This window comes from Cibotium barometz, chromosome 36 (genome assembly GCF_041138505.1).
Source record: "Cibotium barometz isolate CiBa-2024 chromosome 36, ASM4113850v1, whole genome shotgun sequence".
Classification (NCBI taxonomy): domain Eukaryota; kingdom Viridiplantae; phylum Streptophyta; class Polypodiopsida; order Cyatheales; family Cibotiaceae; genus Cibotium; species Cibotium barometz.
The window spans coordinates 47,818,369-47,890,457 of record NC_141081.1 but is presented as its reverse complement, the minus strand read 5'-3'; the positions used below and the strand labels follow the sequence as shown (position 1 = coordinate 47,890,457).

The 72,089-nt window shown below is 42.6% G+C and overlaps 3 protein-coding genes and 1 pseudogene across 9 annotated transcripts; 2 read left to right on the top strand and 2 right to left on the bottom strand.

Annotated features, from left to right (window-relative positions):
* Window positions 1-14,498: 14,498 nt before the first annotated feature.
* Window positions 14,499-22,129, top strand: LOC147617978 (uncharacterized). Of its 6 annotated transcripts, none has more exons than XM_086776239.1 (5): window positions 14,499-14,629; window positions 18,951-19,318; window positions 19,396-19,454; window positions 19,536-19,836; window positions 20,061-22,129. In XM_086776239.1, the coding sequence occupies exon 5, from the start codon at window positions 20,583-20,585 to the stop codon at window positions 21,105-21,107; it is 525 nt and encodes a 174-aa protein (XP_086632365.1). In that variant the 5' UTR covers window positions 14,499-14,629; window positions 18,951-19,318; window positions 19,396-19,454; window positions 19,536-19,836; window positions 20,061-20,582; the 3' UTR covers window positions 21,108-22,129. The 6 variants fall into 6 exon arrangements, 5 of the variants coding, with proteins under 5 accessions (XP_086632365.1, XP_086632364.1, XP_086632366.1 ...); XM_086776238.1 differs by lacking the exon at window positions 14,499-14,629 and adding an exon at window positions 14,826-15,469; XR_015262283.1 differs by lacking the exons at window positions 14,499-14,629; window positions 18,951-19,318 and adding an exon at window positions 14,962-15,469 and having other exon boundaries at window positions 19,536-19,754.
* Window positions 22,130-23,953: 1,824 nt separating this feature from the next.
* Window positions 23,954-27,100, bottom strand: LOC147617977 (uncharacterized). Its single transcript, XM_086775617.1, has 2 exons — window positions 26,761-27,100; window positions 23,954-26,655 (listed from the first exon to the last, which is right to left on the bottom strand). Exon 2 carries the CDS (start codon window positions 26,632-26,634, stop codon window positions 26,320-26,322), a length of 315 nt encoding a protein of 104 aa, XP_086631743.1. The 5' UTR covers window positions 26,635-26,655; window positions 26,761-27,100; the 3' UTR covers window positions 23,954-26,319.
* Window positions 27,101-40,222: 13,122 nt separating this feature from the next.
* LOC147617976 (uncharacterized) lies at window positions 40,223-42,287 on the bottom strand. 2 transcript variants are annotated; one of them, XM_086776236.1, is made up of 2 exons: window positions 40,811-42,287; window positions 40,223-40,747 (listed from the first exon to the last, which is right to left on the bottom strand). In XM_086776236.1, exons 1-2 carry the CDS (start codon window positions 42,209-42,211, stop codon window positions 40,481-40,483), a joined length of 1,668 nt encoding a protein of 555 aa, XP_086632362.1. In that variant the 5' UTR covers window positions 42,212-42,287; the 3' UTR covers window positions 40,223-40,480. The 2 variants fall into 2 exon arrangements, with proteins under 2 accessions (XP_086632362.1, XP_086632361.1); XM_086776235.1 differs by having other exon boundaries at window positions 40,223-42,285.
* Window positions 42,288-42,866: 579 nt separating this feature from the next.
* LOC147617975 (uncharacterized) lies at window positions 42,867-43,854 on the top strand (annotated as a pseudogene).
* The last annotated feature ends 28,235 nt before the right edge of the window (window positions 43,855-72,089 follow it).

Here is a 72,089-nt window from a genome sequence, read left to right as displayed (position 1 = left end):
GGGGGTTTTCGTCTCTCAACAGTGGTATGTTCATGAGTTGCTTGAGGCCTTTGGGATGGAGAACTGCAAGCCTATTACTTCGCCAATGGACCCGAACACAAAGTTAACCGTTACAGATCCTTGTGAGCCAGTTGATGCCTCGCAGTACCGGAAGTTGGTTGGTTCATTGATGTGGTTACTGAACACCAGATTGGACTTGAGCTTCTCCGTGGGGCTGTTGAGCTCTTTTATGCAGACACCATTGAAGACTCATTGGGACGCAAGATTGCGGATCTTGCGGTATCTACAGAGTACGAAGGATCTGGGACTCTTTTACACAGGAGGGAATGGAGTCAAGCTCCAAGGTTTGAGTGACTCAAATTGGGGAGGAGATCCAGACACGAGGAGATCTACTTCAGGATACAATTTTACCCTCGGCTTAGGAGCAGTTTCTTGGAGTAGCAAGAGGCAGCCAACTATTGCCCTTTCTTCGACAGAGGCAGAGTATCGGGCTGCTTGTGGTGCTGCTTGTGAGGTTGTATGGCTGCGGAGGCTGCTAGGCGAGATTGGGTTTCCACACAGAGGGAGCCCACAATCATCCAGTGCGATAACCAGAGTTGTATAGCTATTGCTCGGTACCCGGTTTTCCATGCCCAGACCAAGCATATAGAGATATAGTATCACTTTGTACGTGAGAACTTGGCTGGTGACATCTTGCTACTTTATTGTTCGACGGAGGACAATGCGGTCGACCTCTTCGAAGTCTCTACCTCAGGCTACGCTCAGGCGGCACTCCAGCTCCCTTGGGTTGGTTTTACAACCAGGAGCTGAGAGGGGGTGTTAGAAGTCATCTCCTGTCTATATTCATACACCAGGGCCTCTGTTGTGGGTGTGCTCGCCCTGTATAAGGTGTTTTATCATTTTTCCACACTCCCCGTATTTTCCCTATTTTTTTCCCATTTTTCCTAGTGGTGGGAGGGTTGCCAGAGGATGCCAGGAGCACTCCAATGCTGGCCGACTGCATGTTTGTCAGTCGTGGGCTACTGGGCTGCTTGCCGACTGGAGTTTCTCAGTTGTGGGCATTCATCTACTGGCCGACTGCATTTATGCTGTCGTGGGACCATTTTTAGCAGTCGTGGGCTCTTCATATGCTGGCCGACTGCTCTTCCAGAGATGTATACATAGGCCCCTTGCCCCCACCATTTCCTCATTCAGTTTTCTCGGGATCTTGTGTATAGAGAAGAGTTTACACACCTATCTCTCTATGTTTCTTGTGCTGTTTATTTTCTGCAGACTTGCTCTTGTCTACCCAAGTTCGGTTATCATTTCCGCTGCATATTCTGACACTTTTCACATCAGCTACTAGTAGAGTAACTTCTAATTTGCCAAGTGCTGCTTGCTTCTAATTTGCCAAGTGCTTAGAGTTTAACAATGCTTATGATATCTTTCTCAGTGAATTTCCCCCATCTCTTTACTTGAAACTAATAAAAAACCCCTATATAGCTTTTTTTTTAAAACCTGGACGTTCTTTACTTTTGGTCTGGTTAGGAACGTTCAGTACGCATACTTTTGGCATTCCGTACCTGACATTCCCGCCGTACCTGGCTGCTATGGATGAAAAAATAAAACAAAGCCCCCCATTTGTAGCCAAGCCCTGCTATCCCAAGCATCATGGCCATCCCAAATCCAACTAACCACCTCTTGGGGGCTGAGACCACATACACGACCAAGGTGTCCACCAATGCCATTCCTATATTGTTGAAGATCAAGTATCAAGTGAAGAACGATGCCTTCTCCCCCTCTATACTGAATTGATATGCAACCCCTAACGATTGCAATGCAGGCTCAAATGCACCGTAGCCAATAGATAGGAGGTAGATGGAAAATTAAAAGAAAGGGGTTTGCAGTTTCGGTCGATAACACCATAGCTGTTGCTATCACCATCAATATCATCCCCTTTTGTGAGGAGGGGAGCCTATCACACTTAGTACGACTTTATACATTTGAAATACTAATGCACCAAACACAAGCATTTTTGAACATTCTCCCTTTGAAAAAGGCGCCCCTTTCCATTCTTATTTCTTAATAATACTCATTGACGGTTATGGTGTGGAGGACGGGATGGATTATGAGCGTGGCCTAGAGATAGTCCATGAGCTGGAAGCTGATTATCATAACTCTGCAAGCTATGACACTTCCACTATTGACAAGCAACATGTCGAGTATTTGGAGTTTGCAAATGCTTGTGGTGATCTATGATAAGCTTGCTAAACAATGGGACCCATAGCTCTCTTAAGATTTCCCCACCCCCTCATGTACAACAAGCTTGTTAAAGTGTGAGATACTTGGGTATGAAAGCTTGTTGTAATTTCAATAATAATCGAGCAACTATTTTAGTCTCCCTATCTCCCTGTCTTTATGTCTCTCTGTTAATAGAGCTGTTTTTTTTCCTATGAGCAACCGTTTCTCTCTTAGTCTCCCTATCTCCCTATCTTTATGTCTCTCTATTAATAGAGCTGTTTTTTTTTCTATTAGAAACTCTTTCTCCCTGTCTCTATGTCTCTTTGTTAAACAGACTATTAAACAAACATTTTGTATGCAAAGACTATTAATTAAAGATAATACTAAATATTACTAACTCTCTATTAAACAAACATGCAAATAGTTGAAACAAAATCCCACAAATATATCCATAGTTGAAACCATAAACCCTTAGTAGTTTGCCTGGTTTGTAACATGCATCAAGAGACTTGAAATATTACTAATCTCTGTTAAACAAACTATTAAAATCAACATCATGAGCCTATGAAGAGGAGGTATCGCATACGTAGCTAGGTGTGGTGGGGGGCTGGGACTGCCATGTCCCAGCCCCTCCCAAGGCAAGCGCCCCCCCCAGCTAGGTATGCGGTGCATCTTTGATGGAAGCTCATGATGTTATCATAATTCGAGGTTAAATGTATTAAATTTCTTGTGAAAGAACTCACCATCAATGCTATGGTTTGGAACAAAGCACATGATGTTGTTGTAATCTGAGGGGAAACAACCAAAAAAAACAATGCATTGTGTGGTTACCTTGTAAGATCAATTGTAGGAAGCACAAAGATGTCTCTCTTGGTGGGCACAACATGAAATAGCATGATCTGTAGTAGCACTAATTTCCAACATGCAAACAATTTTGTGTGCCACTCACTGGGGAGTTGAGATTGCGCGCTTTTGTGATCTGCTTCGAAGAAAAATTCCAAGACACGACAGATTGGGCCGCAAAGTAGCAAACCCTAAAAAATGTGACATAAAAAAGACTTATTGATGAAAGGCAAAGAACAGCTAGACTACACATACCAATCGCCTAAAACCTTGCAGCAAGCATAAGGTGCCCTTCGATAGAAAGTTTTCAAATAGACCCTAACTTGGGAGAGCTGGGAAAATGGAGATGGAGTGTGTGCAGTGATTATACGATCCACAGCTCTTGAGAAGCAAGAAGAAAAACCGAGATTGATCTCTCTCTCTCTCTCTCTCTCTCTCTCTCTCTCTCTCGGTAGTGACCTTGTGCCTCCTGCTAGGGTTTCATAACGGGCAACTCAAAGAGAGACAGGGGTAGAGGAGATGGAAATGTTGGAGTGTTGCTGTTGAAGGATTGAAGCCAAACCCCGCCTCTAGAAAAGCGCCCTCTCTGTACACAGAGCCTCCGTGCTTCTTTCTGCACCATTTTGTCTCTCTGTTACATTACACTCTCTCTCTCTCTCTCTCTAAGTCTAACCTTATTTTTTTAAAAAGCCACGTGGCAACACCTAACCTTAATTTCTTATTTTAAAAAAGCCATGTGGCAAGTGAGATCAAGTTTAAAGTAATAAAAGGTTTAACGCGGCCTACCCCTTATTTTACGGGGCAATGTAGCACTAGGTAATGGGGTGTCTTGATGAAAGTTGGGTGTGTTTGTTCTTTCAAATGAGGTTGTGGGGTCAAAACTTGGTCAAAATGGTTAGTGTTGGAGTTGTGCTACCTGCATTTGTTGTAATGTGTCCTATAACCACATCCATGTGCCACATATTTTGTAACCACATCCATGTGCCACATATTTTGGCAATTGCTCCTTTAATGAGATGTTATCCATCCCCAAAGCGACTTATGCACTCTGTCTTGCAAGTTAAAGCAGCTGCCAAAAGATCACAGTTGCAAGCTAGGGGATTGGTGGCCCCTCTTTAGTCCCCTGCCCACAACCATACCTTGCTAGATATGTGATGCCTCCTCTACAAGAGCTCATAATGTTGATCAATATTACTACAAGATTATGAAGATGATACTTTCACTCATCTCTATACCCACCAGCGCGATACTGCATTATAGCTTCAAGATTTGAAAGAAAGATTAGAAGTTGAAGTACCTAGAGCATAGAGGTGCCGCGGGCTCATGATGGAGCCTGCTTTTCGGTGAGCACAAGCCTGCTTGCAACCCTAACATGACCCCACGATGATGTTGAGGCTACTCTGACATGTTTGCCTTCTCTATTGCGACAAAGTGACACAAGGTTGTTGTGTCACGTGAGCCTGCTTTGCGGTGAGGATGACATGTTTACCTAGTTCTCTGCATGGTTGATCCCTACACGGTCGACCCTCATGTTGCCTTCTTGGAACTTTTAGAATTCACACCCAATTGTTTGGGATCGTACCCATTGACTATTAACATAGGTATTAGGGCATGCTATATATGCGCATTGCGCAAGAAAGCATGTAATAAGGGGTTTACGTTTGTGTGTGTGTGTGTGTGTGTGTGTGTGTGTGTGAGAGAGAGAGAGAGAGAGAGAGAGAGAGAGAGAGAGAGATGTATCTATATAACCGAATATGTATGTATATAGATGTATCTATATGGACCTATACATATGTATATAGATGTATCTATATGGATATATACATATGTATATAGATGTATCTATACCTATGTGTATACATATATGTATATGTATGTATCTACATACATATACATCTATATGTATATGTATAGATGTATCTATATGTATGTAAAAATATATGTATCTATATGTATCTATATGTATGAACCTATATTTATGTATATATATGTATCTATGTATGTATATATACGTATATATATAGATGTATCTATACGTATGTATATAGATGTATCTATAGGTATATATATATATGTATCTATAGGTATGTATCTATATGTATCTATACGTATCCATATGTATGTATATATATATATATATATGTATGTATGTATGTATATATATGTATATCTATGTATGTATATAGATGTATCTATACGTATGTATATACATGTATCTATATGTATGTATATACATGTATCTATACAAATGTATATAGATATATCTATACGTATGTATATAGATGTATCTATGTATATACATGTATGTATATGTATGTATGTATATAGATGTATCTATATGTATGTATATAGATGTATCTATACGTATGTATATACATGTATCTATATGTATGTATATACATGTATCTATACAAATGTATATAGATGTATCTATATGTATCTCTATGTATGTATATATATGTATCTTTAAGTATACATATGTATACATATGTATCTTTAAGTATATATATGTATGTTACAGAAGAAGTACACCATTTGGATAAGTTCCAAGTTGCAGGTTGGTAAGGCCAATGTGGAGTTTCCATTAGATGTTTGAGCATATGTATAATGGGTTGTTGGTGCTAGTGCATTAAAGGATAGTACAAAAGATGAGTCCTTTGAATATTCTGATGGTGGTTAGCTTAGAGATGGAATGCAAGCATTTTTTGGCTCATGCATTCCAAAATCCAATGCCAATAGGACTATGTGTCATGGATAGCACAAAAGGTAGTGCAAGAGATATGCAGTGCAATGCTGAAGGATTCGCTCAGTTGTTAAGTGGTATTTTGTGTATAACTAGTGGCACAGGTCATTCGCAAAAGGTATTTCTAGCATTTTTTAAGACTACGAATGTTGTGCGATTGCAAGATGCACTGCAAAGCATATCTTGTTGGAACAAGATGCTTATAGGGGTAATACATTTTGTGGAAGATGCACCATGTACCATTGCAATTCAACTACTTTGTGTTGTTGCGTACCTAAGCAATAGAGACACTTTCAAAGGGTACAAAGAAGGATATCCTTATCAAGCTATGAAAAATATGGAGCCCAGGGATTATTTGCGTGCATAGAAGGACATCCTTATCAACAAGTGTATCAATCTTTATTGTCTGCAAGATCTGATGGTGATTGATGCAAAGGTTATGTATCAAAGGGTGCACTAAGAGAAAGAAGGGAAGTAGTTTTTCTTGTTGAGAATACCAAGGATCATGATGACGTGCATCTAGATCTTCTTTCATTTGCCAAAGCTCATAGAGGTATTAGACAATGGGCGAAGATTCATGAAGACGCTTAACCGGCTATTGAAGGATTGCAACCGAATGTTGAAGACCCAGTGTTATCTAGTCAAGCTGCTTCTGCATCTCAAGCATCTAGTTCTCAACCTTCAATGAACACACTTGATGCTGCTCAAGGTGTGATCTCCAAGTTTTTGGCAAACGAAAGAAAAAGTGGATAAATGTTTGGAGATATTTCTTGTGTAATAAGTGACATGGTCACATAGTCTACTTTGTTAAAGTTTTTCTTTAGGGTCTTAAAAAGTTTTTTTAAAATTTTCTTAACTCAAGCTACCGTATTTTTTTTATTTATTCAATATTATCTCGATCGAGATAATTAAAAGATTTAAAAAATAACTCGATCAAGTTATGTACATCGCATATTGCCCTGCCAAAGTGGCACGCCCTTGTGGCAGATTTGATATCTCAATCGAGATATTCAGTTTGCCTAGTCAGCAAGGGTGGTTCAGTCTACTTGGCAAGATGTGGCATGTTGAGTCACTTCACATATCTCGATCGAGATATGCCCGAACACGAAAGAAAAATTATCACGCTGCTTGGCAAAGTGTCAAAAGTGGGTCACCTCTATCATGTTACCACCCTAATACATTGTATCTGGACACTCATATGTGCTAACTCATAAGCCTTACATGTCAAGCTTATCTTCTAGAGGCTTCTAGCCCATGTTCTGACATACACATCATATTTCTCAACACCCCCCCTTGATGCGTAGTTGGATCTTTTGCCGACTTCTACATTCACCAAGGAGGATGTAGTGTTTTACAATAATTTTTGGTTTCCCTAAGGCCCCTATCATGCATCTTATGGTATGTGCAAGACTATCAGGATGTGAACATAAATGTGGATTAGTCCCCTGGCTACATCATTGGTGCCAGTTGTTGAAATTTACAATTGATTGGATTTTTGCCTAGAAGAGGTGTCCATTGGACACAGATATATCAGAGGTTTCAATGGCTGTAAACATATCATGGGATTTCAATAACATGCTTGAGTAATTGGATTCATTGGTTTTTGGAGCGATTGTTGTTGTGATAACAATTGGATTCATTATGTCCGAATCTTTTGCAAATGGTGCATGGTTTCTTTCCTTTGTTGCGGCAATCTTTTTCTTCATGGTTGTTTAGCCCATAATGGTTACACTTCTTGTTTCATTTCTTTACAAAAACACTATCGCGTGCGGATGTTGATGATGGTTACCTCCTCATCTTAGAGAGAGGGCTCTTAGGGATAATTTTTGTTTGAATTGCCCTGAGCCAAACCATCACAGAAGAAACTGTCCTTATTGCACGAATACGAACAATAGACTGCCTCCTCTAGATTGGCTTACTCTGAATCCACCTCACGCGACGATCGTCCTTTTCGTTCAGGACCGCTCAATCCTCCGATACAGACTCAAGAGAAACCAACGCAAAGCCAATGGAGCACAGCAAATCTCTCCCACACTTTTTCATAAGCAAGTGTGGGAGGGAACCCACCAATTCAGCCAAATTCTCGGAGACAACCTCAGAGATAAGGCTTTCAAGGACTAAGAGCCGGGACTAGACCAAACCGGTAGAGGCCTCGAAGGAAATGCTCGTAGTGATGGACGAACAATTTCAAGCTGTTTGCAGAGCGACATTAAAGCAGCCCAGGATCGTTAAAAAGAGTTTGCAGATATAAAAGAACGGAGTGAATTTTCAAGGAAGGAGACAAGGTATTCGTGAGAGTACGGCCTAAGAAGAGTTCTTTATCTTTCGGCCGTTACAAGAAGCTTAGTCCAAGATATTATGGGCCTTAGGAAGTAATCAAGTGTATTAGCAAGCAAGCCTACAGACGGCCACGGTTGTTTTTACCCGCTTCAAAGTAGCTTCCATCTCCGCCACATAGTCATTCCTTTATTTTTCATATCCATCCTGTAGCACTTTGTATGGGGCAACCTCATCCTGATTAGCTTTAAAGCGCAGGTTCTCTTTGTAGAGGTTTTTGACCAAATTGATATACTCTTGAGTGGGAACTTGATCTTTAGCTACAGCCTTGAGCTTGTCCTAATCCTCTCGGAGCTTAGTCACTTCGGATTTCCAATACTCAAGCTCTCCCAATTGGTACTTGGTTAAACCTAGTTGCTCTTGCCCCTGGGAGTAGCTAGTTGTTCCAACACACTATTGTTAGGTGGGAACCTAGCTTAGCCTAAAGGAAAGGGATACCAAGGGACATGCATGAGGGAATGTGGGGGATACGAAGAGGTGTGAACCAAAGGCTATATGCTGTCATGTATCTTGTAACGGGTATTCAATCAATAAATGAAACCGTGGCTTGGGATGTGTGCATAACTTCTTGTTTCTCTCGTGTTTCTCTCACCATCTCTCTCTATCTATCTCTGTGTGTAATTCTTCTTCATGTTAAGGTTGTGTGTGTGTAATAGCTTTAACACATGGTGACCATGTATTGATTCGAGACCATTTCAATGGGTGATGAAGGCCAATTGGTGGGCTGTGTGCACGACCATGGCTCTTGTGTGTATAGGGGACAACACAATAGCCCACGCTGATGCACAAAGGGAAGGGGGCATTCAGGTCATTTCGCCCAAAGCTAGGATAGAAGGAGAGGACTTTCTACTTTCCATGAAGTTTCGTGTGGGAGGGAAGCCCGAAAGTTTCATCTTGATATTAGCCAACAATGTAATGTTTGGGTGTGTGTTGGAGTAAGTTGTGTGTGTGTGAGTGGGTTTGTGTTTCTGGGTGTTTGGGTGTGTGTTGGGAGTAAATTGTGTGGGTGTGTTTGGAGGGTGTGGGTGTGTTTGGAGGGTTTGGGTGTGCATTTTAGGCTCGGGGGGGTCACTCGTATAAATATGTAAGTATCACGTGGGTTCAACAGAAGGACATTTTAAATATTTAAAACTTACAGAAATATATTTACAGAGGGGATTTATTTATTGTATTTTAAAAAAAATTATAGATTTGAATAGAAAAGGATACATTATATTCACTAAAAAATTCACAGATAAGGGACTTTTTAAATAGGCCTTGAACGCACGTGATATAGAGGATTTACATATAGTGACCCCCCCGAGATTTTAGGTAGGGTGTGTGCAGGGTTTAGGGCTCGAGAGGTATGCGTTTAGAGAATGTTAGGTGTGGGAGTGTGGGAAGGTTTCTGTTTTTCCATGTGTGAGCTTTAGGTTTCCTGGCTGGCGATAGTTTTCTCCCTTTCTCTTCCTCTCCATCGCCAGCAATTTTGAATGGATGCCTCAGGTCCATCATAGAGGGACTCTTCGGAAGCCCCCTCAATTGCCCCAGTTGAGGACATCCTTCGGCTTTCTCTCTCTCCGTAAGAGAAAGTGAGCCTCGCTATATAGAGATTGATTGACTACAAGTCACATCAGTGGTTTGAAGATTGTAGGAAGCCACCCCAATAGAGGGGAGATTCGGGACCTCTTCCAAGATTGTGGATGTGCAGGTTCCTAGGAGGTGCTACTACCAGACACCCCTCCATGGCTACGAGCGTTCTCCAGTAGAGCCCTAATATGTTTCACGCTACTCGGGCGCACTTCAGGCCCTGGTGGCATGGTTTTGACCCTGCTACTACCACTCTTGGAGAGGAGGTCGGCTTCTTGGTTGCTGTATGCTTTCCTCGCCTTCGAAGGGAGTATTTTTAGCTTCTATCTCTGTTTGGTTGGTGGAACCTTCTGAGCCATTTTTGAGTCTCCTCGGATTGTAGCCTTTTGTTGTCATGAAGGCTATGGGTCTGACTTCAGTTCGGGTTATCATTCCCAATCCTGATGACCTGGTGAAGGAGATAATGCTCCCCGGGATTGATCACACAATGGTCCTACTAGTACTTGGGCTTGTCCAACCAATGATTCATAAGGAACATCTTGCGCATGAGTGCCCTCGGTGCGGACCACACACGACTCAATAGGCAGACACTCAGCAACAACAGCCTCTGAGAGCTGCCCAGCAGCTTGTGCCCACAGGGACTTCCTCACCATCGACAAGTACCCCGGAGGAGACCTCCGACCAAGGCTTGCAGCTAGAGGCATCCAAGGACAAGTACATGGATGGGTGCATAAACAGTTACAGGAATAGCTATAGGATAGGTCTAGGTATTGGTACTAGGCGTTGGCAAGTAGTAGGAACGTGGCGTACCGCCGCAACTCGCCAACGGGTTCCCATAGGAAATCCATTTGATATTCTTTAGGAGCAATAGGTGGCTGCCCTCGAGGATATGGTATAGAAGCTCTGGCTGATATAGCCAGGAGAGCTAGCCCGGCTTTTAGCCTCCTCTCCTTGCCTCTCTTGCTCCACCTCTCCCACTTTCTTTCCCCCCATCCTTCCCCTTCTCCAGCTATTCCCTCAACATCCTCCGCGCTCACTCCCTCCTCCCCCACCCCTTTCCTCAATTGGCTCCTCATTTTTGGAGGTTTGCAATCCTTGAGCAGCATTTTCTTGATTAACTAGGTAACAAGGAACTGAGAGCAGATCGCCGCCCTCCCTTGGTGGTTCGCACCTCCCCTTTATGGCAATTCCCGCGTAGGTCAGTAGTTTCGATGTTCATAGGAGGGGGGGTGCGTTTGCCTACAGTTTTGCCTGCTACTTGGGTGACTAAGAGGCTAAGGCGACAATAGCCAGCAACAATCGGGTCCATGTTCTCCTTCTTGCAGCGAGACGATGGAGTCTGTGATGGTTTTTTCCTTCCATCTCTTTGGCTTAGCAGTTCAACAATGGTTCCCAGAGTGAACAATGGCCTTTGTGCGCACACCACATTGGAGTTTTCTCACCACTTAGGTTAGGTTGATATCACAAATATGTTGATCCTTTTTTGGGCATTCGCAAAATTTTCACTTCTGACCGATGGACGAGGATTCGGGGAGCATCACATCATTATCCATCTGTTTACTGAGACTCGTGTTCCCCCTTGCTATGTATGCATACATGAGGATGATTTGGAGGAGACTGCAGCCATGACAAGGACTCGCAAAACTTAGGTCTTGCTCAAGAGGATTTTGATTGAGCACTTTTCTTCGATGAGAAGATGCCTAGATGGGGATTACTCCCCTGCTAAGCCCTCATCGAAGTTGGCGAGGATAGTTGTTGTGGTGGTAGCCACGGTTTTCTCCCCTTGAGCCATGCTGATTGCCTCATGGAATGTGCAAGGTTTGGGAGGACCTAAGTTTATGCATTTTCGTGGTCAGGTTTGGGAGGACCTAAGTTTATGCATTTTCGTGGTCATTTGAGACAGAAACTACAAAGATGCTTGGTTGGTGGGACTATTGATGTACTTATGCTTCAAAGGCACCATCTTTGTGAGAGCCGGATTTGGCGATGTGGACGGATCATGCACGGTTAGAGTGAGACATTCTTGTTAGTTGTCTTTGGTACCAATCTCTCATGGATAAAGGTTCTATGTTAGTGTTATTGTAGGCACCAGGGCTCGACAAAAACCTTTTTTGAAACCCTTAAATTTAAAGGCAACCCTTGAATCTAGCCCTTATTTTGTATAAATTTCTAGTAGATTACCGGTTTTTATAACTAATATAGGCAAAATTTAGCCCTTAAATGTACGGGCGGGTTTGAAATCTAACCGGTTTTTAAGAATTTTAGCCAGTAAATTTACATGTAACCCCGGTTTTTTTTCTGTTTTTATAACTAATATAGGCAAAATTTAGCCCTTAAATGTACCGGCGGGTTGGAAATCTAACCGGTTTTTAAGAATTTTAGCCAGTAAATTTACATGTAAGCCCGGTTCTTTTCGGCCACTGGTAGGCACTAGGAGCGACACCCTGCCGCCAAGATCCAATTGTGTCATCGATAGTTGAAGAGATCTGGATAGCTGGAGAGGTTGTTGATACTTTGTATGTAGGGGCTGAGTGCGTTGAGTAGTGCTTTTAGAGGAGGCTCGCTAGGACCCATGAGGCAAATCGTGCGCTGCGTGGAGTGACGATACAAATTTCATTATCACAGACACGCCGTCGCCCACACAAGTGGGAGATACAGTCTCACAGAATTTAGTCTCCATTAGAGGACCTTGGTTTGCTCGATTGAGAGTTAAGAGAGTACTGAGAGTACAGAGAGACAATCGCTCTCTGGCTTCAGAGCCTCAGCTGGTTAGGAAGATTTTACATACGGTAGAAACCCCTTTGGAAAAGAGGGATGTGAGCAGAGTTGCAGGTTGGGCCCACACCAAGTTGCTTGTGACTTAAAAGAATACGCAAGAGACTTCAACTTCCACTCATCTACAAGGAGCTGACAGATGTGGTGAGGGCTCTCCCTTGCGATAGCAGCCCATGAGTAGACTCCCTTGACCCATTGGGAGGTGCTAGACTGAGCCAGGCCTTTCAAGAGATTTTAGGCCTGAGGCAGGCCTTTCAAGAGATTTTAGACACCGGGGAGATTCCTAAGAGTTTAACAAAATATTTTATTTTTATTATCCCCAAGGAAGGAGATGCGAAGATCACGATTCTCAACTTAGCTTACAAAATTTTGGTGAAGGCTCTAAGTTTGAGACTACAACCCCTGCTTGGTGACTTGATCCACCCACAAAGACTGGCTTCACAGCTAGTGAATCAGAGGGATTTCCAACGTTATACTGTTGACTTTAAGCCAAATGTTTGATTGATAGGGAGCGTGGCGAGAGATTCTTATTGACTCACTCTATGCGATAAGGGTGCTCTTCTGTTCCTGTTTTTTTGATGAGACAATGAAGTAGCTATTTGTCGGCCCAAAATGTTCGGCCTCAGGACTTGCGCATGCCTATTAGAGGCGAGGAGTTGTTAGATTGTGAGTTTGCAAATGACATGGCGATGTACTCAAGGGGGTTGGTGTCTACTACATTTTCAACAAGCTATGGAGGTCTTTTGTGCTGCTTCTCGAGCTTAGATTAATTGGCACAAATCATATGGTTTTTGGACGAGGGCCTCTCTGCTTCCTCAGTAGCTTCCAAGCCCTTTGTTTCGTTGGATCCCGCTGGCCATGTATATGAGGTACTTGGGTTGCCAGGTGGGGCTTGATCTTTCTCCAAGATACCAAGCCCCTCTTCTTATGAGCATTTGGAAGAAGCTTCTATATTGAAATTCCGCCCACCTCTCTCTTGTCGGGAGAGTCGTGGTAGTCAATCAAGTTCTCTTTGCGACTATATGGTGCATCACTTCCTTCTTTTTCTAGAGAAAAGAGATTTACTATTAAAAAACACCTCAAGGACAAGACCCAAGGTCACAAGTACAGAGGTATCAAAAGGTATCACTACAAGATTCTAATAGAGTAAGAAATGACTTGTGTACTAGTGCTAGCCTGCTCATGCATAGGATCCAAGCTCGAGGAAGGTGGGAGGGCGGAAGTAGAGGGAGTCTCCAAAGGGGTCTTCCGTCTATAAACTTGAACACGACTTGGTATCTCTGATCTCCGAGCAAGTCTTCTCCTCTTCTTTGCCTCTCTCTTTCTCGCCTTCTGTGCTTTTGATATGTTCTTGCCTTTACTACCCACTGTCTCTGCACTTAGCTGAGGTTGTGTCTCCCTAACCTGTTCTGGCACTTGTCCTTGAGAAGGCATTTTCCTAGTGTACTCCGCCGTTATATGACCTTTTCGCCCACAAACAAAGCAATGGCTAGGGAGTCCAATGAAGAAAACTCTTTGCAAAAAGTCTCCGTCGTGAATATACGGGATAGAGATAAATTGCGGAGGCTCTGTCACCTAGGAGGGTGATGCCCCAACCTCATCGAAATAGTCTTGTCCTCATCTGGCTCCTTGCTATCACCCACAACATCATCAAGACTGCTCCCAATTTCCTGTAAATAAGGCCTGAACTCTAGAAGTATTCCTAGAAATCTCGCTGTCACCATGAGTCCAGCATCCAAACTTGCTAGGTCGATACCCTGTTTCCATCTATCTAAAAAACCCATTGCCGTACGGAAGTCCACAGGACTTCTTGCCAGGACTGTGCTAGCCTGTTGTGCTGTCTCGAACTGAACCCTAAACGACCATCTCCTTAAGTGGAGACACGCACAATCCTATACATGATATCAAATATTCGCAGCTGCAGATAGTCTTGTAGTAACTCACTAGAAAAGTAGGCTACAACTACCTTGCATACAAGTGACTGAGACTCGATGTGCCTTACTGAATTGTGCATGGTGGGTGAAGATTCCATAGAGAATCTGATGCTGATTGTTGACCCGGCCAAGTTTGACAAAGGGGGAGCCTGAGACGACTCTCTTGCATCAATGCCTTCCAAAGGAAGACCACAGTCAGTGGCATGAGGTACCTCTGTAGATCCAGAGTTCTTCATATCTCCACCTGTTGATCGAAAGTGAGAAGTGCGTGTGTGCAAGAAAGGGGACGTGAGAAAATGTGAGTGTAGGTGTGTGTACTTGTGCGAGATGAGAACGCAAGCGTGTGTGAGAGGGCGTGTGAGTGTGCGTATGTGTGTGAGAGTGAGTATGCGTGTGTGTAAGTGTAGGAGTGGATGCGTGTGCGAGAGAAGAGGACGTGAGCGTATGTGAGAGAAGATGTGTGTGTGTGTGTGTGCGCGCGCGCGCGCGTGCGTGTGTGAGAAGAAGACTGTGTGTATGCATGTGCGTGAGTGTGTGTGTGTGTGTGAGAGAGTGTGTGAGCTTGTGTAAGAGAGAGAGAGAAAGAAGGGAGAGAGAGGCAGGGGGTTGAAAAAAGGTTGAGGGCTGAGAGGGGGGGAGTGAGGGAGAGGGTGTGGAAAGGTGGGTAGAGAGAGTAGGAGAGGGCTGCGTGATACAAGCGTGGGGGAATTTACTGTAGGTCTGGATAAGGTTCCTGCACAGGGCTCGTAAGAGTTTTTAGTTATGTGCGAAAACAGTTACTCGGTGCATCACTTCCTACTGGATCTTCTGGAGATTCTATATCCGTCGGGTTCAAAGTCTGATACGAAACTTTCTATGGTTGGGAGGGGATGGTCAGCCAAGGAGGGCCAAGGTAGCTTGACTAGTGATCATGCTACCAATTTCACATGGGGGGCTAGAGATTGTCGACCCGACTTGTCAGAGCACGGCCCTGAAGGGAAAATTCCTCGTTCGCGGCTTTCTTCCAGACGCGGAGCCCTGGAAGGAGCTGATGCTACAGCCAATATAGGTGAGGATCCACTGATGGTCAGCCCTTGGCTCCTAGAGACTTGTTGGATATTTGCAGAGATGTGCACGGTTGGCATGAGCAAGAGATGTGAGGATAGACTTGTTGCTGACAGCTTGTTGAGAGCTTCGGACAGCCCTCCCGCGCCCCCCCCCCCCCCCCCCCCCACATGCACAGAGCAGCGACTTCGCCAGCCCTTGGTCCGGAACCCTAATATTTAGACTCAGTGTGGACATATGGTTGGGGCATGACCACATGTTTTGAGCGGAGGCATGGCAGTTGGAGTAGCACGAAGGCTCAAAGATTGGCTACATTTTCAAGGTCTCCCTTAGGAGCTCCAGATAGAGCAACTTGCAAGTTGCGTGACTGAGAGGTAGTCCTCAGATGATCAGTGATATACAGGTGACGATCTTAGAGGATTGGATGCATTTTCTAGAGGTAGCGGCCCCACCATGGATGGGAGCCTTTACGCGATTAGAGGTGCTTGTTGCTATTCAGGGATGTGAGGAGGACCAACTATATATATCTTGAGTGAGCCCTAGATGGTATCTTGGAGCGAGTGTGGTTAGAGTCTGACATAGTTTCAAAGTGCAGCTTGTAGCGGATCAATGTAGTGGACTGTGGGAGTTTGGGACAAAGTATGGCAACTGGATCCATCTTGGCACCTCTAGGCTTGGGAGCAGTGTCTCTTGGCCTGCCCAAGAGAGTGCCAGTGGTGCGATCCTTTTACCTCCCCTAATAGCCTGGGTTTCTTTCCCAGTAATACAGATGGCTCGGGTGCCACATACAGATGGCTCGGATGGGGGGCAGGCCAGCAGCGGATGAGCAGTGGCAGAGACATGGGTTATAAAAGAGTCCTTGACTGAATTTTAGATACGGCTTTGGGGTAGTCCTCAACCCCACCGAGTCAACAATTTTTATATGGCTTGTGGCTCACATAGGGACATTAATGGGGACATGGCTTGCATTCAGCAGGCAACCAGCAGACTGTATTGGTTGCAATTATCCTCACAAGACTGTGCAACACTACCTCTGGGATTGCCCATGGGCTCAACTGATTTGGAAGAGGACTCTACATTTGATGGTTGGCTTAGAGGAGCGTCAAATCTACACTTGGAGGTTGGCTGACAGGGACAAGCCCAGCCATGAGATATGAGATAGAGGCAGCCAGCCATGCCATTATTGTTCAGAGGGGTAGGACCAGCCTTGGAGCAGAGAGATGCGTTTATGATGGGAGCTGATTGGCAGCTTGGTTTGTATGGCGGGCCCGGTGCTCCAAGATCTTTGAGGGCCAATCTTTGGGAGTAGTGTCTCTTGGCCTGCCCAAGCGAGTGGTAGTGGCGTGATCCTTTTGCCTCCCCTAACAGCCCGGGTTTCCTTTTCCCAGTAATCTTCTAAGCTAGGGTGTCACATATAGATGGCTTGGGTGGGGGCCACACTAGCAGCGGATGAGCATTGGCGGAGACATGGGTTACAAAAGTGTTCTTGACTGAATTTTAGACATGGCTCTGGGGCAGGCCGCCTCAACCCCGCCGAGTCACACAATTTTATATGGCCTGTGGCTCACAGAGGGCCATTAATGGGGACATGGCTTGCATTTAGCAGGCGACCAGAAGACTGCATTGGTTGCAATTATCCTCACACTACCTCTGGGATTGCCCATGGACTCAACCGATTTGGAAGAGGACTCTACATTTGATGGTTCACTTAGAGGAGCGCCAAATCTACACTTGGAGGTTGGCTAACAGGCACAAGCCCAGCCATGGGATATGAGATAGAGGCAGCCAACCAGACCATTATTGCTCAGAGGGGTAGGACCAGCTTTGGAGCAGAGAGATGTGTTTACAATGGGACCTGATTGGCAACTTGGCAGTTTGGTTTGTATGGTAGGCCCGGTGCTCCAAGATCTTTGAGGGCCAACCCATACCTCCTTCAGGGACCATTCACAATATCTGGATGATAGAAAGAAAGATTATATTAACGTCTGCTGAAGACCAAAGTGGCCTATGAGACAACCTTTGTACAATCATCATGTCCCATGGACATCACAAAAAGATATGATAAAATAGTACAAAGCTGTATACAGAATCAAAGGTCCCAAGGTTATGGGAAGTGTAGGAGAGGGATCTATAGCTAGGCTCAATGCATAACTATATCTCTATCTAGTATGCTAAGAGGGATACAAAATATGATAGATGCACCTATGTCCATCTTGTACTAAGAGCTGGGTGTAAGAGGTCATACATCGGACATGGGACAAGATATCTCCCCATGTCTGCTAGATCGAAGTGAGTGCGACCTACTGCCTCCGGCCTAGCTCCATGATGCCTCCTGAGGATCTCATCAATCTGTGCCTAGTGTAGCCCTTGAGGGCGAGGTCCAGGTTGTCGAGGTCTCCTCATAGCTCGGACCTCTATGGATCATCTAGACACTGTCACTCCTCGGCGATGTATAGTCGGTGGGTGTGTCGAGGGTGCTGTAGGGTGTGAAGATCCTTGAGTAGACACTTGTTGAAAAAAACTTGTGATCCTGGTCTAGGATGAGGTAGCACTATGGCTCTGCTGCTGCTATAGTAGACTCTCTCTATGATGAGGTAGCACTATGGCTCTGCTGCTATAGTAAACTCTCTCTATGATGGCGTATCTCCGTAAGGAACATCCCGAGACCGAGACATCTCTGATCATGGTACTGCATCACTCTGCTAAGTGGGCCAAATCCCTCTCTAAACAAGTAGTGGTATTTCCCTTGGATCTCGTAGTATACAGGGCATCTACATACATAGTGCTTCTGTGTCTCCACCTTCCCATGGCATAGTCGACGAATACATGCCTCTCAGTACTTGAGCTATCCTACCGACCTCAATCTCTAGTGTGTGAGGATATTTTGAGATGCCCAATGGTGACTCGCATAGCATGAGACATATACACATCCATGTAGCCGGGCCTCTGAATGAAACCATCCTCTATCAGCTGTAGAAAGTGGTCCATGTAGTGCTGTATCTTAATGGGAAGTGGGCATGCAGAGTCAGTCCACATCCCTCTAGAGTGTAGATGTAACAGGTCATGTCTCATGATACGGTTCCTCTCCACTCGGGAGAGGCGCAAGTATGGGCAGTCCTTATCATACTGAAAAGGAGGAAGCCTAGCCATATCAAGCCTGTGCTATGAGAACCAACAAAGCACCTCAGCATACCATGATCCATGTCTACCGAAGATGCAACTTGTGTGCTATCCGACATTCTATAGCAGATCATTCACAAGCACTGTACTAGCATGTTTGCTATTGTCTGCTATTATGGTGCTATATAGCATAGAAGATCAAGTATTGCACTACTCCCATGCACTATACTAGCATGATTGTCATTGTCTACTATTGTGAGCATAGTGCTATTGAAGAGCTTCTGTGCTATTGGTTTGTGCTATGTGCTTTATAATGCATAGCACTAGCATGTACACTAATTGATTGTTCTTTCTTGTTTTTATAGACACCACTTGCTAAAACTGAGATGGAGTATGAAAGAGAGATGGGCTACCTAAACTTTTGTGGTAGCATGGATATGACATGTGAGACGAGTGCCAACTGCAATCATGCCTCTCCCTCCGTCTATTGTTGAGGGCAACTAGCAAAGCACCATAGTTGAAGTGTGCACAGGGTGTGGGTGTCCATTTGATGATACTGCACTAGATGCCTTCTCACTGCCCTGTTGCCATGTCTAGCACATGTTATGCTTTGCTCATGTCTGTAGTGAGTATGGTGCTTGTGTTGCAAGGGACTGCAACCAAGAAGTTCCTGCTAGGGCAAAGAGGATGATGGGCCAAAAGCAGACAGTTGTAAAAAAAGAGCAGAGTTCTGGTAAGTTAAACATGGGTTTTATTCCATCACTATTTTAAGATGTTGCATGCGTTTTATATATCACATTGGATTTCCAGGTACAGAGAAGGAAAAATCTGGGTTTGCAATTGAAGTGGGCTCTCCATGCAAGTCACTGGTAAGATAATTGACATCTTCAGATGAAGTGTACTTTCCTTCCAACTAGTGACTAATTACAACTGACCTTGTTGACCTGTAGAGCAATTCTCACATGCTGGCAAGGATAAGGTGGTTGGGTCGACAACTGTGGATGAGACCTGTTTATGCCACATGTAGCGGGCAAGTGAAGCTGAATCTACAATGGGCAATGATGTGGTCAATAAGTTGGTAGAGGATGCATGTGAGCCGGAGAGAACAGTGGCCTCAAAGCTAGCGAAGCCTACCCCAAAGCGGCAACGGTTAACCCCAAAGCCCCTAGGTGGTGAAATTGATGTCTCTCTTATCAACTATCTAAAGAAAAAAAAGCCCTCTACAAAGCAGAAGTTGTATTCTAATGAGATGTAAGATGAGGCTTCTTAGCCATTTGACATCCATTCATTTCTCTTCTTGTAGCCCGAAGGCATTGCCATTTTTTGAATGAGTTTGTTTGATTTGGTATTCCATTTTTTTGCACAAGTGTATGTTCCTTTGATGTTTTTTGCTCCTCCTTGCAACTTGCAATTTAAGTATTTGAGCAGAATGCAGTGATGTGTGTGTGTATGCTTACCTCCTGTGCATGTTGCAGGTGTTCCCCCTATTCCTAAATATGGGCCAAGAACCCGTTCAAGTGGCACCAATGTCGTGGCTACTCTTGTAAAAGCCATCGAGACAAGAAGGCTGTTGTGAAAGATGTCTCCAAGGAGGCCGTGCCACGTAGTCCTACCTCTGTAATAGCCACAAAAAAGAAGGTTGTTGTTAAAGATGCTTCCAAGGAGGCCATACCTACAATTTGAAAGAAGGCTGCTGTGAAAGATGCCTCCAAGGAGGCCATACTTGCAGGTCCTAAGGTTGCACCTGCCTATTCAGAAGCAAGAAAAAAATGTGCAGGAGTATACTTTTTGAGCATGTACCCGAGGATAGGGAAGATGCAATTGGTAATGTTGATGTGTCAGATGCAAGTAGTAAAGTTAATGTGTCAGATGCAACATGTAATGTCGATGTGTCATATGCCACCATTATGGATGTTTCCATGTAGGCAAACGCCTCCAAGGAGGCTATACTAGTTGATGACATCAAGTTTGATGCATATGTGTGTGATGGTGTTGATATGGCAGCAAATGTATTTATGACATCACGTTTGATGGATATGTGTGTAGGATGTCAAAATGCACAGAATGCAGGCAGCAAATCTATTGACGACATCAAGTTTGATGAATATGTGGGTGATGGTCTTGATATGGCTACTGCTTTTTTCAGGGTTGATGCACTTGTGGATGCTCTTACAGGTCAAATAACTGATGCGCAGCCCGGTGCATGTATGAATGGTTCTGTGGATGCGGCTGTGGCTAAGGATGTCATTGATATGAATGTGGATGCTAGTATTGGCAAGGAGGCCAGTAACCTCAATGTGGATTGCACTGTGAAGGACACCCTTGACTTGAATGAAGATTGCCATGTGGAGCCTGTTGACTCTAATGTTCAGATGCTGGCACATGCTACGACTTCCCCGCGGGCCCATGTCATTGGAGAGGCTACTATGCAGGATGGTATCTCAAAGGTTAGTGACCAGTTGGATGAGCAAGATCATGTCGAGGCTACTGTGTTGCTTGATATCTCACATGTTAGTGACTAGGTGGATGAGCAAGAGTATGTAGAGGCTACTGTGAAGGACACCCTTGACTTGAATGAGGATTTTCATGTGGAGCCTGCTGACTCTAATGTTCAGATGCTGGCACATGCTGCAACTTCCCCGCGGGCCCATGCCATTGGAGAGGCTACTGTGCAGGATGATATCTCAAAGGTTAGTGACCGGTTGGATGAGGAAGAGCATCTTAAGGCTACTGAGCAGGATGATATCTCACATGTTAGTGACCAGGTGGATGAGCAAGAGCATGTAGAGCCTACTGTATATGAGCAGCAAGATGACCAGGTAAATGACACACAACAGACTGATGCCACTATGCATAAGCAGGAAGATGACTAGGTGAATGACAATATGAAGAATGATGAGTAGGTTGGTGAGCACGGTGATGAGCAGGGTATGGCTCCTAAGCAGCATAGAGCCAAAGTTGATCAGCTTGGTGCTCCTCTACACATTGCTGATGATGCACACAATGATGCACAAAATGATGCTACAACTGAGTCCAATCATTCCCTGTGGATGAAGAGGTCAGCGAAATGGTAGAACCGTTGCAAGCTATAGTGCCTCCTCTGTGTACAAAGACCTGCTTGTTAGTGCTGGATCTGAATGGCCTTTTGTTGAAGAGGTATTTAGATCCAGCACTAACAAGCCTTTTGTTGCTAAGGGAGGGGTACCTACCATCAACCAAATCTACGATGTCATTGTTGTGACGTCGAGGGTTGCCAACATGGCACACTTCCATTATGTGGCCAGACCGGATGTGGCCACTTTTTTAAGTTGTTGTAGTTGCTACCATCAACCAAATCTACGATGTCATTGTTGTGACGTCGAGGGTTGCCAACATGGCACACTTCCATTATGTGGCCAGACCGGATGTGGCCACTTTTTTAAGTTGTTGTAGTTGCTAGTTCAGTCTTATGGTTGGTGATAGAAAGATATCAATGTATGACACAACCACTGATAAGTACAATTCTGTGCCAAGAGTTCTCTCTTGACAAAAAGCGGATCCCTTTTGCAAGAGCCCTAGACAATTTTGGACTTTGCGACCCGCTATTCTCTGTGCCAAGAGTTCTCTCTTGACAAAAAGCAGATCCCTTTTGCAACAGCCCTAGACAATTTTGGGCTTTGCGACCTGCTATTCTCTGTGCGGATCTCCATTTTTGTCTATCTTTCCTTTCAACATCCCTTTCTTGCAAGCCATGCTTCTCAACCTTGAAACTTTGATATACAAACGCTATATGTGATTCAAAGTAACTAGGTCGTTGCCAAACACTAGCCTCTTAGATGCGTTATCTAGAGGATTAATAAACTTTTTTCCATTGTGGATAAAGTCTTGATCATGTAAGCCAGAAACACCTCCATCATTCTCTACAAAAGCTATGAAAGACCAACTCTTTCAAGGAATGACAAAGGATGTATAATCCTCAAGCATAAGCTTTCTAGCTCACCTGAGGATCATAGACAGCATGGGCTTTTACTTCCTTTGGGTATTTAGAGCAGCAGGGGTGAACCTTTTTTATGTGACTATTAGTACATGAGTTATCCCCATCAGAGCACTGGTGCCCTTGAGCCCATAGAGGTAGAGAATTTCTTTTTTTTTGTAATATTTTTGGTGCAGATATATGTATACATCGATGAGTATATATACGGAGAGAGTAGAAAATGTGGTAAGCACTCATAGAAGATGAGGAAGAAAACTTGCCAAGCCCGTATGTGCACAAATTTGAGGCTAAGCTACACTAGAAACTTGAACCCAAATACTGAACCTAGTATATACAAAGGATAGAAACCCGGGTTTCGAGCCAAGATACTGCAAAAAATGATGTTTATGAAAGTCCCACATCATTAGCCCAACCCCTAGGCTAAAGGCATTCATGCCTCTAGCTTTTGATGTGTCTATCGGTTTGAGGGGGAGAACCATCCCCTCATAATCTGGACCCTCCGTGGCATCTTTGCTTCTTGTTGCTGGGTAGTCGATTCTTGGATAGTATGGCTTGAGCCGCCATCTGTTCAATCTGGTTTTGTGGAGTCTTCCTGACACATCTTGTAGCTAATAGCTGCCATTTGAATACTTCCTGATAATAATGACAAAAGGCCCTTCCCATCTGTGTAGAAATTTCTTATCCTTCCGAGTGTGAAATCTACAATCATACCTGAGGACCAGTGATCCTTCCTCTAGATGTTTCTCTATCAAACCCTTGTTGAATTTGAGCCTTTGCTTTTCTGCTTGTGCAACATAGTGAGCGACTGCATCTTGCCTATTCACTGCTGCTAATTGCTGCAAAGCCAACAATATGTTAGCAAACATTTGTTTAGACCCCAAACTATTGCTTTAAGCCTCACACTTGAGAGCTCCACCTCAACGGGTAGAAGGGCTTCCTCACCGTACACCAAATGGAAGGGGGAGGTAGATAAATAATCATATAAAAAAGAAGGGGGAGGTAGATAAATGTGCATGTGTAAAGCCCTCTCAAGAAGGAGTGTCCTAGAGTAGGGTGCTCAACTTTGAGGTTGCAAGTTCACCACTTTATGATCACAACACGATAATTAGAAGGACATCATGTGCAAACTGCAAACTAACATTGTAGGGGAGCGACACGAAATGCTATGCCTCTATAGCAAGGCTCCCTAACATCATGGAAACCACCCAACAGAGAATTGGGGGGCACCACCAGCTAGGGCTAGACCATAATCCTCAAACACAACATGCACACACACACACTCTCACACCCAACCCAGCCATCCAAACACACATACACAGGGAAAATCCACTTTGTATTAGGCTTTGCAGCCGATAAGTAAGATGAGAGAGATAGAGAGGGAGAGAGAGAGTTGATGAACAATACACATCTATGGCCAGGAAGGCTCAAACACCATGAACACCACACTCAAAACACACGTAGATGCTTGGAAACCATCCATAACGGGCACACCCATGAAAGAAAAAACTCCTTGCATTAATCCAAATTATTACAACCATTAAGGTAGCCCATCGGCTCCGTTATCACAATTTCTCCTCACTCTCATACACTCATACACTCATACAAAGTTTATGGCTCCATAGCCATCTTACATCAAGAAAACTAATAATCCTATACAAAAAATCTTTTTGTTTCACCTGCTTGCCAAAAAAAGAATCTTTAATGTGTATGGCAGGTGCATGTGGATAAGTGTGTATATGGATAGGTATGTATGCATGGATGTTTTCTATTAGTTTGGAACTGTATGGATGTTTCTTTTGTTATCGAGCTATTCCGAGTCGCTTGTATGTGAAGTCCTTCTTAGCTAGAGTAATCTGAGTGTTAGCACTCGTGCGAAAGAGCCCCTCCTTCATTTGTATCTAAAAAAAAGATTGGGGAGCCCAGAACAACTTGGGCACCCCTGTATGAATGTGGAGAAGCATGAGCAAGCATGCCATTGGGCCCAACCATAGAACCTCCATCAAGAAAAGCCCGCGTATGACCATCACCAATATGCACCACAAGAAGCGCCAACATAACCACCGCCCAGGGCCGGGGGATGCCAAGTATAATAGCGATAGAAGCACGTCCAACAAGAACCATGCACTATAACAGCAACGAGCAGCTTACATAGGAATGCACATGCCTATGAGTAACACCTGCAATCGCTACCGTTAGGAGGCCACTACCCAAGTGGGGTGACTTGGCCTCTTGGATCTTGGAGAAGGCGTATATAAGGGGGAGATGCACCAAAGGGGGCTGTTGCATGCATGTGAGCTTGAGGATGAATTGTATCTGACACAAACTTGCTGTGATGAACTGTGATTAATGGAATATTGTTCTGTGTCACCTCTCTTGTTTACTGTAACTTGCATTGTCTCATCTTTCATTGCTTTACTAACCATAGGGAAATCCCGGTCTAGGAGATGCTCATGCTAACTAGTGTAATAACCTGAGAGAATAGAGGAGATTCTGTGGGAAAGAAGTGAGTGCATAGGTTATCGTAGGGGTCACACATTGGTGTGAGAGGCCTATTACCCCGAGACTCCACCTTGTGAGTTGTCATCCCCGGAAGGGTGGTAACACTTTGGCGATCATGGTGGGACCCTACTCACCTATCTGGAGGCCTTCCTGTGTCACCTCAAAAAAATAGCTACTGGGGAGTTGCCCCTACTTCAAAGGCAAAAAAAAGAAGAAGAGCTTTTTTGGGTAAGTTCTAGGGCATTTTGGGAGCACATTTGGGGAGGGTTTGGGGACATTTGGCAAGGGATTAAGAGGGCAAAGTTAGAGGGGTTCAAGTTAGGGAATTTTCAAACCACTAGAAAAGTGCATGAGGGTGGTGTAAGAGAAATTAGCATATGCTTTCTAGAACCTCCAAGAGATGTAGCAAAAAAACAAAAACCTACCATAGAGAATCGACATCTTGGCACCATCAAGAGCATGGAGAGAGCATGCAGAGGCAAAGAGTCGTGGATAGGAGCCATGCAAAAGCAACATTTTGGCAATCATCTATGGAGAACTCAACATGCTGAAGAAAACTTGCTAATGGAGAACGAAATGTAGGGGGTATGCACACGTGCTTGATTATGTCTGCTATGTCTATAGAGCTTTTTTGGGGGGGAGTATTCTTTTGCAAAATGTCTCCTCACATCCTGTGCCCACCATAAGGCTGCTAGAGAATTCATGCTCCAATAGTGTAACATGTTGATCACCTTTCGCCAGGGTTGGAAGGCCAACAAGTAAAAGCCCATATGGGCCGCTGCCTGCACCAGTACAATCCATCTGAAACACAAACCATCCATGGCCCCATAGGCTGTGGGTCTTGCACATGCAAAACCTCATCCTCACTCCAATCCAAAACTTCAAAATATTTTTGAAACTCTATTATCAGGGGAAAAAATCCTGAGCTCAAATTTGCATCCAACAAGCACTCCAGAACATGTACTGCAAAGTGGATTGCTGCTCCCAGTAGCATGTGCATGAGGTGCTTCTTTGCATGAGCCTTTGTTTGCTCCACAGATGCATCATGCACCATGACTTAAGCCTTTCTTGCTTGCAAAGTATCTTGTATTTTCTTTGTAGCTTTGGTCACACACATATGCAAGAACAGCTCCATATCCACCTCATGATCTTTCTCATTCAAGCTTGCTATATCCATGTCTAGGCCATGGTCAAGCTCTTTTCTATAGCTAGTAATTCCCTAGCTTCATCATGAGTAGCAGCCATGGACTCCAATGGCTCAGTCACGAGCCCACCCCCTTGGTGTCTTGATTTTCAAACCCCTGGTCTTCAAAAGCCACAATCGCTTCGCGTTCTTCATCTTCCTCGGGAAAATCTTCCTCTTTGGTGTCTTCTTTGGCACTTGTAGCCCAAGCACTATCATCCATCTTCTCAACCTGCCCTTTTGGCCCCTTCAAGAGAGAATCTTCAGCACAATTACCAACAACCTCTGCATGCACACTGGCACAAAGAGGTGTGGGTGGATCTTCAATCTTCACATCTTCCTTCGACATCGTCTCATTTCGGTCTTCAGAAATCTCTTCTGTCCAATATCGCATTGGTCATAGAAGCCTCCTTTTCTGCAAAGAAGAAGGGAGGAATGAAATACATCCCCCTCTCCATCTGGTGGGGCTTCTTGTAGACATCCATAGCTGGCATGAAACCATAAAAATTGTAGGGTTTACCTTCATTTTTGGCTTCGATTCCAAGCTCTCTCTTCCATCCCATCTTCCTTTCTTTGTCTTTTTCAATAAACACAGCATCCGCAAACCTTATTGGACACTTTAGCTCCACTGAGACTTGCAAGTGACTCGTAAAGACTCTCCACAGAAGCATTCTTTTTTAGGAAGGATGGAGGGACTTATTCTCATAAGGCTAAACATCACCTGCTCTACAAATTGTTGAACTACCCTTCTAACTTCCCTTCTAACTCCGCCACGCTTTGGCCTTCTCCTTTCTTTAACTCCTTCAATTCTCACCATATAGCATTCACATCTTCCCTCTGTTGTTAACTTATTGTAAGTGCTCGCCTCAAACCTTCAAATGTCAAGCCCCAAGATGGGGTAGTTGTTGCTTCCTACTCTTTGAATTGGAGGAAAAATTTATGATCATCATCTTTTAATAAAAAATTCAAGAGCCGCACGTTCATAGCCTCTTCTTGAACATGGTTGCTTATGATTGCAACCTTGAATTTCTCCAAAATCTTTGACATCTTCATGGTCTTTGCCATGAAACTCCAGATAAGGGAATGCCATTGCCGCTTCACACTAAGAAAACTTGAGGAGAGCCTCTTCAATGGGGATACCAAAATATGTAAGGAGCGATAGGAAACGCTATGCCTCTATAGCAAGGCTCTCTGACAGCCCAAAAACCACCCAACAAAGAATGGGGGGGCACCACTAGCTAGGGCTAGAACATAATCTTCAAACACAACACGCGCACACACACACACTCACACCCAACCCAACCACCCAAACATGCACACAGAGGGAAAATTGCCTTTGTATTAGGCTTTGCAACCGATAAGCAAGATGAGAGAGAGAGAAAGAAAGAAAGAAAGAAAGAAAGATTTTATTAACGTCTTCCAAAAGACCGAACTCGGCCTATGAGACAAATCGGAGTACCTGTATGGGGTATCCTCTGTCATCCCAACAAAATGAGAGAGAGAGAGAGAGAGAGAGAGAGATTTTATTAACGTCTTCCAAAAAACCGAACTCGGCCTATGAGACAAATCGGTGTACTTGTATGGGGTATCCTCTGTCATCCCAACAAAATGAAAAAGTACTGAACTAAAAAGCTGAATCTGGGTGTGCAATAAGTACAGTGAGTGGTGAAGGTGATGGAGCTCTACTACTAGGAGAATGCAAAGCTATATGCATGGAGTATACAATCATGATATGCAACCTAGCTGAAGGGGGTGTCCACAGCTCCCTGAAGAACATGCCTGGGTGTGCTCTGAAGCGAGCCAGTCGCTCCGCACCCTCTCTGTGAAACTGAGCTCTGATCTCTGTCATCTCTCTCTGGTATAGGCGTGGTGTCCGAAAGCCAGGTGTCCTCTGTCTCCTGCGGGCTCTGAGTGTCTCTGCTCTTTCTCTGGAGAGTAATTTCCTACCGTGTAGGGGCTGGGAGTGGGATGGATCTCTGAAAAAATCTGTGTCTGTCGTCCCCCCTCTGGAGCTGTCTGAGCCTGTAATGATCTCTCTGTGGCGCTGTATGTCTAGAATGAATCTCCCCAGTATGCGCTGGTCTGCTGTCTCAAAGATCTGGTGTAGGGAATGTGGCTCTCTGAATAAAATGGGATATCTCTCTCTAATGGATGTGTATGCTTTGCATCTGCATACATAATGCTCCTCACTCTCCACCTCCTCTCCGCACAATCTGCATACCCTCTCCTCTCGGGGGATCCGTGCTGCTCTGCCACTCTCAATCTCCAATCGGTGTGATGAAACTCTAAGTTTACCAATAGCCACTCGGGAGCCGTGTGGTAAAAAGCCCTCCATGTATCTAGGCCTCTCTATAAATCCATCATCAGTGATACTCATGGAGTGATCTCTGTAGTATAGCATCTTCGGTGGAAGAGGCTGTGTAGGGGATATCCATGTCTCTCATGTATAGAGCTGCCATAGATCCTGTCTCAATACTCTGTTTCTCTCACTATGAGAGAGACGGATATGTGGTGCATCCCTGTCATACTGGAATGGTGGTAGATGATCCATGTCTAGGCCATGCTGTGAGAACCAATGTGTAACATGTGCATACCATGATCCTCTGTCTCCTGCCTCAGCCAGTTGTCTAGATGCCTCAAAAGCTCTGTATGACAATCTATCCTGTGGCATCTCTTTGAATCTGTCTAGCAGGCATATAGTCTGAAATATGGCCTCTACCATCATAGGAGGTGCATCAAACTCTGCTCGGATAATGTCATGAGGTACTGACGGTTTGCTGCGTATCATGCGTGCCATCATGAGGGCCTGTGGTCTCTCTATCTGTGTCCACCAAGGCCTGGCGCCCATACCGCTACTCCATACAATAGCCACCCCTTCGTCCGAGGCTCCTGAAAATGCGCCTGGTGGCACTGTCTCTCTCGCATAGCCAATGCTGCATATCCCCGTGTCAATCTAGCTCTGGCTGCTGAACCCATGGTGAAGCGTGTGGCTGCTGCTCTGCAGAGAAGGTAACCCCTAGGTACACGTATGATGTCACCACCTCCACCTGGCGTCCTGCGAGAGTGAATGTCAGCTGACTCCTGCCCTGTCTTGATGTATGAAAGACAATAACCTTGGTTTTCCCAAGGTTCACAGTAAGACCCCTCTGTGTGTAGAAATCATCAAGCGCATGTAGATGCTGCTGTAGACCACCTGGAGAACAGACACTAATACAATATCATCAACATAAAGCATAATATGTACTGAGGTACCTGCTAAATCAACTCCATCTCCGCTTCCCAATGTAATGAAGTCAGCCACGCATCCTTGTTGCTTCACACCAATGGTGCTAGCAATAGTCTCAGACATACCTCCTGGACATCTGGCTTGCCCAAAAAACCTGCTCATATAATGCATAGATGCCCCATGTCATATCTGCTGGTATGCCAAGAGACTATAGGCGTTAAAAGAGCCTATCTCGTGGTACTGTGTGAAATGCCTTGCGAAAATCCACAAAGCAGCAATATAGAGCTTTCTCTTCCTCACTCTGGCCTGATCAATCATACATCTCAAAGTGAATACATGGTCAGTGGTAGAGAAAGCTCTGTTGAAGCCTACCTGCCCTGATGAGCGTAAACCTGCTCGCTCAGCATACAAGCTAAGCTCTTGCTCCAACACTGCACCATAGAGTTTGGCCAACACGTGGCCAACCATAACCGTCCTGTAGTTGCTCGGATCGAGCATATCCCCTGTTTTGTGAATCGGCACAATGGTGTGCATCGTCCACTCCGCAGGCAAACCCTCTGCTAGTGCCTTGTTAAACAGGTGTGCAAGAAAAGGAGCCAAAGAATCTACTGCATATATGAGATGCTCACCCTGCAGGCCCATATGGTCGGCGACCCGTCCATGCCGTAGGCAGCGGATAGCTTCCTATACATCGAGTGGGTAAAGAAGCTAGCTGTGGTAGGTCAAGGATCCTGTGGTTGGGGTATAGGTGGCTGCTGTGGGGCGTGGTATAGGCCCTCTGCATATGTGTGCCATGTCTGTGGGTCTGCAATAGGTGTCGGTGTCTGGGGCTCTATGAAGTGCCGCCATGAGACAAGGCTATCTCTACTCATGAAGAAATGAAAAATCTCTAGCTCCTGTATCTCTGCCCGCCTTTTGCGGCGAGTAAGTCTCCTCATCTCTCTCCTCGACTCCTGCTCTGTGATGGCTCCCAAGGCTCTCTGTATGCGGAGCCGTGAGTATAGGGCTCTGCACTCGTCATCATACCATCTATTCTGGGCCATAGTCCCAGATCTCGCAGGCGCTCTTGAGTGTACACGATGTGGGAAGCTCTGTAATGCAGTCGTGTGTAGGAGTGATGCCAGCTGGGCTGCTGTAATAGTATCCATAGGTGCGAGGGGATCCATGAGTAGGAGCCCATCCTCTACTCTGCCAGTGTATATGTTTGCCATGTCATGTGTGAAGTAGATGGTAGTGTGTGGCGTCGGTATGTGGGGGGCTGGTGATACTGGTGATCCGGCTAGTGAAAATGCCAAGTATGTATGATCTGCCCCAATAGGACGAGGTGGAACGGAGAATGAGATGACAAGCTGTGATGCCTCCAAAGACCCCATAGTGTAGTCTGCCACCGTGCCTCCGGTCCGTGTATGACCCCCATGTGGGAAGCATGTCACTGATCCCGGCCGTTGTAGCATCCTGTTATATAAATAACGAGACGATGCCTGGCTCCAAAATCTAGTCAGTGGTCCCCATAATGTCCTGTGTTTGGTGGTCCAGTGTCCTCTGATGCCCGACTAGCCCCTATCCAGGGTGGAGGATCTCCAAGTCATACACCTCACACTGTTTGCTCTGTGTGGGTTAAGTGTCCCAACCTAAGGGGTTTGTTGACTCGAGACATGTGATCTACATTTTTAGGGCACCTTTAGCATCCAGATAGAAATTCTACGATTAGGACATATACAACTTTTGATTCCAAAAAGAAGACCTGCAATCCACGAACACTATAGATAATTTTGAAGGATTTTTTCTACTTATTCTGTACATCTTTTCATATTTAGCACTCCTAGGTGAAGTTAGATTATTAATAGAGTGAGAATTCCACCCCCAACAATAACCTTGAAGTTTAAATTTTCATGGAAGGTGAGTAATATCTCATTACCCCTTGAATTTGTGATATGTACAATTATTAGTTGTCAATCTTTAGGACATGCTTCAACAAGAGGTAGTGGCACAATTAAAACCTCAATCCTAGAATCAATCAAAGAAGAAGACACCTCAAGCTTGGACTTTAATAGCTATATCATCTCTCATGTAGGCTTGATTAAACTTGAAAACCCTAGCTTATACCTTAGACAATCACCAACCATGTCATCAGCCACTGGAGCTTCTAGAGATAGAGATCCTATCGGAGATCCTAACATGATTACGCCAACATTCTAGGTCAATGATCACTTGGGTGCTATTATATGCCTTAGCCCTTTGAATAGGACTTATGCCATGGAAGATTTGCTAGGAAGAAAAGACAAGAGAGCCACAATTTTCAAGATTGTTGTCGTGGTGCGATAGTTATTAAACAAGGAAACAAGAAAAGGTAAGTTGTATGAAGTAATCATCATTTCTAAGACCTCCCATCTAATAAAAATCTTAACCATTTAAATACAACTACTTTTTTATATTGTTGAGATGAAGTTGTTGGTTTATGCATGGGTGATGGATATTGTTCCTCCATAGATTTTCTAAGAGATTGATCAATCAACTATTTAGAAATGGGGTGGCTTGTAAATGTCACATATGCAATGGCTATAGTTTTACAAAAAGATAAGTGTTGGACTATTAAGAAAAGGTACACTATAGTCAAGATTTCAAGGACCCAAGCTTCCTTATAGTGTAGGAAGAGTTGGACAAGTCAAGGGTTGAGAGAGGGTTGCTATGAACTAGTTGAACCACCTTCTACTCCTAGACAAGGCCCCATTAATTGACAAAGATGCAAATATTTTTTAAAAGAAATAAACATTTTTGGGTGATGGATCTAACTTACAAATAGATAGTACTATGACAATGTACGGTGCCATTTTAAGAAACTAACACTAAGATATCTCTTGCTTTCTATATCTCTCTCCCTCTCTCTTTATTTCTATCTCTCTCTATCAACTTACATAGCCTTAATTTTTTATGCAACTTATAAGGCTTCCAAAATAATAAAACAAGGTGAGAACTAATTCTCACGATGGCCTGCCAATAAAATTATTTGTTATTTTATGAGTAAAAGGTCATTCAATTTTATTTTTTAAAAGATATTATTTTTAAGCTCTTAATAGCCAAAATCCAAATTGATTGACAAGGTTCTCTCTCTCTCTCTCTCTCTCTCTCTCTCTCTCTCTCTCTCTCTCTCTCTCTCTCTCTCTCTCTCTCTCTCTCTCTCTCTCTCTCTCTCCCCCCCCCCCCTACAAATTGTATATATATATATATGGGCATTTTATAGTTTTCTTTTATTTCTATCTAATCTTAAGAGATAATATTTCTTTTTCCCTTGAAAATAAAATTGATTAAAAGCCATTTTTTTCTAGTAAATATTGAATAGTCTCTCTCTCTCTCTCTCTCTCTCTCTCTCTCTCTCTCTCTCTCTCTCTCTCTCTCTCTCTCTCTCTCTCTCTCTCTCTCTACCTCTCTCTCGCTCACCCTCTAAATTTTCTATGTATCTGTATAGAAATAAAGAAGATCTATTTTGGCCAGGGGTGGATTAAATCTTGGCATCCGGCTTTAAATGTTTTGGCCAGTTTTTTAGAATTTGAACTAGTAATTTTATATGTAATGCAAGTTTTTTTTAGCACTAGCACCATTTTAAAGCTAATGAGAGTTGAGTGTACATACTTAACTATGTAAATTTTAGACACTTTGAGCTTGGGAACACTTTGATTCACAATATCCTAGAAAGGTATTCATAGTAGAGAATCCAAGTGAAAGTTTGGTAAAGGGAAGAAAATAGGTCAAAGTTTAAAAAAAACAGCTTGGAATATGATAGGCAAAGTGTGCTTGTTCTAGTGGCTATAAGGGGGGTTGCTTGTTACCTAAAGGTTCCAAGTTGGATCCCTCACTAGACACCCTATTGTAGCCTTGTATGGGTACATCTCTAATTTTATAGCTAACACATCCTAGTGGAGTGAAGTTAAAACTTTATGTTTTTTTTTAAATGGAAAAGATGATTTAATTAGTATCCAAGATAATTCTAACACCCAAAGGGTGATGGAAAGGTCCAAGAGAATCTTTCAAGATGCCCTTGGAATCTTCATAATTATTTCTCTATCAATTCTCTCTCTTCTCTCTCACCCTTTTTTGTTATTTGCAAGAAATATCATAGAGAGAGAGAGAGACTCTCTCTCTCTCTCTCTCTCTCTCTCTCTCTCTCTCTCTCTCTCTCTCTCTCTCTCTAGCGTTGCCTCACATAATATGTGTCATCTCCGTGTGTCGCACTTTGCGGTTTGCAAAAGTGCAAGCAAGACATGCCAAGGGGGCCTCCACAAGCACCAAAAGAGACGCAAGCTGTTGACAAGACACAAAAGGTGAGAGAGATAGAGAGAGAGAGAGACAGAGAGGAGAGGGAGGCAATAGAGGGAAAGGCAAACCTAAACAAGTGTGAGGCAAAATGAATGTGTGTGTGTGTGTGTGTGTGTGTGTGTGTGTGTGTGTGAGAGAGAGAGAGAGAGAGAGAGAGATCATTGTTTGATACTCAATCTTTGTTTGCTACTCATGGCGGTGTAGGCTATTGAAAAAAACGTAAGTGTAAAGTACAAGCATTACAAAAACTAAAATTGCACGATATAGGGAATGGCCATCATTCTTCTCCAATTACCACCTCTTAGGACACTCTCCAATGAGAGCTTAATCCAAAGTGAGATGAACTATGATTGGTTCTATAGGGACTCATAAGATAGGGGCATCCATTTAAACAACAACTAAACTACAAATGAAAGAAAGGGAAAGCCATAAATACAATGGGGAGCCTCCTCCTAGTATAAGAAAGAGGGCTTATAGCATACAAGGCAACTTGTGCACCTTTTAGTCTTATGTATGCACAGAGAGAGAGAGAGAGAGAGAGAGAGAGAGAGAGAGAGAGAGAGAGAGAGAGAGAAAGAGAGAGAGAGAGAGAGAAAGAGAGAGAGAGAGAGAGAGAGAGAGGAGATAAATTTCACCGCCGTTAATTTTTGTTGAAGATCAATTTAAACATCCACTTAAATGGCTACATTTCTTATCTTTAGTGGTAAACTAGCCTATATAGAAGAGAAAATTAAGAGCAATTCAAATAGCTCCTACCTTGGCACTCTTCCATCCCTTAGATTATGCCCATTCCAATTCAACTCAAAAAAAGGGTTGATAAAGAGGCAAAGGATGGGGAGATAGATAGACAAATACATAGATGAATAGATGATAGATAGATCTCCTCTCTCTCTCTCTCTCTCTCTTGGAGGTCGTATACATGGGACAAAAGAAAAACATGTCATTTTTTGAGGTGGAATCTCTCTATGAGCTATTATGGCTGTAATGAAAGTGGCAAGGGAGAGGCAATTGGATTGTTGGGAAAAGGGATGTGTCAATGGTGTGAGCCACTTGAAGTAGGTAAGGGAAGCGTTCATGAATGTGCTCTAAGGTGGGACACTTCAAGAGGGTGTGTAATCATGGGGCATAGCATACATAAATGGTGTGCTTCTTCTCTTGCACCTGGTTTCACAATGAAGTGTATGTGAATTAAGGCACATAGCCACAATGACATAGATCATTGAGATAGGTACAAGATCTTCCATGTAGGCAGGGGCATGAGATCCTCTCTCAAAGCAAAAGGTGGTCCTATAGGTAGGGGCAATGTGGGTCGTGTGATGGGACTCCCTTCGTAATCCCATTCAGTGATACATTGTCATTGGAGGAAGGCTTCATTGGCCATGGGATCTAGGGAAGTGTATTGCATCCCATCACGCAAACCACTTCTTTATGGCTTGCCAACCAGCGCTCAAGATCTTACTCTTGTAGGTTTTTTGTAGCTTGCAACTTTCCTCCTATGTGATGCATGGGAGTGTATGCCATGGTAGTTGTTGATGAGGTATTGCATGACTTGCTTTCTGCCCATAATTTAAATGGGTAGAGCTTTGGATTCCAAAAAAGGTATGGCAAAGTTCGCAAGAAAGTGCTTTTGAACTAGAACAAACTTCTTCCATGTAGATAGGGAGATGCTACGCCATAGAGAAGAACAATTACAATGAACTCACTCTCATCTATCCCCATTCTGACAGACACTCATCAGCAGAAGGAGAAGCATACACAGGATAGCCCCTTCACCCTTGACTCAAAGAGGGTCATAAAAAGCACATATGTATCAATGATGCTTTATAGGCTATACTCCGGGCTTCACGTGGAGATAGTTTTACAACCCTTGTATTTAGCATACAACCTTCACTCTTTAGTTGTTTCCAATTGGCTATCAAAGCTTCTTACCAAAGCACATGGTTGGAAAAGAACTATTGTCTATTGACTTGTTTGCAGCAATTTAAATAAAAAGATCTCTATGTTCTCTTTGTTTTCTCTCATACATGAAGATCCTAACTACTCTTTTATAGATAGATAGATAGATAGATAGATAGATAGATAGAGAGAGAGAGAGAGAGAGAGAGAGAGAGAGAGAGAGAGAGAGAGAGAGAGAGAGAGAGTCACAATTATATTGGCTACAAGAAAACCAACAACATGAACACAATCAACCAAATCACATATCATTAACGTAATTCGCGAGGAGGCGGCGGAAGGGGTTTTGGTTTGGGGGGGGAGGGCACTCTTTGGGGTTTTGGAAATAGGCTCTCCTCTAATGAGAAAAGAGGCAATTATTATTGTCAACTTCAAGAAAAAATAGAATGTTTGCATTGACAAGGACATTGAACAAGCACTATTGAAAGTTAAGAATACTCACATACTATACCTCCATTCACATACTAAACCCCCTGGCATTAATTTAAAAAGGTTAAAGTCTACATCTTCTCTCTCCTCTTTCTATCCATTCTACACACTCCTCTCGCCCACCCTTTTTGGGACCCCTTCTATCTCTTCACACACCCCTACAAGTGCCCATCCCATGGCCGTTTCCCCACCTAACATAGAAGACCGCAGAGAGAGAGAGAGAGAGAGAGAGAGAGAGAGAGAGAGAGAGAGAGAGAGAGAGAGAGAGAGAGAGAGAGAGAGAGAGAGAGAGAGAGAGAGAGAGAGAGAGGGAGCGTTGGAGGTCGAAGCCCAAATAGAGAGAGAACTACTCGCCTTCACTTAAATAAAAGACTTAACCTTCAAAAACACAAACACGAACAGAAAAAGTTGAGAGAAGGGAGCTAGAACGCTCCTACACAGAGAGATTCTTGGGCCCCAAGAACTGTGGCACGATTCAACTTTGAAGATGCGTGCGATACTTCTTTCTGCCCATGCGTCAAGTAGCCGTATGCTTCTTTCAACCCACGCGCCAGTCTTCACGTTTTCTTCTCATGCGCGGCCAGTCTTCACATTTCCTTCTCACGCTTTTTCCCTTGCGACTCTACCCACATTTTTCTACTTTCAACACCATGCTACCCTCGTATGCTCTCAGCAGATCTTGCGTTGCTTGGTGACATTAACCCCCTCTTGACATCACAGTAAAACTATTGAGGGTCTTCAAAGAGAGAGAACTTTATGTAACCACTCTTACACTCTTGTAATCCATCTCTTTTTTTTATTTTACCGTACTGGAGAGCAGAAAGGAGATGAGCTGGGCTATATCACCCCTTTCTCCAATAGTTCATGCACTTGAGTCATAATTTCTTCCTACTGGGCACAGGAGAGACTCGATAAGGTGGCTTGTTGGGTGGTGCGCTTCCTGGAATAAGCTCTATCTTATGATCATCTGCCCCTCGTGAGGGAGAGGTAGTTCACCTGGAATAGAGTCGATAAAACAGTCTGAATATTCATCTAGAAACAACTTTAAATTTGTATCTACTTTTGATGAATCACTTGTTTCAGACAAGAGAGAGTTATCAACTTTAGAAGAATCTTTGACAAAAATCATATACACAGAAATAGCAAACTTTATTGATTTATGTAAAGCTTCCTTAGATAGAATAGGAATCATATGTCCCTTGTCGTTAACTTCTAAGTTAGTCTCTCTACCTTTATGCTTAATAGCAATTACTCTTTCTGGGAACTTAAGATGAGCTGCCATCCTATGAAACCATGGCACACCCAACAAAACATCTTGGTTCTTAAGAGGGGAAATGAAGAAATCCTCTTGATCAACATAGCCCTGCACATGCAGTCGGAGCTTTAAGAAAATTAGTTCTTTGCCATTCCATGTTATTAGCGTATTGAACCTCAAATCCCATAGTTCTCTCACTTCAAGAATCAAGGAATATAGTCCTTTTTGATACCCACACCAGTGGCGAGAGTTCTGTCTCTATAAGCTAAAATAGAGGAGTGGGGCGTAACAGTGCGACTTCCCAGATGGCTAGTCTTTGGAGACTTTCTATAAGCTCAATACTACTGAAACCATAGGTACCCTCCAAAGAGGTGCAATATTAAGATAGGAGCTCCCCCCAATCTCTAGCACAACAGGAAGAAGGGTAATAGCTCCCAATACTGCTAAAACCATAGGTACCCTCCAAAGAGGTGCAGTATTAAGATAGGAGCTCCCCCCAATCTCTAGCACAACAGGAAGAAGGGTAATAGCTCCCAATTTCTCTTACTTTAGATTATGTACAGACCTAACCTTTCATGGAATACCTGAACTGTTCCTTTCTCCAAAAAGAAAGAAAGCCTAAACTCTGATACCAATGTAATTGTATTTCTTTGCAAAGACTTAATTTAATCAATAACTGTGAAAGAAAAGCTAATGATTCACGTAAACATTTGCTAAAAGAAAAGATTGCAACAACAACACAGTACTGAGGGTCGCATTTATGAGGTCGCCCCCCCCCCCCCCTTGGAAGGAACTTGTATTAATTTCTCCAAACGAAGAGATTGATTTTTTATTTACTTCTTAAGTGAAAAGTATACCAAGTATTGACTTTGGGCTTAGTTTGCCTTTTTTCCCTCCTGTAAGAACAGTTCTTTACCAAAAAGAAAAACTAAATTTCAATATTTCCAAGGTTTAAATTGTATCATCATGAACGATTTCCAAGGTTTAAATTGTATCCAGTTGGATATAAGCTAGACTTGATATAACAATCGCATACATGATGTTTTCCGATCTTTTGAAAAAACCATGGCCTGAATCACATGTGTACGACCTTATTCCACCAAGTAGTCCGTATAAACAAGCCTAGGCTAATTAGTTAGCATAAAGCATGGCCTTGAGTGGTGGACCTTCGTCTTACATAAATCTACCACAACTTTTTTTGTGCAACTGCAAAAGAAGTGTTACCATTATAAATCCTTTGGGTTGTTGAAGGGTAGATGTATAGCAAAAGACAAAACCTAAAGAATCTACCACATACTCTTTAATTGTGCTATTGCAAAAAGTATTAGCCTCCTGACCATACCTTATAGTCTAGACTAAGGTATCCAATCATGTTGAGCTTCTCCGTCAAGCATGCCCCTTGCGTAGAGAGTGAGAAAGAGAGACAAAGCATGAGAGGGGCGTCAACGGCTCAACAAGACAAGCTTGACTAACAAAATACTACGAACAAAAACAACCATTGCACCTGTTGCCTCTACAATGCAAACTCTCTATTGTTTGTGCCGCCTATGAAAGAAACACACAAAGCAAGAGGACTGTGCTTTGCTTTTGCCTATGAAAAAAGAGAACGCAAGCACGAGGGAGAAAGTAGTTGTTGGTGACTCACAACGCAGACGGGGGGAGAAAGAGAGAGAGGGCTTGTTTGTCTCGGGCAATAGGTGGAGGAGATGAAGAGAGAGGGGGCCACTACACAAAGCATCCAACTTTTCGTTTAGAAATATGGTTCACAAAGCAAAAACAAAAAACAAAACAAAACAAACAAAACAACAAAAACTAAAAAAAGAAAATTTTTTACAAAACAATTACCTAATTGAAGGAACCTTCCAAAAATAAACATACACACACACACACAATCTTACAAAGACTTGATAAGAACTTAAAACTAGAAAAAGAAAATTTTTTACAAAACAATTACCTAATTGAAGGAACCTTCCAAAAATAAACATAAACACACACACACAATCTTACAAAGACTTGATCATTAATAAGAACTTAAAACTACTCTATTGAGATACTAATCAATAAAGCAAAATAGCAAAACAAAGAACTATAAACTCTAGTCCTAGAGCACTTACAAACAAGAACAAAACATTAAGCTAAACTTTAAAAATAATAAGACTCGAAAGTGCAACCTTTAACTCCAATGTTTGTCCAGACATGAAGTGTAGGTTCATCAACTCTTATCATGCATAGCGTGGACAATAATTACGACATCCCCACTCACGTCATCAGTGCCCAAGAGTAGGTGCAGGTTTGTATAAGGTTATTTCAAAAGAATATTCTTTATAAAACCAACGAGCTGAGTTTCTATCACTCTCCAGAGGTGATGGGCATACTCAGTCATGATAGAGTCTAGCACTCCAAGACTACTCTATGTCAACAAAGAAACACAAACATAGGAAGGAACTAAACTAACTCTATAATCAGTTGGAGCAAGAAAGAGTTACAAATCAAACTTAAAAGACAAAACAAAGTTTACTGAGTTAGAACATCAACCCCTACTTTAAGATGGAACAAGCCACATTTACAAAAAGAGCCTTGAACTAAGAATTAAGTGGGTTTTTCAGCTCCCCACTTCTATAAAACTTACTTTGTATCATTCTAAACGTTCCAAAAGCTGAAATACCAAAGATGAACTTACTTTTTATCATTTTAAACATTCCAAAAGTTGAAATCAATCATAATGATGTAGAAAACCCTGCCAACATCCCAAAATGAAAGCCAAGTCATACATATGAATGATTAAATAAGCCTATAACAAGTGAAGCCATCAAATTGCACCACGTTTAACATTATACCAACCATCCAAGAAAGATGTCAAGCTTGATTGTCCCAAGGATATCTCATTGAAATATCTATCCCAAAAAAAAAAAATGTGCAACCCAAGGAGACACTGAGATATCTATCCCAAAAAAAACATGTGCCAGGGCAAACTTACATGCATCACACATTGAACTATATGTGCTCTTCCACTTCATGCACTCTTGTTCCCTTTCTCCTCTGCTGGTGTCTCACATACACCACTCACACCGGCTCAGCCTTAACTGGTCCTTCTGTCTGATATGAAGGGCCATAAGCCTCATATGACTTATTAGACATGCACTCTTGAACTTTCGCAATCCTCTCCTTTGCCGTCACCAGCTTTTCTTTTTCTTTCACCAGCTTTTCTTCTTCTTTTGCCAGCTTTTCTTTTACTTTCACCAGCTTTTCTTCTTCTTTCACCAGCTTTCCTTCTTCTTTCACCAGTTCCTGTGACATAGCTGAAAGTTGCCAAAACCACAGCCTTGAGACCTCTGCAGAAAGCCTTGCGACTTCTGCAGAGAGCCTTGCGACTTCTGCAGAGAGCCTTTCGACTTCTGCAGAGAGCCTTGCGACTTTTGCAGAGAGCCTTTCGACTTCTGCAGAGATTTCCAGGACCTCATTTCCATAGGCCTGAAGCACCACAGCGGCATGCGTTTCCCGGCTGCGGCCGGAGATAAAGTACACCTTTTGCTTATAATACAGAATGCAGGGTTCAGACAGTACCTTGTCTCGGTCAGGGACATAGTACTCCTGGAGACCCACCAATGACCTGTCTTCCACCAATGACACGCCATTAGACCCTGCCACTAAAAGCGTGAACCAAAAACCTACATCACGGAAATTCCTGCGTTGCCTCTCAAATCTGGCATGCTTTTCTCTGAACTGCTCCATTAAATACTCTTCTGTGGCGAGGAGGTTGCCATGCCGATACTCAGTTGGGCATGTCCCTCGGAGGTAGAGACACTTCTCAACATCCAGGTTATACTTATCTGGGTGGGTACTCATGAACTTTCTCAGAGCCTCCCTTATCTCCTGAGCGCTTGGAGGATAACACATCACAAGTTGACTGGTTCTGGTATCACTGTTGGAAATTAGCCTGGTACTCTGCTCAGACCCCACCAAGATTACGGTGACGCGCTTACCATTAGCTTGCTTCTTCGCCCATGAAACTAGCTGTAAAACATCTGCTTCAGCCAGCTTATCAATATGGTCAACTATGAAGACCAGCTGCTTTCGTCTAAATAGTTCGACCCAGAAAGCCAAATCGCGAAGGATATCCAGTCCTGACTGAGGACGTATCCATGACATAAAACTGAAACGAAGACTTTTGTACCTTTGATTGATAGTCGCCTGTATGGCTTTGAAAGACTGTTGTGCAGCCCCGTCAAGATAAATTGCTGCTCCCCTATCCCTTGCAGCATCACATAACTGTGTAGTCTTACCGATTCCAGGACATCCAACCATCATATAGAAAACTCCATCTGGAACTTCGTCCAGCAGAGCTTTAGTATTCATATTTGTAGAAGGGATCCACACACGGTCTTCCCGATGAATCATGCTTGGGACATCTCCCCGGCATGCCAGATATACACGGTAACCCTCATTCGCAACCACCACCGTGAAAACAAGGCCCAGAACTGAACACCAGAACTTCAACCTCGACAGATACTTCAAAAAACCTACTAGATCCTGAGGCTCCCCTCCTTCCCCTCGGCCTGCGGAGGACCGGGAAGATGAGAAAGGAAGGCCTGCGGAGGAGGATGGGGTAGAGGAAGATGTGAGAAGTCGACGGAGAGAGAAGGCATCCCTGTGGTGAAGCATGCCTGTGGTGATGTGGGGCGCATCCCGGACGCCACCCCCCTGTGGTGAAGCATAGGTGTGGCGGGCCGAGGATGAGAGAAGCCGAAACTGGACACGGGCACTGGAGGTTAGAATCCGCCTCATCAATGCCATGACACCTGAGAATAAGAATGAGATCGAGATCTCGACTCTGCAGTTGCTCGAAAACAACCTAGGGTTTTACAGACCGCCATTGTGCCCAAACCAATAAATTGAACCCACGTCGGATTTGGCAGTTTAGGATACACACCTGACACCGCCAAAAGCTGCTGCCTTTTGCACGCCTAGTTGGCAGCTGACTCAGCACCAAATCCTTACAGTAGATTAAGGTTGGGCCCCTGAGGTCCCTCAGCTTTGAGAAGGCCCTCATATTCCCGGTACTTTATATGGATTCGAGGGGGCATGAGATGACGGGAAGGCCTCATGTAGGGCATACATGTGTGCACCTTAGAGCTGGACCCAGTGTTATGTGCTTGCAACCAGTGCAAATGGACGGTGTTACGACAACGTCATGTAATGATGCAGCATGTGGAGGAATACAGACAGTTTGATCCCACCATTATTGATCAAGTGGTTGCACAACATATTTCATCGGTAAATTGATCGTAGTACGTGGATGTCTAAAGACTGGGTGTATCTTTAAATTTATATGTGGGCTATGCTTCTCACAGGACTCCAACATTGGGGAAGCGACAAGAGTCCTGCAAGGCGGGTTTGCATGCGGTCCAACCAAGTGGCGGGCACTAAAGGTTTGCAAAATGCTATGCCTATGGCTCTTGATGTGAATGCCAATAAATATCCACATGTGGAGATGCTCGAACAAGAGATGGATGACATGCTCGAGGCAATTTTTGAGGCAAGTGATCCTGTGGCCGAGGGTATGAAGCAAGAGGCTCGTACACCCTTATATGAAGGCTCGAGGATTTCCCGTTTGAAGACAGCTCTTACGTTGCTAAACCTTCAAGGGTCATTTGGTTGGAGTGATAAAAGCATCACAGAGCTATTCAGGTAATGTGTGTGCATGTTTTAAATAAACAACTATTGCATCTTTACAATGCTTGCTCGATGTTCAACGTGGTGTGACGTGTAGGCTTTTGAGGAATCACATATTACCGTCTCAGAATACAATGCCGAGCTCCAGAGATGATGCAAGAGAGATACTCCGAAAGTTGGGCGTAGACTATAATTCCACACATGCTTGCCCCAACGATTGTGTCCTCTTTCAAAGGGAGTACAAGGACTTGGAAAAATGTCCAAAGTGTGGTGCTGACAGATATCGTAAAGATCTTTGAGGGGAAACTATGCCGGAGAAGGTCTTGAGGCATTTTCCACTAATACCGCGCATTCAACACATGTTCAGGTGCAAATCAATTGCAAGCCTTATGTCTTGGCACTCCCGAAATCGCTCCACGGATGGTGTGCAACGCATTCCTGTAGTTTGCATGGCATGGAAACACATCAAAGAGACTTGGCTAGATTTTGCATGGCATGGAAACACAACAAAGAGACTTGGCTAGATTTTGCAAAAGAGCCCTCGGCATTTGCGGCTTGGTTTGGCAATGGATGGAGTTAATCCGTTTGGTCAGCGCGCTCGACAACATATAGTGTGTGGCCCGTAGTTGTTGTGAACTACAACATTCCACCATGGTTGGACGACAAAGAAGGGGCATTTGATATTCAGCTTGCTAAAGCTTGGTCGTTACAAGGTAAAGAATATGGATGTGTATCTACAATCGCTTATAGATGTGTATCTATAATCGCTTATAGATGAGCTAAAGGAGTTCATCAAGGTGGAAGACAAAAGCAGGCACGTATGAGAGGCATACTTATGTGGACTATGCATGACTTTTGTAGCTATGGGGAGTATTCAGGGCTTGTCACACTAGTGGCTACCATGCATGTCTAGTTTGTGGGCCAAGACTGGAGGCACGGAGGTCACGTGCACTTAAAAAGATGATATTCCAGGGCCATAAATGTCATCTCAAAGCCACATGAATTGCGTGAAGGATTCATCGGGTGTCGACCTCCACATATGGTCGCGAGAGACATTGGCAAGCCATGAAGGCGCTTGATGAAGGGCTCCCCAATGGGATGAAGAGGTATTCTATTCTATTTCAACTACCTTATTGGACAAGTCTTTGCATCAACCATCTCTTGGACCCAATGCATATCTTCAAAAACGTCGGAAGTTTGTTGTGGGACCACATCAATGGTGCAAAGGATTCACATGCAACAAGAGCAGATCTGCTGCAAGAGGTTGGAATCATGGAGCCACCATCTTTGAATTTCACGCCCCTCTTTGGCACCTTCTTAAATCATTTTAACAAGTCACTGTCTCTAAAGTCTGCCTCAGCAATATTCATGCACCCACTCCAGAGTCGATAAGGTCATATACTTCGTGTGCTTGGGCTTTGTTCATGCAAAACATGGTCTTCCTCTCAAAATGCACATAAGGAGGACACCAACACATCTTGCCCTCCAAAATTCAGGATAAAGAAACCATACATCAATGCATGGAGAAGTAGCCAACAAAAATAAAGTACATGAATGCATGGACAGGCTAGTAGCCAACAAAAAAAAACCATACATGAATGCCTGCACAAGTAGCCTTTCACAGTAAAGTACATGAATGCATATACAGGTGGCCTCTCACAGTAAAGGATGTACAGGCATCTTGTCAATGGATGCATGCATGCACAGACCTATAGCCTCTCACTATAAAGCCAAAAAAAGAAAAAACCATACATGAATGCATGTACAAGTAGCCTCTAACTGTAAAGAACGTGAATGCATGTACAGGCATCTTGTCCATGGACAATGTCACCCAAGTTACCTGCACCTATATTAAATCATCTTTTTCTGTATGATTATTAGGTAACAAGACTTTTTACAGCTAAAATTTCATACAACAAATGATTTAATTCAATGAGGAAAAAAATATTGAAATACCATGAACCAAAAGCACGTTGCGGGGATGAAGAGGTTAATCTAAAAGTAATGGATGGGTTTATGGTTGGTGAGGTAGATGGGGTTTAGATACAAGTTCTTGATAGTGGCACAATTGGTGGTGAATCTTTGCAAGTGAGTAATCTGTATGCCTGCACAAGAAATTAAGAGAAGGTATACAAGTGGTTTGCTTTCAATACATAGAAACCAATTAGTCCGGGATCTCATCTTGACACGCATACATCAATAGTTGATTACCTTGTGAGCGCGGAAATCTATGATAGACAAAAGCACGTAATTCAAATTAAACTAGAATTAAATTGCAATTATAAAAAACTGAAAGAACATTAAAATAGAACACTGCACAAATGCAATTTGTTCATAATCGACAATGATACAAATTTTTTAAGAAACGGGATCTTGTCAAGTAAGAATAATGGAATTAATTAATTATTTTTATGTATGTGCTACAACCTTAAGGGTTAGATAGTCAGGAAAGGTTTTCATTGGGCACTATTGAGCTCTAATATGTTAATTATGATTTTTGGCGGATTTGAATGCATGAAAGGACTTATTTTAAGTGATACAATTCGTCTAAGCCTAAAAAAGTAAAAATTAAGTCGCTTTTATAAAAGTCACATTTACGGCTATTTGGAGCATAATTTTGCAATTCTACTAGACCTATTCTAGTTCTTTTGAGTACTTGGATGACCCAATTAGGAGTTGGGATGAAGAAGTTATGGCCGAAACAAGTTTCTGCCACCTTCAGGATATCACGACTCTAGACAGCACAACTCTGCAGCCAGGCAGTTGATTAGGGAAGTTTTTATGTTGATTATTTCTTAATTTACTAGAAAAGCTATTGGCCCTCTACTCCCTTTATTTCTTCTGAGCCTTCTCTGAAGGAGTGGCAAATCAACGGAAAGTTGATTGGCCCTCTACTCCCTTTATTTCTTCTGAGCCTTCTGTGAAGGAGTGGCAGATCAACGGAAAGTTGATTGGTCACAAAGTCAAGATCAAGAGGGTGGAAGTGAAATGGCTGTCTAGGATGGTAGAAAAGTGGAAAAGGGCAGATTGCAGGGTGACATTGTATTATTGCAAATTGAACAAAAAGTTATGGAAAGCTTCAGTGTCTGGAAGACTCAATTTATTGTTGTGGAAGATCAAGAGGGTGGAAGTGAAATGGCTGTCTAGGATGGTAGAAAAGTGGAAAAGGGCAGATTGCAGGGTGACATTGTATTATTGCAAATTGAACAAAAAGTTATGGAAAGCTTCAGTGTCTGGAAGACTCAATTTATTGTTGTGGAGGATATTGCACCACAAACTCCCTATTAAGGAGCTTACTGCGAGATGGGGGGAAGGTAATCCCATGTGCCCTTGGTGCAAAAGTGGGAAGGAATCATTAAGGCATTCTTTGTGGGATTGCAAAGTAGTACATCATGTATGGAAAAAGGTGGAGAAGTTCCTATCCCAATGTGGAGTACTTTATAAAATTAATTGGAGGCAGGCACTACTTGGCATGAGGGTCTAGCTTCCCCCCATATTACATGATATGTATATACATCTAAAAGGGGGAAAGTTGTTGTGAGGGCCCAGGGACATTGGACCACATTGAAGTTTTAAAGTTAAAGATTAATGGATAATACGAGTTAATTAGAGGCAAGCACTACTTGGCATGAGGGTCTAGCTTCCCCCCATATTACACGATATGTATATACATCTAAAGGGGGGAAGTTGTTGTGGGGGCCCAGGGACATCGGACCACATTGTGAATGTATATACATGATCGGACTGCTAAACCCTAACAAAAATTAGCTTTGCGGAATCAGAAAGAGAGAGAGAAAGTGAGGGGGATGCACGCATGCGCGCGCATGCACGCACGCACGCACGCAGCTTACCGAGATAAATCTCGCCAAACACTCCGCTTCCGATCTTGTGCACAATTCTATACCTAGAGCTTACTGTCGGATCCATGTCTTTCTCTCAGTTACCTATTGTGGTGGTTTTTAACAGGTAGCAACATATAGTACGTAGTGGGATTCGAACACATGTCGATTTGGAGGATTAAGATGGTCTACCAGGGATATGATGGATCACCGAAACCAAAAAAGAGAGGTGGTGGATGAGGGAGAGACTCTCTCCCTGATTTATGTAAGCTCTACAATATTGTTAAGAGAGAGAGAGAGAGAGAGAGAGAGAGAGAGAGGCTTTTAACGTCATAGGAACAATCCCAAGAGACCACAATGATCTATCCGACGAGAGGTGAGATTTGAACACACAACGTGCCAAATCTCACTTCCATGAACCTGTACAAAACATTGCTTCAAGATCAAGGATATTACACAGGGAAAAACTTTAAATTAATCTTCTTCATGTTGGTGGTTTACCAAGATTGAACCCTTGCTAGGATCCCAATAGTCTCCCACCCCAATTGCATGCCCACCCATCTACATACCAACAATCAATGTGAGAGAGATTAGCATCCCTTGCCCTCTTGTCCAAACGTGAGAAGGAGAAACTCTGAAAGGTCTCGCTAAATCCTCCACATGCCAAGCATCTAAAATCCTTAAGGCAAAGCATAGTATCTCCCAAGTTGCTGGCTTAGCACCCTAAATGGTGGCTAAGCTACCACCCCACCTATCCTGTAGCACGTTGAAGTCTCGTCCCATGCACCAACACTCAGCTGTGGGTAAGGAGTCTCCAATCAGCATCCAAATGTTAATTTGGCCACCCAACCATTAGGAGCATATACATTAAGAAATCCAACCTTGTCCTCTCCTATGCACATAATCATCCACTCTGCTCTCTAGGGCACTATGATGCCTTTGTCCTTAATCACAAAGCACAAGGTCTCCCCAATAGCAATACATACACCTCCCTAGGCACAAGATGTGATGTCCTCGTCTCGCGACCTAGGTATAGCTGCAAAGATTACATATCACGTGAGATGTGTGTACGTCCTCGATTGTGACCTGATCTTGTCGATTTGAGCCGCCTTTGTCCCTACCGTTGTCATGCTCCCTTTCCATGTGCTGTCGTGCACCCATTGATGCCACCGTCAATCGGGCCCCCTTTTCTCCCTCGTGTCCTGATCTTGTCAATTTGAGCCGCCTCTATCCCATTCTCTTTACTTCCGTGTCACCCTCTTCATCCCTTTCTCCAACTGTGCACACAGACACCTTTCTCGCCTCTCTCCCTCTCTCCTCCTTGCGCACCCACACATACAAACACACACATAAACTCACACACACACACACACACACACATATCAGTGTCATTCAATCGTGCAGATTTGTCTTCTCGGCGTGTACTCTCATCATCGTCCTCAAACCACTAATCTCCCGTCGCACTTCAAGGTTAGTGTTTCCCTTTTGTTGATGTGTTTGTTTACTAATTAAGTCATTGATTGCTAAATCAATCTAACTACAAACCACTTAACCTTCACATTAATGCACTAATACAAAGAAATATTCATTTAAATGCACTAATTACCTACACAATGCACTAATCTCATATTAATGGAGTCATTCAAAAACCAAGAAATTGAAACATAAACAATGAATAGTACCTTGTACTTTTTTTGTAATAATCCTCTTGGAAGAATTGAAAATCTCCTTGATTGCTCAAAAATCCCTCTAAAATTCAAGCTTGAATTTTGAATTTGTGTAGGAAGCCTCCCACTACAAGTTTGAATTTAGAAAATTGAAAAATTTTAGAAAATGAAAAGACAACTAACCAAGATTGAATTTTGAATTTCCCCCCTAGATTCAAATTCAAATATCTTGTTTAACTTGGGAAATTCAAATTTCAAATTTCCCGCCCAAACCCTATGTAGACACTCTTGAGAGGCATCCTATGGCCATAGGGCCATAGGTTGCCCTTCTGAAGCATCCAAAGGTTTATAGGCCCTCCCTCTCAAGCACTTTTCTACTATGCTCTTCCTTTCGGCACTATGCTTGAGAAGCATGCTTCTGGCAAAGGCCAACTAGGCTCTTCATCTTAAATCTTAAGAGGCACCCTATGGCCACATGGCCATAGGTTCCTCTTCCCAAAGCATTCTTCGAGCTAGACTTGCAAACCTTGACATGTTGCTTCAAAAATCTATAGGAACTCTTTGGAAGCAGCCAATGGCCACATAGCCATAGGCTCCCACTCCCAAGCATTATTCTATCTAGCGTAGACTCTTCTTCGTCACTCTTGAGAGGTAGCCTATGCTAAGACATCTCATAGCATCCCCCTTTCAAGAATTCTTTATGTGGTCAATCACCTCCCCATAATTACTCTTGCATCCTTTTTTAGGGTCATCAACCATCCATAACTTTAGAGGAACCCTATGGCCATAGGGCCATAGGCTCTCCTTTTAAATAATCCTTCTAGCTATATGTGCATCTCTTCACAGGGTGCATCACCCCTACATATTCCTTCTTAGGAGGTAGCCTATGGCTAGAGGGCCATAGGCCCCCCTCTCAAGCCTTCTTCTAGCTTGGCTCCTAGGTTCTTCTTAGTAAGTCTTCAGAGGCATCATATGGCCACAAGGCCATAGGGTCCCCCTCTCTAAAATTTGTCTACCTAGATTTGCATCCCTTGACATGGTGCTTCACTACTCCATAGTTACTCTTGGGAGGCATTTTTGGCTAGAGGGCTATAAGGCCCTCTCTACCTTTCTTCTAGATGTTTCATTGGCATCCCCTCTCCATATTCACTCTTTACATGGTGTATCACCTCCCCTTATTCACTCTTTGGAGACACCTTATGGTGGATCTTCATCTATTTACATGGTGCTTGACACTTGTATAATCACTCTTGAGAGACACCCCTATGAAGTAAGGACCATAGGCTCCTGCTATACCAAGCATTCTTTCCACTAGATTTGCATGTATTCACATGGTGATTCACCTCTCCATAGTCACTCTTTGAGAGGCACCCTATGGCCAAGGAGCCATAAGATCCCCTCACAAGAGTTCTTCCAACAATCCCCTACAACTTTCCATAATCATTCCTATGAGGCAATCTATTCTCAAAGATGAGTACTCTCCCTATGCATTTTTCTACCTAGATTTGCATTCAAACACAGGGTGCATCATATAGCTATGTTTGAGAAGCATGCTTTGGGCACATGCTCCACCTCTAAAGCGTTCTTTAAAGTAGATGTGCATCCTTTAGAGTTTGCAGCACCCCTACATAATAGTAACTCTCAAAAAGACCCTATGGTCATAGGGCCATAGGCTACTCGTCTTAAGAATTTTCCTAATTAGATCGAAAGGCTCTTTGTAGTCACTCTTAGAGGTACGCTATGGCCAAAGGGCCATATGCTCCCCCTAAAATCCATTCTTCCAACTACATTTACATCCCTTTACTAGGTGCCTCACTTCTCCATTGTCACTCTCTATAAGCACCCTATGGCCACAAGGCCATATGATCTACCTTTTGAAAATGATTCTAGCTAGCTAGTTGTGCATCCCTTTATATGGGCCATCAACCCTACATAGTAATTTTTGAGAGGAACTCTATGGTTGGAGGGCCCTCTCTATCATTCTCTAGCTAGGTCCATTGCCTCTTCATGGTAAGCCTTAAGAGTCACCCTATGGTATTATGGCCATAGGTTCCTCTTCTCAAAGCGTTCCTCCACCTAGACTTGCATGCCTTGACATGGTGCTTAACCAATTCATAGTAACTCTTGGGAGGCACCCTATGGCCACATTGCCATAGGGTCCCACTCTCAAGAGTTCTTCTAGCTATAGTCTCTTCTTGGTCACTCTTGAGAAGTAGCCTATGAAAAGACATCCATAGAGTCCAACATTTCAAGCTCTCTTTTCATGGTGAATCACCTCCCCACAATCACTCTTGCATAATCGCCTCCCCATGCTCACTCTTCCATCCCTTTGTAGGGTCATCACCCACATATAAATTTAGAGGAACCCTATGGACATAGGGCAATAGGCTCTCCTTTTCAACCATGCTTCTAGATATATGTGCATCCCTTCACATCCCTTACATAGTCCTTCATGAGAGGCACCCTATGGCCAAACAACAATAGGCCACCCCTCTCAAGCATTCTTCTAGATAGCCTCATAATCTCTTCATAGTAATTCTTAAGAGGTATCATATGACCACAAGGCCATAGGGTCCCCATCTCCAGGATTTTATTACCTATATTTTAATCCATCTACATGGTGCTTCACCACTCCAATTAACTCTTGGGAGGCACCCTATGGCTAGAGAGCCATAGGGTCCCCCACTATAGCTAGGTTCATGGGCATTCCCTCCCCATATTCACTCTTTATATGGTATATCACCTCCCCATATTCACTCTTTATATGGTATATCACCTCCCCATAATTTTTCCAAGGATCCCCTTATAGGCAATAACCTTTAAATAATAACTCCTATGAGGCATCCTATTCCCAAAGGGAAATATGCTCCCTTGCATAAGCATTTTTCTACCTAGATTTGCATTCAAATATAGAGTGCATCATCCCTCCATAACTATGCTTGAGAAGCATGCTTTGGGCATAAATCCACCTCTAAAGCATTCTTTAACCTAGATGTGCATTCTTCATGGGCCACACCACCCATACATAGTTGCTCTCAGAGGGACCCTATGGCCATAGGGCCATAGGATGCTCCTTTAAATAATTCTACTACCTAGATCTAGAGACTATCTATAGTCACTGTTCAGAGGAACCCTATGGCCAAAGGGCCATATGCTCCCCCTCAAAACCATTCCTCCCACTATATTTGCATCCCTTTACTAGGTGAATCACTTCTCTAAAGTCACTCTTTATAGGCACCCTATGGCCACAAGGCCATAGGCATGATTCTAGCTAGCTAAATGTGCTTCCCTTTATATGGGGCATCACCCTTGCATTGTCATCTTTGGAAGGAAGCCTATGGTTGGAGGGCTATGGGATCCACCTCTCTAGCATTCTTATAGCTAGGTTCATTGCCTCTTCATAGTAAGTCTTAAGAGGCACCCTATGGCCACATGGCCATATGTAGCTCTTCTCAAAATATTCATCCACCTAGACTTGCATACCTAGTGCTTTTTTGATCCATAGTAACTCTTGGGAGGCACCATATGGCCAAATAGCCATAGGCTCCACTCTCAAGCATTCTTCTAGCTAGGTCCATAGGCTCTTCTTACGTACTATTGAAAGGTATCCTATGCTAAGACATCCATAGCATCTCCCTTTCAAGCACTCTATCCATGGTGAATAACCTCCCCACAATATCTCTTGCATAATCACCTCCCCATATTCACTCTTGCATCCTTTTGTAGGGTCATAACTTTAGAGGAACCCTATGGCCATAGGGCCATAGGGCCATAGGCTCTCCTTTTCCAGCATGCTTCAAGCTGTATGTGCATCCATTCACACAGTGTATCACCCCTACATTTTCCTTCTTGACAAGCACCCTATGGCCAGAGGGCCATTCACTCTTGCATCCCTTTGTAGGGTCATCAACCATCCATAACTTTAGAGGAACCCTATGGCCATAGGGCCATAGGCTCTCCTTTTCCAGCATGCTTCAAGCTGTATATGCATCCATTAATAGGGTGTATCAACCCTACATTTTCATTCTTGACAAGCACCCTATGGCCAGAGGGCCATAGGCTCCCCCTCTCAAGCTTTTTTCTAGCCAGTCTCATAGATTCTTTAGAGTAAAGTCTTGAGAGGCATCATGTCCCGCTCTCTAGCATTTGTCTACCTAGATTTGTATCTCTTGACATGGTGCTTCACCACTCCATAGTAACTCTTCATAGGCACCCTATTACTTGAAGCCTAAAGGCTACCCCTCTCATGCATTGTTCTAGCTACATACACTCAATAGTCACTCTAGAGGGGTACCCTATGCCTAGAGGACCATAGAATCCCATCTCAAATATGGTTTCAATCTATAACTATTGACCTTGTTAGTATGAATGGAACCATCTAGATTTTTGAGAGTGAATGTTCCTAGAGCCACTTCCTCTTCCGCCATACACCAATCCATCTAAGCTTGATCTTCCTTGGATGCTCACCCATCCTGGAATTAAACACCAAAACACTGTCCCCTTTCTTGAACAATTTATTTTTTCCATGTCTATCTACCCAGGCCTTTTTCCTTCTCTGTATTGTTTCTGCTAGGAAAATGCCTTCTTGCCTTTCTTCTTCTAGCTTGAGCAGTTCCTATATCCTCTGTTCCCTAGATTCCTCCATGAGTCTCTTCTGAATGGCTATCCTTAGGCTAGGTAACACAAATTCCATGGGAACTATAGCCTCTAGTCCATAATGCCATCTTAAAAGTTGTCATGTGAAAAAGCTTGGCCACCATAAACCAGCCTACAATATTTTCCTTTGTGTGATTTCCTTCCCCCTGATGGCCTCCTGCTAGCCCTTAGACATAACACAATAGACAATGACAATACAACAGACATAAAGAGACAGTGATGACTATGAGAATTCTCTTGATTACTTCCTTGACTCATTACAAAGTGTAAGATACAAAAGACTCGGCTTTTAGACAGAAACACTACAATGTTTTTAATGCTAACAATACAAGCATAACATTAGCAACTCTCACTAGAGTATCAATGCCTATTAAATAGTGTGACTGGGGATCAAGAAGACATGTCACCCCACTCTGACAGTGGCCATACCCCTAATGATAATCCATTACTACCTACCTATGGGCAGGATCCTCTCATGAGAGCTGGCCTTTACTTAGGAAGGGGTTCCTCTAGGTCAACACTGTGTTGGGAATTTGTTCAGTCGGTCATGCTAAAGATGGGGTCTGGAGACAAAATCTCTCATGCTTTTTCCTTTCTTGTTGAGGAGACCAAATTTGTGATAAATCTTAATGGCATGCTTAGTGATCCTATTTCCATTGTGAGACCAGTACAGTAGCAATGCCCCCTAATCCGTTTCCTCTTTGCTTTGGCTACACAACCCCTATTTTGCTATTTGGAATCTCAAGTCATCCACGGGCATCTCATAGGCCTTCGATTGCAGAAAAAACCTTTATGTTCCTTAAGGCCCAAAATGTGAACATCAAAAGGTGTATGGAAGCTCTAGCGCTCTAATTCTTTGATGTTGGCCGTAACTTGAACATAGAGAAATCCAATATCATTGACCTCATGGTTAATAGCTTTGGTTCCCTAATTTGGAATGGGAAGAGACTCCCAAAAGACATGTATTTTGTCATTTGGGATACCCTATTGGGGTGAACATGACCAACAAGACGTTTATTGACTTTGTGCTTGAAAGAGACTCCCAAAAGACATGTATTTTTCCATTTGGGATACCCTATTGGGGTTAACGTGACCAACAAGACGTTTATTGACTCTGTGCTTTGAAAGAGTAAAAAAGAAGATCATGTACTACTGGAAGTTAGACAAGCGGCCCTTGCATGTGAATTTGCAAATCATTTAGGCCATTGTTACCTTACATCTTGTACTACCTCCCTCTTTTATATTGGCGAGATTGTCATTTTCAAGTTCTGAATGCCATGCTACTTCAATTTTTGTGGAATAAGCAACATAAAAAGGTCATGGTTCTTGTCTCGTGGGATAGTGTACGTCATCCCATTGAAAGTGGAAGTCTTGGTATTATTCATCCATACATGCATATGCATGCCAGAAGAGAAACATGTATGAAGAAAATGTTCGAATTATCAGCTTTATGGTGGCTCTCATCAAATTGTGGAAATCCACTTGCGATGCTCTAGTATGGTCTTGGAAGAATGAAATATATAGGGAGTTCACTTACAACAAAAAATGTCTTTCATCTTCCAAACCCCTTCTGCAATCTTACTTAGTTCACCTAGCAGGTACTTCTTCAAAAGAGGCATTTACACCATTTCCCATATGCTTGAATCCAAAGGGGATTTTGTCTCTTTTTTTTCCACGAAGAGACGTTTTGAGTTAGGTATGCCTTATAAAACTCAATGGCATTTACTTTGCACAATGATCTTCAAAATGAAAGTCACTCTCACAAAAAATTTGGCTGATAGATTTAGAGACTGGGCTATACCTCACACTGCAATGAATTGGTGGATTGTAGAAATGAGGGTATTTTATATGGGCCTCAAGAACAAAATAGACATTGCACTCAAATGCAATATGAGATGGGGTATGCATAAGAAGAATGAATGGTGGTGTAATTCCTTAACACGCACATGGTCTTTGGAAATTGGATTTAGTGCTAATGTTTTTCTTTGGAGAGTAATGAATGGATCCCTACCTATAGCTACAACACTCAAGGAACAGGGCATGGCCAATGGCAAATGCTGTAGATGTAAAAAAATACAAGAAACATGCAAACAAATGTTTCGATATTGTGAGATGGTTAACAAATGATGGCATCAGTTACTTTAGATCTTGCTATGCATCGATAATAAGCTCAATAGGTTCAACATCACCTTTGGATCTAATTCTTTGCTAGCTCGGGAAGATTTTTGGATAGTGGGACAAATTTTTTTTTGGATGCTCTGGGCTATTTGGGTAATGTTGTAGTGTTTCAACATAGTACTATTTATGCAACAAAATTTCCTTGGACTCTCATCAAGAAAAAACTTTGTGAGGACAGTTTAGCTATCTTAGACCACACTCTAGGTACAAGAGTGCAAAATATTTTAGATGGTATATAGGAAAAAGATATTCTTTGTATTTTTAGATCAATTACCATACATCATCTAATCATCTCAATCATCTGAAGCGAGTATTTCTTGGTGGTTGGATCTTTGTGAGTGATGCAATCCTCTATGATATTGGAGTGAATGTGCTTCCAAGGAGGCCCTAAAGCAAAAGACTGAGTGCAATCAAATACACACACACACACATATATGTATGTATGTATGTCTGTATGTACATATGTATGTATGAATGAATGTACATACATACATACATATGTATGTATGTATGTATGTATGTATGACATACATACATACATACATACATACATACATACATACATACACACACATACATACATACATACATACACACACATACATACATACACACATACATACACACATACATACATACACATACATACACACATACATACATACACATACATACACACATACATACATACACATACATACATACATACATACCACACACACACACACACACACACACACACACACACACACACATGTTATTTTTTGTTCTCTTCTTCTCAATATTCTTTCATATCCTATTTTTTAAGATATATAACATAAACCTTTTCCACTCTTCAAATCTCTCTCTCTCTCTCTCTCTCTCTCTCTCTCTCTAGATCTCTCTCTCTCTCTCTCCCTATCTTGTACTCTTCTTTGTAACCTCTACTCATTTGTCTTCTTTTATATCTTACTATTGAAATATATCCTCTTATTGAAATATATCAAAAAAATTTGTTCTACGCCCTTGTAATGTCGCTCCTTCTCTCTCTCTGTCTCTCTCTCTCTCTCTCTCTTATCTATGCTTTTGTACCATTGTGTGAACTTTTTTAAGAGCCGTGCCCTTCAAAGAAGGATCTCCCTCTTTCTCAATTGTGTTTACCTTCCTCTATCTCTAGAGAGATTAGGAGGAAAAGAGATACAATGACATTTTTGAGAGAAAAGAGAAGAAGAAGAAGAGAGAGAAAGATACAATGACATTTTTTGAGAGAAAAGATAAGAAGAAGAGAGAGAGAGAGAGAGAGAGAGAGAGAGAGAGAGAGAGAGAGAGAGAAAGATACAATGACATTTTTTGAGAGAAAAGATAAGAAGAAGAAGAAGAGAGAGAGAGAGAGAGAGAGAGAGAGAGAGAGAGAGAGAGAGAGAGAGAGAGAGATGTATAAAAAAAAGGAAAAGGGAGAGAGGGGAACTCTTGAGGATTGTGTGTGTGTGTGTGTGTGTGTGTGTGTGTGTGTGTGCGTGTGTGTGAAAGAGAGAGAGAGACAGAGAGATAGAGAGTTTTCTACCCATTTGGACAACCAAATTTCCCACACTAACTCAACAAAATTATTTCCCACACTAACTCAACAAAATTATTTCCCAACTAGTATGACATATACTATATCTGCAAGAGTGTGCATCCCTCATTCACAACTTTTTTGCAATATTGGCATCTAGTGTGCCCAAATATCTATGCATACAATAGTGGAGACGTACGTGTGCAACATTTTGGTATAGTGTGATCTTTTTATGTGTGTGTGTGTGTGTGTGTGTGTGTGTGTGTGTGTGTGCTTGTATGTTTTTCAGTACAAAGAGAGAGGGGGGTGAGGAGGGAGGAAGGAAAAATGAAAATGAAAAAAATAACATAACTATGTGGTGTGTGTGTGTGTGTGTGAGAGAGAGAGAGAGAGAGAGAGAGAGAGAGAGAGAGAGAGAGAGATAAAGCAACAAAGACCAAGAGAATGGTAGAATTGAGGGAACTCTCTTTATCACTAATAGAGAGATAGATAGAAAAAAACAATAGTGTGTGTGTGTGTGTCGAGAGAGAGAGAGAGAGAGAGAGAGAGAGAGAGAGAGAGAGAGACTATAATATTATTGTGTGGGACGACAGAGAGAGGTGTAGTCTTCTCGCATGTTAGAGAAAGAGAGATATGGAGATAGAGAGAGATGTACATTTAGCAATACTTTATGCTAAAAATTGGAAGAATTATTTATCTAAAGTTTACTAAAAAAATGATTAATTTCTTGTATTTTACTTAATTGTTTTATATGTGTTTGACAGGAAAATTTTCCATATCATAGGGAACAATTCCAAGAGATCACATTGATATATTTTATGGGAAGGTGATTCAAGCACTCAGTGTGTTGACCATTTTCATGGCCTAACCATCTCAGGGTCTCAGCCTAGCACTTATTAAATCGTGTCTTGGGAGCGCAATGGCAACTTGGCTACTTGCCTAAAAGAGTATGTGCTACTTCCCATTCTTTCCCAAAGATAGGGCAACTTAATGCCTCCCTCTGGGATCCTCTCTGTCTTCTTTAGTTGAGGAAGAAGACTAGAATCTTTGTAGAGTGGGTGGAGTGCCCTTCTAGAATGCTAGAGCATATATGCTTAGCCTAATTCTTTGACTCCATGCAATAAGCCATTCGAAACTCTGACTCCATCCTTTGCCTGGGGTTGCCTTCCCAACTCCAACTGAATGCTTGGCCCTCTTTGGCCAAAGTGGGTGCATGGCTTCCAAAATGCTACCTATCTAAAAAAAGAATCTCAGTAAAGGAAGATATGATGAAGATGATGGGGAAGATTCTTCTAACCATCCATGGAATCCTTCTCTCAAAGACTGAAAGCTGTTGTGGCACGAATATCAACACTTACCCTTGAATCAAGACTTGCATCACAAAGACTCTTCACTCCTGTCCCTAAAAGGGGTACTTGGCTACAACTCTCGCATATCTGACCATATCTTTAGAGAGGAAGTCCCTCACCTCTTATTCATCCATTACTAACTCTTGTCCATCATGAGCTTACAAAAATGAAGAGATACACCAAAACTCATGGTTACCAAATGCAACCTGATCATTGCATTGGGAGTGCCAACCTCTCCCGGATTCACAGATTCTATGTCAAAGGTTTGTTTGGGGCCCGAGGAGGCTTCACTTGGATTCTTGCAGGCACGTCGACGTCTGATCATGTCAGTGACTCTTCAGGTGCCTCCGATGATAGTGACGATGATGATGTCACCACATGATGTAGCGTCCCCCTTCTATCCTCCCCATCATTTGATCTACTTTATTGTTTTCCTACTTCTTGATGTACTTGCTTCATCTGTTATGTATACTCAGTTTACCTTTGTATCTTACCCCCTCGCTTGATGTATTTTCTTCATGTATCAGGTTGATCCGGATTCACGAATCCTCAAGCCTGCGCGGGTGCCGTATTTCTGAATTTGGGTGTGAGTGATCTGGGTTTTTGGAAAGGTATTTGCTATAGCATTGTGCAAGTGATGCAGAAAGATGTTCAGGTTTATCATTATAAAAATATATATACACACTTTTCAGAGAAAATAGTATTGCCGAGATAAATATTGATCACTTTTAAATTAATTTTAAACCATTAAAAATAATTAATATTACTAAAATATAAATAATAAAGGAGAAAATTATATTACATTTAATAAAGTAAACAAATAAATAAATATTTGTTAAACATAGATTAAAAAACATTAAAAAAATATATCATACAATGTAACTAAAAAAGTGCAATGAATTATTTTTAATAAGAAATATTTAAGAATATATAGAGAAATCGTGAACACAACAAGGATGCGGTTCATACTTTTCTTCATAAATGGGGTGATATTCACATGCTCAGACTGGCAATAAGAAAGATCCTCGAGTGTGGGAAGATGCAAATGCAATTGTTTGGTCTTGGAGACTAAACAAACCAGGGCCATATGTCAGAAGCAGAAAGGCATTCCCTAAAAACAAAAGCATGCTTAGGCATTCCTGGTGCGTGTGCACCTGATAGGGATGAACTTGATGGTGCCTTCGATGAAGAGTAGGTTTATGTAGATTCAATATTGTGGATTTTGGAGTTATGATAATATCCAGAATGAATGTTTTTGTATCTTCTTTGTTTCACTTAGTTAATTATAGACTTAGCACCTTCAGCAGAAGGAATATAGCATTAGAGAGTGTTTTGCCAAACCCCGTCATTAGAATGACTAACCACATCATATAACTCGGGGAGCATATATTTATCTCGAAGTTCCACAGACACCAGCCTATCATAATCACCCACTTCTGTTGGCTTATTTTCATTACTAAGTATCAATAGTATATGCGCATGTGGGAGTCCCCTTTTTGAAACTCAATTACTAAAAAATACCCTAAAAAAGTACCAAACAACTCCCTTTGGGTTAGAAGCTGCATTATATCCTTGTACTTTTGATAAAATGCATGTGAGGTGATGTCTGGATGGTCTACTGAGACAATAATGCATCATCTATCTCTTTCCACCTAGGATTACAGGTGAATGTGATGAAGAGGTCCGGTTTACCTATCTTTCTCACAATTGCCATTGCATCTTGATAAAGTTGATACATACCTCTCCTCGTGAAAGCAGCTCAAGGGCAGTTCCACAAAGTAGGCAACACCGAGCTCAATGGCAGCTCTGCAAGGCAATGGCAGCTCGGAGAGCAATGTCGAGCTCAATGGCAACTCATAGAAGCAATGGTGTGCTCAATGGTAGCTCAGAGAAGCAATGCCGAGCTCAATTGTAGCTCACAGAAGTAATGCCTAGTAGTGGCATGCTAATGGCATCTCAAAGAAGGCAATGGCAAGCTCTCAGGCAGCTCCACAAAGTAGGCAACATCGAGCTCAATGGCAGCTCTGCAAGGCAATGGCGAGCAATGGCGTGCTCAATGGCAGCTCGAAAAAGGCAATGGCGAGCTCTCATCTCTCTCTCTCTCTCTCTCTCTCTCTCTCAAAGAAGCAATGGTGAGCTCTTCTCTCTCTCTCTCTCTCTCTCTCTCTCTCTCTCTCTCAAAGAAGCAATGGCGAGCTCTCACCTCTCTATCTCTCTCTCAAAGAAGAAGCAACGGTGAGGTCTACTTGCACCTCAATTCTCCTCTCTCTCTCTCTCTCTCTCTCTCAAAGAAGCAATGGGAGCTCTTCTCTCTCTCTCTCTGTCTCTCAAAGAAGCAATGCCGAGTCCAATGGCAGCTCTCCCAAGCAATGGTGGAGCAATGGCTCAATGGTAGCTCGAAAAGTAATGCTGAGCTCTCCTCTCTCTCTCTCTCTCTCTCTCTCTCTCTCTCAAAGAAGCAATGGTGAGATCTCACCTTTCTCTCTCTGGGATCTCTCTCTCACTATGTATCTTCATCAAGCTCTCGAAGGTGTTATTAAGAAGGCTGCACTTGCATTCGCACAAAAAAAAACCCTCTGGCTCTCTAAAGGCAGCACATGAATCGACATTCAAAATATGGCGGGACTTCAACGAAGTCATAAAGAACCCCACAAATAAGGTCCCCAAGGATGTACTACACGTCAATTCTCTAAATGCCATCGCCCAATGGGAGGTGATGGGACTTATTGATGATTGCGATTTCGAGGGCATCTGAGTGATGATAGTATAATATGTACGTCTAAACAAGTATTTGGAAAAGGACATTAGTAGGCACATAGCAAGAGCATGTATTAGCTCAAGTAAATAATTGTCAAGGGAGTATATTGTGTTTCTCTTCACAAGTATTTGAAAAAGGACATTAGTTCTTCGATGTAATTGTAGGGTTGTTTCAGAAACATATAAATATAATGAAAGCTTTTGGTTATTAATATAAGAATTGGTTTCTAGAAATTGAAAGGATGTCAAAGCAATGGTTTAATGAATTTGAGAGAGGGAGGGAGAGATGAGAGGGATATAGAGAGAGAAGAGAGCGAGAGGAATCTTTTTGAAATCTGCTCTCGATTCCAAAAAAGCGCTCACCAGAAATTGCTCGCCAAAAAAAGCGCTCGCTAGAAATTGTTCGCCAAAAAATAACTCACTTATGTGTAGCTATTTTTCTTACCATAGCTAGATATGTAAGCTATAATATTAGACCTATGGTCAAAAGAATGTGTCAAAATGAAGATAACATACGTAATGGGTTTGTCATAATTAGTGGTGGTGTGCATTATATTTTAGAAATTATAGAAAATATCAAATCTAGGTTTGGACCGTTTAAAGCAAATGTAGTCCTTCAAGATAATAGGGTACCCAAATGCTCAAAAGATTTTTTTTAATAGATTAGTGAGATTTTGGGAAAAAAATGAAAAGTGGAAGTTTTACCTTTCTAATTTAAGAAAAGAAGGCTTTAAATTAAGCTTTAATTTTTTTTTAAAGAGAGGGGTACGTGTCTTCCATGCCTCCTCTCTCTCTCTCTCTCTCTCTCTCTCTCTCTCTCTCTCTCTCTCTCTCTCTCTCTTTGTTTTCGAGTAGGCGTCGCCCTTCTCTCTCTCGCTCTCGCTCTCGCTCTCCCTCCCTCCCTCCCTCCCTCTCTCTCTCTCTCTCTCTCTCTCTCTCTCTCTCTCTCTCTCTCTCTCTCTCTCTCTCTCTCTCTCTCGCTCTCGTTCCTTCACGAGCCCTCTGCTCTTCTCTCTATGTCTCTCTCGCCTTCTTTGTGTGTGGGGTGGCGATGGGGGTAGGGGATGGGAGGAGGAAGGTGGTGGAGGAGGAGGAACGATGGGAGGAGGAACGATGGGAGGCTCTGTGTGGCGACTAGCAAGGGAGTGGAGGAGAGAGGAGAGAGGAGACAGGAGGTAATGGGAGAGAAGAGAGAGAATGCTAGAGGAGAGAGAAGCTGTGGGGAGGAGAGACAATACGAGGGGAGAGGTAGGAGAGAGGAGAGAGAATAGGAAAGGTAACCAAGGGTAACCTTACCCTCTATTAATTAAAGCCAAGGTAAATATGAGATGGTGGCAATAGGGGCTAAATATGAATTATTATCCTTCAAGAAAATAATATAGAGCACATGGAGTTTGAAAACGGGAAGACCATCTTGAAAATTGGTATATGAAGATGAGAACGAAAAGTATTCTTTTGAAAAAACGGTTCGTTTGAAAACCAAATTAAAGAAGGACCATTGCAAGTAATTGATACTCTTGAATGTGTAGAATTGGGTAGGTCTTTTTATCAAGTATAATGTCAAACCGCAAATGGTTAGTGTGAACACCACTCTTCTCAAAGGTCTATTTATAGAGTCCTGTGAACGACAGGATAGCAAACAATGGCTAATCTAGAGTGGTGTCCTATCAAAAAACACAGAGACTGTCTAACATGATATTGAATAGGTTTTGGGATGTCAAGTAGAAATATCATGCGTGCATTTTACTTCTCACTAACCCAAAAAAGAATATCAAACAACCTAAAATTTAGCAACCTAAGAGTTTATTACTAATTCGCAAATGGTTAGTGAGCACAGAACTCTTCTTAGAAGACTTAGAGTTGGGAAAAGAGAAGTGCAATGTTACTAACACATAAAATGCGGAGACATAAGGGTTTCAGGGTTTAGTTTCTAGGGAAACCTGAGGTTTGTGCCACTTTTGAAGGGCAAGTTCAAAGTCATATTATGTAGACAAATATACGAAAAATGAGAGATAAAGAGTGAAAACAGATAGAGAGTGGTAGAGATGCAAAAAGTAGAGAGAGATAGAGAGGGTTAGATAGAGAAAAGCATATTTTTCGAATCCGCTCGCCAGATTCCAAAGCCAGATTCCAAAAAACCACTCGCTAGAAAATGCTCGCCAAAAAAAATTCCCCGATACTTAAGAAGTACCTCTTTGACACCTTAGGCACCCTCATACTCCTTTATAAAGGTGAGGTTTGAGGAGGTTCTCCTTGGAAGGAGTTTGAGGCTATCCAAAAGCGCTTCGTGACACCTAAAGGCCCAAACACCATACCCATTGCTTCTACTTGAATCTAGTTGAGTTCCCTTTGAGATTATGGGCATGGGTTGTGGGATACATGACGAAGCTTCGCAGAATCCCCTCTCTCCAACTCCCTAAATTGCTTTAGAGGAAAGTTATGACTTGTAAGACCACAAAAATGGAGAAAATCTTGAGCTTAGGATGGATACAAGATGTCAAGAATGGTTTGGAAAATGATAGTACGGCATCTACTCTAAGATGCATCATTAGATCACACGATCAATGAAGAGTTCTGCCACCAACGCCAAGATCTTACTAAGTGGGAGAGACAAATGGAGGATCACGCTTTACCACCTACTAAGTGGGAGAGACAAATGGAGGATCATGCTTTACCTAGTACACCATCCACATTACCCCTAGCTACAAGAACCTCTTTATCCCAAAGCGAGGATCCCGCACACCTCCATACATATTAGATTCAACCCCCATATTAGCTATTTGCACCATAACAGCAATTCGCCCAACTCCCTACTCCCTATTAAGTGAGACTAGACATTCAATTTGGGTCACAGATGCACATGCACCCCATGCCCCATGCACATACATGAGTTTGAGCATCATACCCTCTTGTTTTGACCACATTAGGGTTCACTTCCCTCACCTCTTTTGTGAGAGCCACTCTCTTTACACTTTCATCCCACAGCTAGCTTATGGGCTCTCCACTATTATTTCACATGGAACATCGCTTCTTAGCTACCCACCACACAGACTATGTAAGTTGTTTCTCCTCTCAGGGGGTGCACTATATGGAAGCCCCTCCTACGACGTGCGTTCAAGGGGTATTTAAAAAACCCCTTATATGTGAATTTTGAGCTGATAAAACTACCCCTTTTTTTTAATAGACTTACGGGTTTTTTTCCAAAGTACAATTAAAATACCCCTATTGTAATTGTATTTCTGTAAATTTACCTAATATTTTGGATTAAAAAAACCCCACCTAATGATCGCACGTGGTAGACTTACATTTTTTAGGTGCACCCCCCGAGTTTCTCCTAGGCCAAATAGGCTCTGAGGACAATAATATCATTCTCTCTCTCTCTCTCTCTCTCTCTCACACACACACACACACACACACACACACACAAAATTTAGTGAAATAAATTGCGTAAGAAAGAACATGAAAATCTTCGTCAATTATCGAGATATTTTTACATGGAAAATGAGCGGTACATTACACTTAAGAGGAATATAATTGGCACTAAGTGGGTATGGAAGTCTAATTACAAAGCCAATGGTTTATTATAAAAGTACAAGGCTAGGTTAATGGCAGAATGTCTCTCACATGTAGAAGGTTTTAACATTAGGGAAAGTGGCATTGTTCATGAGGGCCTTTTAAGGGTCTTGGAAAATAGGCCCTCCACCAATGAGGAGAAGGGAGCCGTTACGGTCCACCTAATTAAAAATTAGATTTTTCTATCTAAAAATGGGAAGAAAAATGGGTCTAAACTACATTCTCTCACTAGAAAGTTGGATATAATGAGATTTGGTCTCAAGTGCCATCTCCATAAGAGACCTATTTTTCCTCTCAGTAACACCATTTTGCTGAGGGGTGTAAGGCACTGTACATTGGTGTTTTATCCCACGTTCAGCCAGAAATGCATTAAAGTCTTTAGACATGTACTCCATTTTCCTTAAGCACTTGCCCACATCTTTCCATAGATCTGGTCTTACCTTAAGCACATCAGCCAAGGGTAGCGTGCACTGGTGGATGGGTGTAGCCATCAAGGCTGATAGGTTTGCCACATCAAGCATTGGAGGTGGTTCTAATTTTAGAGATGGTAGTTTTTGAATGTCTGAATGAGTCTCGTAGTCACGGACGGTAAAGTCCTCAAGGTTTCTGCTTTGCTAATTTCAAACCTCTCAGATCCTGCATCCCCATATTCTGTTCGCACTTCCAATTCAATCACTTTGGGATCGAAGTCGATTTCCTCAATCGAAGGCTTCTCTGAAGGTGATGTATCCAGTTTAGTTTTCTGGATAGCTTCCCAGAGCTTGTTACCCCATTCCTCGTTCACTTCGGGTACATGTGACGTTGGCTCTAGAATATTCTTTGCTTCCTCGTCCACATCAACTATGTCGCCCGTTTCGTTTTCTAGTTCTTCAGGTATTGTAGGTAATCCCATCTCCAATACCGGCTTATTTATCTCATTTGGCTCTTTTGTCGGTTTTGGTTTTAACTGATCCGCTAGAGCTTGTGTAGCTTCTATGACTTTTCTGTACATCTCTAGCTGCCTAGTCTCTTGCACCGGATCAGGGTAAGTTCTCCACCTTTCCTCTAAGGTTTCCAAGGGTTTCAGTCTAGCTTCATAGGCTTTTAATAAGCCCTCCAATGGTTCAAAGTGTTTGTCAGCTACTAGAACCGACCCTCTTGAACTCTTTTTCTTTTCTTCTTCTAGAGGTTTAGGTTCTTTGGGCTCCTCAAGAGTTGATAGTTCCTTTTCTTTGTTCTGTGGTTTTTCTGGAGCAACTTGCTCCTTTTCCTTTTGTTTTAGTTTAGCGGCGGCGGCGGCTGCTCTCCTAGCTCTTCTGGCTTTCCATCTCCGCGTGGTTCGTTTGCTACCCTCGCTAGGTGCATCATTTTTTTCTTTCTCTGCAATTTTAGGATCTTTTGCCTTGGCTTGAGCTTGTGCACGGGTTATAACTTTTAATGGCAATAAGCTCAGACTCCGATGAACTTGACAAACTCGTGGTGGATGGCAGTACTTCAACATAATTAAGAGTAGTCTTGCCCTTGACTTCCGGATTTGCCGGACAATCTTGCACTAAATGCTTTAATCCACAGTCGACACAAAATCTAGCCAGGTAAGGTATTACTGGCTTTTTACCATCTCGTGGTGGGACTTCCTCGTCCTTGTGTGGGCAGTCTCGGACCCAATGATCACCTCCACACTTATAGTATGGTCCCTTAGGGGTTGCCCGAGGCGGATAATCCCTCGCGGTTGATAAGGTCTTGGTGGTGGTCCTTGTGATCTAACCATTCCATTAGCAATGAACCATAGCGTATTGTGATCCATTTGATATGATCTTTCTGAATCAACATTAGAGCTACTGGCCATTGAAGTGTAAGGTTGTACTAGCTCTGGAATTGCTTCCACGCCTTCTTCATAGAGTAGTTCGTGTGACAACAACGGGCACTAATGCTCCATCGTAAACCGCTTCGTCTGGTTGTACTAGCCTTATAGCTGCAGCACCTGGCAAAGGAGGTTGATTTCCCAAGACAGGTTGAGCCCTTTCTACTCCTGGATGGTTTCCTGCTCTCTGGTATTGAGGTGCTCCACCCAAGTTTTGGTTCATGCCTTGCTCCCTCACATACCTTATCCGATGGTAACATTCATTTGTCTCGTGGTTTGTCCACTTCTGTTCGAAGTCACACCACTTGTTCATTCTTGGAGCTGGTAGAGGTTGTGCTTCCGGTTTCTGAGGGCATTGTGCGGTCGGATGATCACCTCCACAAATTCCACATCTTTCCGGTCTTGGGTATCTCTGCTGCTCCATTGGTCTTTGTTGCGGTGGTCTAAACATTTGATTCATGCGTCTAATGACCATCTCCGCAATGGCATCTGCTTGTGCCGGTTGCGTTCTCTTAGTTGTCGCAGAGCATCGCTTCTTGAGCCTGAGGCTGCAGATCCATCGTGGTGGCTACATCATCACCATAGTCACAGTTATCATCAAGGTTGATGGCATCGTGAATGCATACATTCAAGAACTTATCATACTAGCATGAAGAGATTTACTTTGTAAACCCTCCAAGAAAATCGATACTAGTTTAAGCTGTGTTGGGAGCTCACTTACCGGACATCTAGAAATGTACTGGCGTAAGCGATTTGCGCAATCTCTTACTGTCTCTTTTTCAGCTTGTTTAAAATCTTGTATAAGCGTGCTGACACTATGTTTGATGCCAGTCTTGGTGAATGCAGCTATGAAGCCTTCTTCTAAAGCTTCAAATGTTTCAAAAGCCTTAGGATCTAAGGTTTGGAACCAAGAGAGAGCTTTACCCTCCAAGGTTAATCCGAAACCTTCAACCAATACGTGAAGATCAATGACTTCTTCTGCTCTAGCCACCTGTCTGAATGATGCCAAGTGATCATGTGGATCACCTGAGCCGCTATATTTCTTAACCCAGTTTTGGAAATGAGTTGGTTTCACTTTACTGCGAGTGGGTTCCCATGATGATCTACCTGGCCTAAACCCTGTAGTTAGACACAATTGGTGTGTGGTATGATACTGGTGGTCCTATTGGCACTCTACTTGCCGGATGACCACTCATGGCATGTGTTATTCCCGAACCCGTTGGTTTGTGTGAGGTAGGAGCTCTTGGAGCTACAAACCCCTCCGCAAAAGATACTCGTGCTGGTAAGCTTGGTGTTGGATAAGGCATAGGATCCATAGGAGCACTAGGTGCTAGATAAGATAGTGACGCACTAGGCACGGGATAAGGAGTTGGACTTGGCGTGTACCTTGGTACAGGCATAGGAGTTTTGACCGCCTCCTTTGTTAATCATAGTCACTGGTATTCCCATGTCAGTGAACATCACTGCTTCATCTTCTAGTAGTAATCCCCATTCTTGGCCAAATTTGTCTAAAAAGATGGCCGACCTCGAAGGACCTACTGCTTCTTTGAAATACACATATAAGACCTTCTCCTCATATAAGCAGTGACAGGTAACGGGTTGTTGTGTACGTAGTCCCTTTTGTACATGGCCTTGATTGGATCATCTATAAAGACTTTTTTAGCCCAATAGAGAATTAACCAATCGCAGTCCTGGTGGGTGGTACCTCGGTTCCAAAATGTGGATCGAGAGGCACTATGCTCCCCAACACATCTACAACGTGAGGATTCCCAACTACTTAGTACATTACTCCGTCCCTTCCCATGTGACAGAGGTATGATCCTCTATCTTTACTGCAAAGCGATTCATCGCATCACGATAGATCTTTGCCCCGTAGGTATTTTCCATACAATATGTTATTTTATCGTCATACGTAAGCTACGTCCTCTATTGGTGCACTTACATTAGGCTGTGACCTAGCTGCGTGTCGTTGAGGCTCTGCTCCTAACAACACTTCTTGCCGGATTACCAGACCTAATTACAGCTCCCGACCTCAGGTTCATAATAAAGATATCAATCAAAAAAAAAAAACCAAACCTGATATCTTGTGAGTGACCAAAGCTAAGTCCTGGTAGCTACTATACTCCAATTGCTTAAGCCTAGAATCAATCAAATATTTAAGCAATATCTGGCTCCTTACTTGAGATATATGCTGAAACTTGGTGTATGAATTGTGAAATTACAGATGCTTGTGCTATGTAAGCAATCAGTTCAGCTGTGCATCTGCAATATGGCATTCATTAGCAGTGCAGAACCTTGGCTGTTAACACAAAATCCGTGATACCTTGCAAGACTAGATATGCTCATTATGCTCCTTATCAATAGGCCTTCAAGACTAGATAATCAAAACCTAGCAGTATAGAGGACCACAAGAGATTGCAATCTCTTGTCTGATGAACAGTGACCTGTTTTGATCAGCCAGGCATGTAGAGCACCTTCACTTGGGTCTAAAAAGTATGTTGACACTCAAAGATGGAATCAGTAAGCATATCAGAACATAAGAATTGTGTCTGGCAATACGCTAAACTGATGATAACAGATGAATTAGAGCTCACATTCATGTACCCTCACTGTGATCTACAACCATAGGGCAACATGCCCATGCAGAGAGATGGTACAATATGTTGAACAACAAGAGATGCATAGAGATGTGTACAGTATGTTGTAGGACAAAATTTCAGCAATGGAGTCCAGCTCTTTACCACAGTTAAATCATGCTATTTTAAGCTGTTCTATCATTCCAAAATCACTTTCAACCTTAAAAAACACTCTGAAACAAGCAGATAACTCCAATTGAGCGTTTTTATCGGTTTTAGGTACTAAAATGATGAGTACTAGTGATTCTGAGCTCAGGTTCAGGCTCCAGCATGGTTATTGTGATCCTTAGACATAGGCCTACAAGTCTGGTTACTCATCCACTAGCAATATGTAGAGCAGCAAGAAATCGCGATCTCTTAGTAGCTGCTTCACAGTGGTATGTTTTGATGTGCCAGAGTTGTTGAGGATGATGATATTAGGCTTGTGAGAAGGTTGGACATACAAGGTTTTTGTCAAAAGTGCCTTCAAAAGTGCAAACCAGTGGTTTTCAGCAAGTAAATCCAACTTTTAAGTGGTCAAGTCATAACTTTTTGGTTTGAGAGCTTGGGATATAGTTATTTCAACTGTATATGATGCATGCAAGCGGTCAAAGTTGAATGTTCTTTGATGAGAATGCTGAATGATGCAAAAACCGCTGTTCCTTGATCTTTTTCAAGCATAACATGCACTTCTATTTGTTCAATGGAGCTCAAAACATGCACATAAGCTATTCACACATAGGTGCTCAGCATGGTATGTTCAACATGTACCTCTATGCACAGGACAAGAGATCGCAATCTCTACACAGTGGCAGATTCTGATTTGACCAGCATCATGTAGAGGACACTTAGTAATATACAAAAAGTATGTTTCCCATGAAAAGTTGATCAAGCAAGCATATCAGACTTGAGTTTTTGTGTCTGTGAGACAGTGCCATATTGATGATTACAAGCAATTGAAAATTCACATGTGGTGTGTTACATGTCCAGCATGCATAATTCATATAGTACTACACATCCATGCATTAAAAAATGTAGCTGTGTGCGATCGCGATCTCTTGTTGCAGGTCAAAATTTCAGCAATCATCAAAAACTCTCTACCACAGCTTCGTCATGCAGAACTAGAGTGTTCTAGCATCCTGAAATGATTATGCCCCTTTTCAAGCTCATACAACAAGCATCGGATTCTATTCGAGCGGGTCAAGCCAATTTTATGGTTTTCGCGCTATCTCACGGGTTCCGTAGGACCTACCTAACCTACTCCTAATGCGGAAATAAAGGTGCAATGAATAAAATAACAAAGAATAGACAATATAGAAGAAAAAACGTCAGAAAGGGGTTTTCTAAAATCCTAATTTCTTATGGTTCAATGAAGCGGAACAATGCAACATCCCATATTGCACAATCTCACTACACACAACCTTCCTAATCCTATGAAGTCCTCGAGAGTCCCACCCCCTGGCTGCTTCGAGAGCCTTGCAGCCCCGCTTCAACCTCTCACCTAATCTAACGTAAACGGAGTGCTCTAAACGAATTTAGAGGAACCTTGACAGTGGTAAGACAAGTAGACTTGCTAATCTACGGACACTGTCCCCGGCAACAGCGCCAATGTTAGCGGCTCGCCGCGATGGACATCTGGAGCATAGCTTGCACTAACACACAATATGTCAAATGCAGGGGAGTGACACGATTAGGGCATGGAGGCATACACAATGCTTGTTAGGCACTATGGAGTCTAAGAGTAACAAAGTACAAGCACCAACATCACTTCTAAGCAAGATTCAAAGCGTTAAGCTCACACATAGCATTCTTTCCTACGAGCATACACAAGCTATTTCAATGAGCAAACATTGTTAAATAGTCATGAAACTTGGTAAGCATACACACATTACACTAGGGAACATTGCTAAGACCTCAAATCCCATCTTCTCAATAACAAAGGTTTTTTACAATGTGGTATTTAAACATGGGCATTGGGTTGTGGGTTCAAAACTTGATACAAACTGGAAGCACTTGGCCCCATACTACTTAAAAATTAGGGAATTACAAGATATTTAATACAGGTAAGCCCTAGGCGTTAAAAAATAGTTCCCACATCTTCGTGGGTTTCCGCAATAATTCTCGTAGTTGCTCTTTTCCCACAACCACTCCCATAATTCCACAACTTTTTTCTTATGAAAAATAAGGAGCGGTGTTAAGTGAGAGTGTGATGTTGTATAGTAGAATGACTTCTATGTAGTGTGTGTGTGATTGAGATAAAGCAAGTTTGTTGTTGTGAGTGGAAACGATATTGTTAGATTTTTTAATATAGTTTTTTTTATGTATATCAATGTACGATTGTGAGAAGTTTCTATTAGTGTCACTTTTTTAATATTATAATAATTCTTTAACAATTATGAAGGTTGCAGAGTGATTTGACCAGTAAGTGTATGATGTTCCTGTCGTATATTCATTTTGTTGTAAATTACCCCATATGTGATCAATTTTTGTGTGGTTAATGGTTGTATTATTGTAGCATGTTGTTGAGATTATTGTTGGACATAAATTATGTTAGTTTTCTAGTACTTGTTAAGGTCTACATTGAAATCCCCTACTAAAATTGTTATTTGATTGTTTGTATTGGATTTATTCAATATTTTCTACAGTAAATGTAGTAGTTTATCTATGTTTGAAGTAGGTAGATTGTAGATAGCTATCACATGTAGGTATTTGTTGTTTTTCCATTCAAAAGTTGAATGTATGATTTCGATTCCATCATCACAGTGTGTTGTTTCATAATTATGGAGTTGGATATTTTTTATCAACATTGTGCTTCCATGGCTTTTGTAAATATTTATTGAATTTGAGAAATTTTGTATGAAATCATGTGAGGCCTCCGTGTGTGTTTCTTGAATGCAAAGAATGTTGCTCATAAGTAATGTATTGGAGCCATTGATGTGTTTGTGATGTTTGGTTAGTGATCTTGATTTAAAGAGTGAATTATAATATCGT

Coding starts and splice junctions, on each gene's coding strand:
- LOC147617978 (XM_086776239.1), top strand. CDS start 20,583: ATGGCAGCAAATGTATTTATGACATCACGTTTGATGGATATGTGTGTA.
- LOC147617977 (XM_086775617.1), bottom strand. CDS start 26,634: ATGCGATATTGGACAGAAGAGATTTCTGAAGACCGAAATGAGACGATG.
- LOC147617976 (XM_086776235.1), bottom strand. CDS start 42,211: ATGGCATTGATGAGGCGGATTCTAACCTCCAGTGCCCGTGTCCAGTTT.